The sequence below is a fragment of the Pezoporus occidentalis genome, unplaced genomic scaffold (assembly GCF_034315485.1).
Source record: "Pezoporus occidentalis ecotype Australia unplaced genomic scaffold, CSIRO_AGI_Poc_V1 ctg140, whole genome shotgun sequence".
In the NCBI taxonomy this organism is placed as follows: domain Eukaryota; kingdom Metazoa; phylum Chordata; class Aves; order Psittaciformes; family Psittacidae; genus Pezoporus; species Pezoporus occidentalis.
This window is the reverse complement of record NW_026913210.1, coordinates 2,122,553-2,185,558: the sequence shown is the minus strand read 5'-3', so window position 1 is coordinate 2,185,558 and position 63,006 is coordinate 2,122,553. Positions and strand designations below refer to the sequence as shown.

The window sequence follows — 63,006 nt, the reverse complement described above, 5'->3', positions numbered from 1 at the left end:
GACCAACCTATCAGGAGACAGCTACCTAAGAGAATGAAAATACTTGTTTAAGTTAAATGAAGTATTTTCAAAGGGGGGAAATGTTAGAGAGGGTGAAGTTTTTGCACTAAAATAATCATATAAAATAGTAAAATGATTATATTTGAGAAATTTATAAATCAATAATGAGGCTTTGTATATTAGAAGATGTTGTAACTTTGCCATTTTGTATCATAGTTACTCTGTAACTAAATGTTACAATGGTAGTCTTGGTAGCAAGAGCTAACATAACTGTATATGGTGAGGGGAGTAGGGGTGTATGTATTGTAAAACTCTACCCAAGCAGAACCTAAGTTTAAGATAGCCAAAAAGGGGATACCAGAAGCATCCTGGTGAAGATAAGAGAATGCTAGCGTCCACAAGACAATTGGGACCTAGCCAAGTAGAGAAAAGGTGAAGAGGACAACCTGAGGAAGACTTCTTACTTCATCTGAGGAAGACTCCTTACTTCATCAGGGCGACCACCAGAGGGGGGCTGCGCAAGCGCAAAGGAGGCTGATGTCGTAATAGACTGATGTAGCAATCCTTGATGCATATGTATTAGTCAATGATGTAATCTGTATTGAATATGTATTAGTTACGAAATTTTTAGTGTATAAATTGCAAACGCGATGTGACGGGAGTCGGAACCAGATTTGGGTGCCTACCCCTGGTTCCCGGCGCCTCAATAAAGCACCTCATATAACCATCCCAGTGGTTATGTGTTTGTCTCGACGCTAACAATGTTTAAACTTTTACTATACATATGCAATATTTAAAATGTTCAATACTTAAGCTGTTCATTTGCTGCAGACCACCACTTTTGGAACCTGCATAGCAGAAATATAGCCATGATGACAATATTTCTGTGTGATTTCAGTCTTCCATACAGTTCATCTATAAAAGCAGAGTTTAATATAGTTTAGAACCTGTTTTTGATAAGCCAAACATCATATAATAAAAATTAGGAATCGAACTCATCAACAATTCTGTTGTGTTTTGGCTTTATACTTTTGACCAAGGTTCTGTAAACTGAAACAACTCTGATACTAATAAAAAAAAATATATATCCTTCATCTTAAAATGAAGATATAGATAGGACAGAAAATCAGGGGGCAATTTTTAAGAAGAGTGGGTATGTTGTATTTTAAAAGATGGCTATAATGAACATATATCAGGCATAGTTAGAAAGAAACTTGACTTACAAACACAGAAACAATGTTCGTGTCTAAACAAGGCATGACTGCATTTCATTATTTGCAGGGGTACTTAAGAAACTCCACTACTAATGACCTTGACTTCACACCAACAAATAACTGGCCTCATTAGTTAAGAAAAACACAGCATGCTCAGGTAAGGGGTAAAGAGACAAACTGTAGATGTTGGCTAGTTTCACTGGATGCTTGTATTTGACAACGGCACACAGACCACGTGAGGAAGCTCCCGTTCTCAGATCACCCACTGCACTGTGCCAGCACAGCTGTTAGTGAAGCTCCACTCATGCTGTGATGCCACATGATAGTTCAGCTCCATGATTCAGGCTGTCAGGCACCCAGGTGTGAGGGCACAATGCAGTGGGAGAACCAAGGGCACTAACAGTACCGTATGGCCACTTAACTCGCTCTGCTTTCAAATAAGAAGTACTCACGTAACCTGTGCCAGAAAAGAAATCAACATTTCTTTTCCTTCTGTGTAAAGTAATCAGTTTCACTGCTTTGAACTTGGTCACCCAGACTGACATCATTAGGTAAGTATCTTGCAATGAAATCTTACTGCAGCATTTTAAAAGATTAAGGAGGCAAGCTTAGGACAAAACACTCACTTAAATAGCTGAAGCCCCCTGAAATTTCTTCAAATTAAGTTATCTTTACTTTCTTTTGGAATGTCCAAAAGTTGGTTAACTCTCATGCATTTTATTCCATACAGTGTTAAATTTTAAATTGAGCTAGTAATACCAGTATTATTACCACAGAGAAAAACTACTGGTTTTAGTGAGATAAGATACCATATCTTATTTGTTAGTAACATCAGTTTCCTTTATGCTTCTTTGAAAAAGTGTAAGAAAACAAAACAAACTCCAGAAACTGCACTGTAGCACTGAATAAAAACAGGAATATTTTCATATACGCAGCCGCACTCTGTGCAGCAAGTGCCGTTCAATAGCAGCATTGCTCATTAACCCCATATACATGAGGGCATTTCAACAGCATTACTGTTAAACAGCAATGTCAGAATACTTCAGTAGGTGTTGAAAACATACTGTATAGTCAGATATCCCATCAAATTCTTGTTACACATTGTACTCCTGTTTTAACAATGAGTTTTCAAAACTTCCCAAGGCTTGACAGAACAGAAGCATATTTATACTGTAAGACTTAAAGTTTCACCTTAATAAAAATATCACATTATTTCTACTGATATTTCTTAATATATATTTCATTTTTAGTTCAGCTAATGCACAGGTCTTTTTTTAATGCTATGATAGTATCTCGTACATAAACAAAAACAATTATGCTTTTTGCATACCATTAGTTTCTGCAAATTTCTGAATATCAGCCAGAGTTTTCAGTTCTTTCCTTGGACAAGCGGACACACACAATGCAAGAGACTTGATCTTCTGGTGTACTAGATCAATGTTGCATGGATCCAAGAAGAACACATACCTAGAGAACAAAAAAAAGTAAATTACTTACATTTTAATTAACAATTACACTGAACAAAATCAATTTCATTTAAAGTTAAAGGCTTCAGCCAAGACCAATCTTCAGTCTATCCAGAAACACAGGAAATTTTATGTCATAATGGTGTGGGTCAAAAGAATTCACACACTCTGCATATGCATCTCAAATATATGAATATTTATATGCTTCTGGATCGTAAAGAAGGGATGTTTAATTCTATCAGATTCAAGTCCAATCACATGGTGCTGCTCATAAAACCAACAGCACTTCCCATGGCTCTTCACAGATACAAGTCCAAACACTCACAAAGCTCCAATCTTGAACTTCAAGATTTCCAACTTTACCCAAAAAGACTCAATAAACCCTGTAAGGTTATACTCACACTGCAAAAAGAACAAAGTTCATGGCTATTTTAATGAACACACATTTCACTAGTAATTAAGAACACCTTTTTTGTTTGGATTGATTTTCCACACTACTGCACCATATGACTGAGCAGACTACTTTGACACTTATTTTGAAAGAAAAATTGTTCAGATATTTTAAGTAGAACTATATAATGCTCATGTGCAGTATTTTAAAGAGATTCTATTTGCTGAATTTTCATGATGAGGCACTGTCATTTAAAAACCCAGGGCATGAAATAGGTATGATAGCTTCCTAGCTAACATCTTCTTCTGGCTCTATACATTTTATCACAAATGCTAACCTTACAGTACTGTTCATTCATGGTATAAAACAGATGCAGAATGTTCTTCTATTCTATTGAACAAGTTTTTCAAATTCCTACAAATATGGTGATGTATTATGCACTGAAATACTTTTCTTCATATTATCTAGCATCATTATAGGAAAAAACGCTAAACTACCGCATAAAATGCCATTGCTATTCTTGCAGTTCAGATAATGTGAATTCATTTGGTAATGAGTAAAAATCCCTTCTGTTCCCAGAATGCATTTAGGTCATGCCTGAACACTTTCAGTCTATACACTAATTGCTGTTTAACTTTCCCACACAGAAAGACTCTTCTATTACCCAGTTCCAGTACAGAAGAATTATTAGTACATAGTACAGTCTTACTTCTTGGAAGTCCATCAAACCCCATTTCATCTGTATCAAATACAACGTGGCAATAGACTACTTTCATTCCTAAAACATTTTTTCCTTGTCTACACCTCTATGAAAACTATTCAGTGCTATTTCTGTTTTTTTTTTTAATTTAATACACACTATATACCTCAGGACTCCATAGATCATAAAAGTCTAAGGAAGCAAATGCAAACATGAAAATTTCTGTCCACAGACACAGCTAACTGAATGTGAACAATAAGCCACTAATTCCACAGTTCACCTTTGTATCAAGGAAAATACTCCTGAGCTAATACCAAGAAATACAATACTTACGCTAACTAGACGCTCCTGTTGCAGCTTCCTCTTCATGTGGGCAAGTTCCTGCAGTTGCTATTCCATACCATAACGGTACATGGAAGGAGAGCATCCGCTCCTTTGAGGGTATCTGGTCAAAGGAGCTACAAATAAGAACCTACAGAATCAAACCTGACTGACATGTAGTAAGGGAGATTGTGATGGGAATAAAGTTGGTCGGTAAAACTAACCGGCAAGGATATGTGGAGTGCGAGAATTTTTACCTTTGAGTAAGATTATCTGGTTAAGAACCTTGCCAAACCATGCTGCTAAAGAGGAGAGACACACCTCTTGAAAACATAAACCTTGACCATTTAGTGCTAATAAAAAATAAGGGGAAACAAACCCAGTCCATCACAACATTACTGGGCTATCAAGAAACTCCAGGCAAGGACTTTGCAACTGATAAGGATGCAACCCAAGGATGAAGGAAACAAGAGGGGTCAGTGGGACTGTACCAGCTGCTGAGGGAATGTGCATGGGAGAGGATTCAGACAGAAAGAGGTGTAAAAGGGGACAGTTGTGTGTCAGCTGATGTTGCTCAGTCTATTGGCCTGCCCTGTCTTTTTTAGTAAATCCTTTCTTAACTCTGTGTAATTCCAGTCACTAGCCCACTTGCACAGGTGCTGCAAGTACTGCAAGGACTAAGTGCCCGCTACTAGGGGAACCAGCATAACAGATTTCGTGCCAGCAACTGAAGTCAGACCAGCTATTTAGGTGTCCCAGACCTGTGGTGTCTGCTACCAAAGTGAATAGGGTCTCACAGCCAATGACTGGGGAAAGGGAATGGTCTTGGCCACCACCCACTGGGGAGCTAGCAATGTGTGTCCCCAAAAAACAGCTACAGAGGAAAACGGCGCAGTGCAGGTGGCTGGAGCAGGACAACAGGTCACAGCCTGTGTGGTGCTAGCTATTGGCAAGGGCTGAGCATCCACACTTTCCCCAAAGCAGCATGCTCATGTGTAACTCACCAGCCAACTCCAAGATGTACTAGCTGGTGAGCAGAAGCTCTGGGTCCAGGCACAGGGGTCAGGTGGGCAGAGGGGCTGTACTAGTATATCAGGATGCCTGTAGGATGAGTGTGTGTGTTTGCTAGTAACCACCAAACTGGACCAGCTGCAAGCAGGGTGGACCCACTGGGGGGAGTAAGGGAGCCTGAGATTCAGGCAGGGGTGCAGAGTGAGCAGAGGGGTGGCACTGGTACTTAGAGGATGCATAAATGTAGGTGTGCTTGTGAACCAGGAAAGTGTCGTGTTCGACCTTGTCTCTGCCAGCCCACAAGGAGGAGACATGGCTGGCTGTGCTTAAAAGTATTGCGGGTGCTGATGAAGGCAGTGCTTTCTCAGTTGCTGTGGTTAGTAATCAGCTGTACCAGTGTCCTATGTGTACATCCACATTCCTCAAGCCCAGGCAGAAACCCTGGCTCCCAGAATGGATCAGGCTGGGCTCCAGTGGCTGGTCATAACGTTTCTCCAAACGTCCCGTAACACATATTAACTTAAAAAACCAAGTCAGGAATATCAGCATTAACAAGCTAGAATCCACCCATCTCTACTGCGATTCAAACTCAAGGGCCAAGGTATAATTTTATTGGCTAGAAGAACTTAAGAATATTTTGTAAAATGAACACTGCAGTTTTAAATCAAAGCTAGAAATTTAGGAATACAATGCAACTACAGTGTGATGCAGAGCTTTGTCAGAAGCATACTGTATTGGCATATTCTTAAACAAATACATGTAATTCAAACACTGAATTGCATGGTTCAGAGACAGGTCTGGCAGGAGTAAGGCAGCTACAAAGCAAACTCAAGCTACCAAATCCACAGCTTCAATACATGGCCTAGGAAGACAGAAGTAATTTTTTTTTTTTAATTTCTAGCAGCTAAAACAAGAATCAAAATCCTAGGCACCAGTATTACATGGGAAATGTTATTTTGGTTTCAGTTTATAAAGCTTACTTGCTTAAAGTAAGTGATTTTATTGCAGAAAATTCTATACTGTGTCACCACCAAGCAGATTTTGTTTCCCACTAGAAGAATGTACTTCCATGCCTTGTGCTGCAATTTCAGTTATTTAGAATTAACAATAGACTAATTTGTTGACAAGAAAGTAACCTGGATGAGCAATACAAAGACTGAAGTAAATAAATTAATCATATTGTTACACATGTTTCCACACTGCAAACAAAAAATTGTTTGCTATAGGAAATTCAGTATATCAGATTTACAACCTAGGAACCATCTTTATGCATGTTTATGATGTATCAGAGAAGATCCTTCTGCAGAGAAGATCCCTCTGCAGAGATCTTTTGGGTACTGGTGGATGAAAAGCTAGACATGACCCAGCAGTGTGCTTTCACAGCCCATAAAGCCAACCAGATGCTGGGCTGCATCACAAGAAGCGTGATTAGGAAGTTGAGGGAAGTGAATTCTTCCCCTCTACTCTGATCTAAGCTCTCTACTCAATCTAAACCCTCCCATGGCACATCTTGAGGATATTTCCTCTCATCCTATCATTTGTGACCTGGGAGAATTATCTGACACCCACCTCACTACTACCTCCTTTCAGGTAGTTGGAGAGAGCAATAAAGTCTCCCCTGAGCCTTCTCCCTTCCAAACAAAACAATTCAAGTTCCCTTAGCTGGCCTTAATAGGACCAGTTCTCTAGGAACTTCCGGGTTTCATTGCCCTTCTCTGAACCCACTCCTGCACCTCAATGTCTTTCTTGTAGTGAGGGGCTCAGAACTGAACACAGGGTTTGAGGTGCAGCCTTACCAGCACTGAGTACAGGAGGATGATCACTTTAGTAAAGAATGTATTCCTTGTTATCTGTTCTATGAGGGTGGTGAAACACTGGACCAGGCTGCCCAGGGAATCTGTGGATGCCCCATCCCTGGCAAGTTCAAAGCCAGGTAGGAGAGGGCCTTAAGCAACATGTTCTAGCTGAAGATGTTCCTGTCCATGGCAGGGTGGCTGGGCTAGATAATCTTTAAAGGTGCCTTTGAATCTGAAACAGTCTACAGTTCTGTAACTATTTGATATTAAAAATTCACTCTTTTGAAAATCAAGGTTTGTTAAAAGAATCCCTGCAATAAAGGAACAGTAATTTTGAAATTAGCAAAGTCTGGGGCTTTTTTTTTTTTAATAAATAAATAAAAAAAAATAACAAATTTGGCTTCTGCCTGCTAGCTTACTAGACAAACATCCTATTCCCTGTTCAGGCTCATGAGAAATACAGCAGTCTCCTTTTTCCTTGCAAAAACAGGAAGACAAAGCATTACCATTTTGTACACTACCCCTTGATTTTTGAAGCACGATGGCAAATCATATGAACAAGCCTATCTCACCTTCAAGTACTTTGTGCACTTGTATTTGCCAATGTCACTGATTTTCTGGCAGCCTCTGAGGCATCTCTTTATAGGCAAATGAGTACTTTACAGAATAAGCTTTGCTGTGATCTACAAGCATCTTATCACAATAGAGAAGTAAATTAAGTGATCACACCCACTTTAAAGAAATTATGGGTAGGGCATATAGTTTCACTCGAATTCTTTGTATGCATGCTGCAAATGTTTCCTGGATTTTGCTACTACCTAAACCCCACAAATCCTCCTGAGTCAAATGCATTTATTAAGACAGAATTCCACCTTAATGATTCGCTATAGCAGCACATACACGTCTTCTCACACTTGAGTGAACAGCACAAACTGAATTCTGTCCAAGCAGAAATGTATTGGTAATCAAAAACTCAGTTTGAACTTACATTTCAGGGATTTATACTTGGCTGCTATGGTCATCATCTATTTGCAAATAAAAGGTCATTTTTAACCCCTGTATTACTGCCAGAATTTGAAAAGCAAGAAGCTTATTTGAAGCAAACAGGCTTAATGAGAATTCACTGCCAGAGTTAGACTATAATCTTGTGTCTTACACTAGAGCACAGCCTACTAAAGCTGTACTGCGTTCTCTTTGCAAAAATAAAAAAAAATGCCTGAGACCACGCTGTAAAATCCTCCTTTGCAACATTTCTTCTCACTGGTTTCAGTGTAACTGATGCACACAGATCAAATGAAATCTGTGCAAGGACTCTGCTCTTCACCCTTAGCACCCAGATTTCCATATCCACAAAGACCACATCCACTTCACTTCCTCATTACAGTGCCTATGGGTTGCTGTTGTTGACAAGGAAGAAAATGTTATTTTTACAGATGATTTAGCTTTTCTGCCTTGGAAATGAAGACAAAATTACCTTGCAAGCAGAATAAAATGAGAATAACTTCATATTTCCAGAACATGTAGAGCTTAAAGCCCTTTCTCTACACAAACTGAAATGCAGAGGCAAGAAGAAGAGTTTATTTTTACAGTCTGCCTCAAAAATACTTCGACAGAATAGCATTAAATACTCCCACGAACTGGACCTCAGACACTGCAGGAACTCCATCTGCTAGAGGCAGATGCAAAGCAAATAGTTTTTACTGAGAAATTGCTGAGAAAGCAAAAAAAACTACAGGGTGTGAGAGTGGGAAGGATCCCTTGCTTACATAATAACTGGCCTCTTCCAAAGCAGGTATTCTGGACTGTACCAGGCACATCACTGTGAAAAGTTACATAATAGTCTGCCTTGGTAGAAAGTTTTCTCTCTCAACCAAATAGAGACGATTAAATCCCATATGGGTGTATTTATTTATTTGCTTAGGTCATGCCTCCAGCCATGATACTGTCATTAGAAAAACATAATCCTTTAGAAGCTTATTAAGACTTTGATAAGCAACAGGCTCTATTAACAGTGTTTAAAGTGGTCTCTACTTTTATTTGCTGTCTTTCAACCTTCTCTTTAAAACAAAAAAAAATCACTTAGCAGTGGGAAATATTTCTCCTTACGATGGCCTGATTTCTGTCACATGTAGGAGACACACTATGAACTGTTTCAATAAGGCATCTCCACATTCACACCTCAGACACTGTTTCCTTCTAAGTTTAAAATTTTAAATTTTTTTATTTTCTCTCACAACACAGGAATGACAATTTTGTACTGAATCCACCTAATTTTAGGAAGTGCTATATTTTTTTTATACAAAAAGGTAGAAAAACTATCCTCTTGGAAGCTGCGATTAGATTAAAAAGTTATTCTTTTGACAGAAGAACTCTCTAAAAATTTTCAGGTTATTTTATTTAAATCAAATCCTTCTGGTAACACATCAGTTACCTACCCACATTATACCTTAAATCAGATATTCAGAAACCCTTATTATAGCAACTCAAAATAAGCAGATCTTAGGAAAGCATCCTTCCAAAATAATTCATGCAAATAATAGATTTTCTGTTAATTTGAAAGTGAAGTGTGAAGCAAAGGCTATCAGAGTCGGAAATCAAAGTTATTTTAGTTCATAATCAACAATGAAAAAGACATCTTATACCTGTGCTGGTATGTGTTTTAACATGACACTGCTTAATAAGAGCTGTGTTGCTTTAAGTTCTATGCATTTTCTCCACAAGCCACTTATATATATTTTGCTTACAGTTTAAACTCTCATTTTAATGTGTCAGAGTTATCCCATCTACCCCTAAACTTAATAACAAAAAATGAGTATACAGCATCAAAAGCAACCATATCTACATAGGTATCAAAGGCCTGTTCCCAAATCTCAGAATACTTCTTGTACCTAAAACTCAAACAAGATTCTTCAGTGGCCTGATACAGTCTCCTATATAAAGTGGATGCCAAGAAAGGGAAATTCTATCAATATCTTAGCTGTACTTATATCACACATCTGTTAACATATGCTCTCAAAGTAGTACTGCTGGTTAGTACAAAAGACAGTTGTTCTCTAGCTGACAGGAGTGGAGAAGGACAAGCAGTAATGAGTTAGCATATCCCTTTTCCCAGTTTATTGAAAACCACTCTCAAAGGAAGACAGGTTTTGCCTTTCCTGGTTTACAGAATGAAGCAATTGGAATCCCATACTCACTTCTTGTGTGTGAGGTCCAGACCACTGTTGACTATTCCCTCCACCTTTACATTTTTCTGCCCACAAATATTTCCATAACTGTCATATCCTGAAAGCAGTCTCGCAGCTGCTCCTGTAGCTATTGAAAAGCCACAGATAAAACCCTGGAGAAGAAAAAAAAAACCAAAAACATAGTTTAGGTGATACTCATGACATGTGGGAGAAGTCAGCTGAATCCATCTATTTCTAAGTGGAGGTTCTTTAAAAATTCTTTCAGACTGAAAAAGGAAAGACAAGGACAATCCAGAGAACTTTTGTGCAATTATAAAATTGAATGCAGTTTGAAAGACTGAATATTATCCAAGCATAGTTAAGAACCCTGTAGGTGATTGAGAGTCATATTATCAGCAAGTGGTGCATGAAACAAAAGGCAGGAGGCCAAGAGCAGGCATTGGAGAACTAGAAGCAGAGCTGGAGTCGTCAAGGATTAGTATGTACCTTGGAGGATTCCAGACAGCCCAGATTTTCCCACTTTAAGTTTTTCCTGTTCTTTTCCTTCAAATTATGTACTTTCAAAGATAACCTAGAATCTAGAAGTCTATCTGACATAAGTTTAAGGAAATCCTCCAAAGCAAGTGACCAGATCAAGGCCACTACGCTTCCAGCCACTATGCTGGGCTCAAATGCAGGAAAGAAACAGACCCAGAGCAGGGGGATGCAAAACAGCTCAGAGTAATGCTTCCGCGTCAGGGAGGCTTTGCTGAGAACTTTCAGATGTATTTCACTAGCAAAATGAAGATGAAGGCAGTGATTATGCAGAGGACTGTCCCAAAAGAATCATTAGCTCTCTAGTAACACTGCTGACAGGGAGAAGTGAACCATCCGTTCGCTCCACTACCATCAAATGAACTGTTTTTATAGATGAGGCAAGCTAAGATTTCAGAAGGGGAAGCAGAGTAAACAGCTGAGACAAATGTGTGGAGCAACAGATGACATCAACAGGATCAGATGAGATGGTGACAACAGATAATGAAGTTGGCATGAAACGGTTGAAGTATGGGTGATTTTTAAAGGTCTGAAGATACAGGAGAGTGGTCTTCTCTGACAGGCATGCTATCACTATAGAGAAATTCCAGGCAGCAAGCTGGTCATTATCTTTCTCTTGCCAATGCACTAATGCACTCATAGACTTAATATTTGAAGTGTAAACAACAACAAAGTGAGTGAAAGACTATCATACGTAATTAAAGTTATTTCCAGCACTCACTTTCAATTTCTCAGATCCCTTACTACTCTGTAAAGGACATACAAGCATGCATTTTACATATATTAGTACTCAGGTTCTTGACTGGTTCAAAAATTTCTTCCCTATACACAGGGGAAGGGAAATAATGCACCTACCTCCATCTAAGCTAATTTACAACAGTGCAGGGATTGCCCGCCTCACCCATTATAGTACCTGACCTTTCAGATGAAGTCTCCTAGAACAGTAACTAGCAGGATATTTGACCCAATAGGAAAATTGCTCTGTATATCATACTGTTTAGACAGGAAAATCTAGAACACTCACACACAAGAGATTCACAAATAATTGGGGGAACAGGTACATATAGACTGAGTAACCACAGAACATCAACATAGGCAGGAAAAAAAAAACACCATGAAAGAGCTGCTTGCTTCAGGAAGTACTGTGCTTTTTACAATCTTAAGATGTTCACACTACAGTTAGAATATAATTCATATGATTTAAATAAAACACGTTTTTACATTTGAAGCACAGAAAATGACAAACACTGGGGGAAAAGAAATTTTACAGTGGAATAACTCCAAAAACCAGATACCAAGGCACAGCAGAAAAGAAAGCTGACAGCATAGAAGTTCCATACTCCTAAGGGCTACTGCTTGCAACACAGCAGTATAAGATAGCGACAAACATTCCCTGTTTAGGAAGGTACATGAAACAAAAGATGAGAAAAAAAACAGATTGTATTTCTGATTTTCACTCCTCTGCAGCTTTTGAAGGTTGGTTTTTTTAATATAAAGTGCACAGTGTTGTGAGGCTAAGTTGAGAAATACAGCAGTTTCATCATACAGGATGAAACTGGGATAACTTTGAAAGAAAGATCCTGCCATTAGTAATACAGTTATTAATAGTATAACAGCATCCAAGAAAAAACAAGTCGACTTTTTGATATTCACGATTTGTTTCTCAGAAAAAAGTTTACTGAGATGCACAGAACTGTTTACTAGACTCAAAGCTGGACACATACAGTCCCATAAGGAACATGAGTCAAGTGATACCTCACCACGTCAAAAATCCCTTACAAGTGAAACTGGAGTTTCAGGAGAAGGAAAGCCAGAACAATAACTGACCCAAATAATAAGCTATGGATTCCTACCAAAAGCCTTTGATACATACATACTACCTGCTTCTGTTGTACATCTGATAGTTCACATGCCAGTATGCCCTCAACTTACCCAGTGACTAAGTTACTGAAGGGTTTTAAAACTTCTAATAAATGCACAATCTTTAATTATATAACATTCACGGTATTCTTTGAGTTTTACTCACCATTCCTACACAGAAGAGAATAAATAAGAGTAGCCATGGTACATCTGTGCAGCTGTGGTCCTCAAGAGGCTTCCACTCTCGCTTAGAGCTCTTGAGTGAAGAAGAGAGAAGTGAGGTTAACAACACTTTATAAATTGTTTTCTATTCATAACAGACAAATCCAGAAAACAATTATCCAGAGCATTAACATATAGCAGGAGTTATCTTTAAACTCTGACACAGACGAAGCACCTTTGTCAAAGAAATTAAAAAGGCAGGCTCACGAAAGACGCTTCAAAAGAAGCACCTCCATGGGAAGCTAGATCAACAAAGAATTATTTATACAGAAGACAGGTAATTTTCCCAGGAATTTACAGGTATTTATCCACAAGTAAGGTTATTTTCCCCTATTTTTTTATTAACAAAAGCTAATGGCGTGGAATCAACAATATCTGCAGTCTTCCACAACTACTTTCCATTAATCTGCTTTCCAAGAAGGGTAAAAGGTTGAACCTTTCAAAAGCGCTTCAGTTTTAAAACACTACTTACAGGTTTAACAAGTTTTACACACAGTGAATGTAGAAACGAGGTAATAAATTGATGTTAAAGGAACAATTCTCTGCCTGCCAAGAGGCAGCTGAGCTTAACATTTCAGCAAAAAAAAAAAATCCCTACTCAGTATAGCCCAGGTGCCAGAAAGGAAAGTTGTGTACTTAAAGGTTGAAATACACAGTGATGGAGGTTCTATTGCAGAGTATAATGAAGGCACTGTAAGCAATTCAGTTTGCTGCTCCTGAGGTAAAATTTCTCACCTGTGTATACATTGCTAAGATAATTAAAGTCTGTTAAAAACAGTAATTTTTGGCATCTAGGGGAAATCAATTTAAGAAAACAATGTGAGGTTTTTTGTTTTTTGTTTTGTTTTTTTTTTTTTAAAAAAAAGGAGCATTCACTCTAGTACACAGCTAACCACCATAGGAGAATTTGTTTACTGTAACAAGAATATTGACTACAGTTACTTTTAAAGATAGTTACACATACAAGCTTTTTCTATTAGCTCCCAAATACTAACTCTTCACATACTTCTACTAAGACTCAAACCCCACACACATTGTTTTCACACTTGTGGAGGAAGAAAAGGAGATTGATATGGGGAGAGTCCAGAATAGCTCTCTTCAGAGACAGAAGAGGTAACCTATTCAAATTTTTTAATTCTTTTTTCTCTTAGGACTGAAGCATCTCCAAAGCTCTGCTGACAAGGTAGCAAATGTCAGAACTGAATTAAAACAGAATGGTTGGGTAAAATGTCAACAGTTTTTATCTCCAGTATGTATTTTCTCAGATTTTTCTCCAAAAAGGCAATCGCGTGTAACTCATGTGACATTAGCAGGGTGGGTTTTTCTGTATTCATTACTTTAGTTTTTGCTAAATCACAGGCACAAAGCAACCCCTTTAAATGCTACCATTAAAAAACTACAAACTGGGTATAATATAAATGAAATTCTGCATACACCGTAATTCAAAACACACAGTTTTCTAAGTAGTCTGGCTTTGCATTAGGGAATTCAATGTTACTTCTGCAATATTTTATTAAATAACTTCCACCTGAAGATATGTTTGTATTTTTTAACTCAAACTGTGCAAATTCACTCCAAGTTCTGAATAGTCAAACTTCTTTTATTCAATAATCAGTAGTGAGAGATGCTAAAAGATCACACTATCAATTCTACTACATTCAATCAACAAAACTGTCTTCTGATCCTGGTAGTTCACACTTAAAACTAACACACTATTTAAACTTAACATTTACAAGAAGATTGTGACATTTATATTGTTATAATTAGCATAATCATAATTGCATAAAATATGTAAAGCTTAACACTTCTTATTCCTAAATCAACTCCAACTCTGGAATCTTTAGAGATCTACTTTCATGTACAAACAGCAAAGGCTAATTTCAGCTATAGCTGCATCTTATGAGCAAACTGCCCTTGACAAACAGGGGAGCAGTAAGATGCACTGCATACTGTGGTTTGTTTGTTTTGTAACGTTTTCATCCTCTCTACCATCTGCAAACAAAATCTTTTAATAGGATTTTTAAAAGCCACTGGGCATCCTCTGAAATAGCTCTTGCAAAGATTTAGGTTGTCTGACTAGTAACACTTACCATAAGTAATCCATTTTATTTAACAAGTGGACTGCAATTTGTACATCAAAAAGAAACTTGAAATGCCACAGTGTAGCACATTATTAGAAGGTTATGCAGAAGAATTCATTCTATGTCCATAGCCTTTATTCTGATCCAAAACATAATTTAAAGAAGTGGGGGAAATTATTTTAAACAAAAAGCATTCTTGGAGGAAACTCAGAGAGTACCCCGCATACTAACCCCGTATGAAATTATTACCTCCTTAGAAAAACACCTCCAATATCCTGTCCAATCTTTCTTCCTCTCCAGACCTTGCTACAACCCAAGCTGGCTGCCGTTATCTATCTACTGTTTTCTTCTCAGTTGCTTCCTTGTATTCTGGATTCCACTGAATTTTCTTCCACAGATTCGCACCTTTCATCCTCTTCTTTCCTGCTGGTGTCTGTATCTCTCTAGTTATTATTCCCTGTCCTCTTTATACCCTTAGATGTTTACTTAGACCATGATATTCATGCTTAGGCAAGACAAATCACTAATCTACGGCCAACATAAGGTCTAACAGATGTTGTTTGTTTTGCAGCCTAGAAACTATGTTTTGCCTCCATTGTAACTGAACTACCATAAAATCTTAGCAGGCATGCCTCGCCTGCAATCCTAAATCAGCACTTCTACCCATTTCAGCCTTTCCTCTAAAAGCATTCAGTATTTGCTGATGCAAGAAAGCTAAAGAACCTAGAGGAAAAGAAAATTTTTTAAAATTATTTTATTAATTTCAAGTTTTCTCTTTAAACAGAGATTTGGTAATTTATGCTATGCTCTCAGTGGATATTTTTGTCATTAATAAAGAACAGGCCTATCTGTGCACTGTTAATGACAGCACAGATTAACAGGAGCACTATCACTCAAGAGTGGAAGGCAGGCAAAAGAGGCTGTCTCTCCATGTTTCCAAACCTGCAAGTTTCCAAACTTGCAGGTTGGAAACACTTTTTCTGCCCATAATAGCTCTTCTCTGCTGGTTTTAAGAGTTATTTACTCAAGAACCCAAATTACTGTGTTAAGAAGGTGACATATTCCATTTTACAGAAGACTTAGCAAACTCAATGCTTCTCAAAACCAAATAAAAACTGTTGGGTTTGGCATGATTTTACAATTATGTCTTAATACCACACCTAAAAAGTTGGGTGTCTAAAGTTAGGCTTTCTCCTGCAGAAGAGAAGCGAGAAGAATGCCAGCACATTAGCTTTTCTAGTTGAACTCACAGCTACACAGTCTTAAGACAGGAAGTGCTTGTATGGAAACACAAAATAAAAAGGGGCTATTTTCTTGGTAGTCATTGCATCCAACCACTTCAAAACAGAACCAGCCCCCTCCAGATTTCATTGTCCCTGCCACTTCCAAAAATACACCTCTGCAGCACCAAACAGCAGGTCTGAATTCCCATCTCTTCTGCATACTGTAGTATGCTTCTTTACAGGTATCAACATAGCACAAAACCAATGGTTACCACTTTCACTGTTACCGGTAAGATCTGTACTGGATAGTACCATATAAGCACTCATCTGCCCCAGCCAGAGTGTAACACACACATAAAAGCACAAAAAAGTGCAAAAATACAGCATATGAGCAGGAGACTACAGATGCAAAGAGATGCAGCAAATTGTTTTTTAAACACAAAATGTCTCATGCAATGTAAAATTTCAGAGTGATGTGACTGAAGAAGGAGCCAAGTAAAAAACATCTGCAGTACTATATATATAAATAATCAAGCTGTGGGTAAGTAGCAAAGATGTGAATAAGATCAGGATAAGATGGAATTTGCCATCAGCAGAGGATGTTGCAACATCATGAGAGAGGCAGCAGGAAGAAATCCTAAAATCTTGTGGTGATCATCTGATTTAGGAAGAAGAAAACGAAGCTGCTACTGAGACAGATGGGCTGAATGAAGGACAGCCCAGTGAACAACTGGTCTCAGTAACATCCACTGTATGAAAAGAAGAGGCAGGGAGAGGTTAGATGCTAGGCTTTACTTCATCTAGCGAGTTTAAGCTACCAATTGGAGAGTATGGGACTATTACAATTTGCGTATGAACACAGAGGTCATAAGAACAGTCATAGCTTCATTCAGGTAGTTAAGGACAAAAAAATAAAACCAAACCAGAACAGACAAATATAACCCTCACATTCTTTCAGCCCAAAACAAGTCTCAAAAGAGACCCAGGATGAAGGATGTCCCATCAAAATCCTACAAGGAGTCGTGAGGAAGAGCAGTCCTGAAAACTGCTAATACAACTCCAGGACTACCAGACACACTGTTAAGAAAGCCCAGAGAAGTCATTTTTTAAAATGTTCATTGCCAGCAAAGCTAAACAGAGTTAAACTTCATGAGATACCAGTTACATGAGCTACGCTGTTCTGGCTCAGGAGAAGGCTTCCAAGTGCAGGTGCTCCAAAATCCGTAAAGGTACACATACAGGGCAAATTGTTCACTACCTCTACTTGTAAGTAACACTAGATAAAATCTTACGTGCATATGAAAGAAACATAGTAACCCACTATTCTTCTACTTCAGCATTTCATTTAAATTCATGCCACTTCAAGTAAAAAATAACAGAGAGTATGGCAGGAAAGTTGAAACGCACACATTTTGACATTCCCACTTGAAAAGCAGTAAGTTCTTTTGATTTAGTTTTCTTTTTCTTTCAACCTGGTTCTAATGCAAGACAAAGATGATGCAAAACATACAGTTTTCCATTTGCAGGCACCGAGAATATGCTTTTGTACTTCCTGCCCTTAGAAATAGCCACTTTTTTTGTTACTGAATACAAGACACAGCTTTGTTACTTACCCAGCTAAACAATCAGGCCTAGATTTACAAAGTTTTCTCAGATCTTAGTGTACTCGGGCACTTCAGCATTTGACCCATTCTCCCCTTAGCAGCTCATACCATGCTTTAAGGATGTGACTTTTCAGACACATTTACAAATTCCAAAGCTTCTGTTGGCTCAGCTGGTGGGTTACAGTACTGCCAGACACAGACCTAGCCTACAGAATCGTCACCACTGCTTTCACCATATACATTTATTCATTATTTGACCTTTCCTTAAAGACTGGATAAATTCACAAAACAAATCTAGTTATTACTCTCCCCTCACCAAGGCACCCCAAATTTTTAACCACTTCTAGCCCTTAGCCTCCCTTCTATATTACATCCACCTTCCAAGTTTTTAATATCTCAAACACAACAGCAATTTGCCCTCTACAAAATCTCCCCCCTAAGATCATCTACAAAATGTAAGAAAATTTTAAGTTGTATCTTCCTTTCACAGAACTATTGTGTTAGGCTGTCAGTTAAACACTTATGCATGAATATCTGAGCTCCCATTTATTCCTCAAAATGGTGTCTGTGACTAATGTTTTCAGTGGGATATGGGTTTTTTTTTTTTTGTTTTTTAATCACAGAACCCAGCTAGAAAACAAATCAATAGTTCTAAATGCCATGGAACTAGTTAAGATTGATTTCCTTTGGTCTTTCTACACAGTACAATCAGATTCCTCTGACCTAACAAAGAGAAAGTTCTGATCATAGTCCTTCATGCAGCAGAAACAATTCCCGATTTTTAATTTTTTTTTTCCACTTCTCGTTTAGTTTTTCTGATATTTAAGAGTAACTCAGCTATGTTACAGCCCCCTTCTCTGCGGCAACAGTGTTTCTACCTCAATCTTCCACTAAGCTCACAGGAAAGCAATTGAATCTTTCAATCAGCTGTCACTGCCGAATTAGCTATCACTGCCAAGTTACCCAAGTTGGATCAATGATCTTTAAAAGTTATTTGGAGAGGGAAACATGTAGTCTCCTGAAGCAGCAAAAAAATAGACATTTTAAAAAAAAAAAACAAAACCCAAAAAAGTAAATTACCAGCAGTTTAAATTACTACAAAGGATTATGTAAGTTAACTTTTCAAATAGCTTTAATTAATCTAGGTGGGGTTTTTGTCTCTGCAGAGTCATGGTAGAAAAACTTGGAATAGTCCTTCTTCTAATTTTTAACCAGTTTCGACAATTATAAAAAGATACTGAAAATCTGGGGTTGCAAGAATTTCAGGGTTTTATTCTTTTTAAAAGATAGTTTTTATTGTACTTTTATAAATCCTCAAGGATATTATTATTGATGTGTCACTTTAAGATAATTTTTTTACAAAACCCCATCCTAAGAATCATATTCATTTAACTATATTCCCTTTCAATTTGTTTCCCTTTGTTTTATCACCTTCATGTAACACCTAGATTCAGTGTATGTGACAGCAGCTCAATACTGCAGAGTAAACAGAAATGACTGCTGTTTGTATATGTAAATCAAGGAATTCAGAGATGACTATGTAGCTACCTATCTACATAGGAGCTACAGTATGCACAAAGCATTAATAAACTGTCCTTAGAGACAAAAAAGGATACTCATCCTGACTGGATCTTTTGTGGGAAACTGTCACCGATTCTTGCAGAAACTACTTTTCCTAAAAGGAAGGCTGGTGCTAAAAAAGTGCCAGAGATTCGACTGACTGCATAAACAGCATTCAGTTTATCCTAATAGCATAGTGAGTACATAATGCAGTCATTTTACACCTACAATGCAAGTTCAATGCTTCAGAATTGGTGGATCCATTTGTCATGCTGTGCACAACACAAAATGACATGTAAGGCATGGTCCACTCTTGTGTTCTCCCTGGGAAATAGGAAAGCCAGGTTAAAGAGGCTGTCACCAAGAAGTCATCCAGTCTAGAAGTCGTCCTTTATTCATTTTACGTATCCTTACAAGCTAAAGAACACTCTGAATCACGTGCCAGCCTTTAGCATGAAGCATACCACCTATAAAAAAGAGGAACTGTAATTTACTAGTTTACCAAAATGCTTCCATCATAAGAACATAATTCTACAGTTTATCAGACAGCATGGCATTTTTCTGTCCAAGACATGGCACACCTTTCCATACCACTCAGCTGTTTAAGAGAAGCACTAGTATTAACTGTATACTGTCCTAATGAAACTTCTTCCACCTGTGAACAGATCTTAATTCCAGAGCCTAAACAGAAAAAGGAAATTAATCTTGACCCCAAGCACTAATACTTTAGGATATTTTTGGATCACTCCAACCCAAAGCAAGACATAAAACCAAGACCTAAGTCCCCTATTCATAAGCAGCTGCAACTATACTGACACCAAATGAAGCTACTAGACAATCCTCTCCTTTTGCTATGGATGTCAGACATCTGTAAAATGACTAATATATTGCATCCAAAATAAATTTTGACCACAGAGTGGTTAAAACATACGTGATACCCATTATAGGTATAGCTCATGTACGTCTCACTATAAATGTGAATCAGTAACTTCATGAGAAACAGAGCATTTATATTCATACGTTGCCAACTTAGTAGGTAATAACTGAACAGTGCGTAAAACATCAGAATCCACAATTAAAATCTAGCAAGTTCTTTCACATTTTCAAACAAAAGCAGTAGGGAACTTCTAACATGTTAAATGCACTGCAGAAAAGTATTCATACTGAGAGGGAGGGAAAATACCTTCACAAATAAACAGAGTCTCTGACAGTGCCAACTTGAACATCTCTGTTATTACCTCTAGGGAGAATGAAGTCTGTAATTATTCTAGGATTTTCTATTACTCTGAAGATTGGATGACACTGTTGCTAAAAAAGCCCCCAAAACTCAAATATCCCTCAAAACCACGCTCCCTTAACCCCACACGAGTACACTTCTGAGAACAAAAGTTGCAACGCAAACTAGCTCTCCATATAAAACCTTCGCGAGTTGAGTGCACTCTGGCACAAAGGGCACAAAGAAAAGTCTTCAAGTGTTAAAACTACATTAAGTTAATTACTGTGTCTGCTATCTTGCAATTCTTTATAGAAAACCCTTATTAGTCTGCAGCACTGTGAAGCCTAAGAGCACTGTGTGAAGCTGCCCTAGTAAAAACGCTCATCATTACCTACAGATTTCCTGTGCAGGACATACAGGTGTTCAGACACAGCACCAAGCAGTAGCTTACTACAGTTTATCATGAATTCAAATGATGCTCTCAGATTCACAATAAAACTGATTGTTGTACAGCAAATTATTGGTATGCCTTCATTAGTAGAGGAAGAACACACACCAGCAAACCCAGATTTTACTTCACTCACCTATACCAGTTCCCTGAAAGGAGGAACTACACCATATCACAAACACATAAAAAAAAAATTCTTAGAGTAGACTTACCCTGGATCTACCCCTAGGGAAGAGCAGTATTGCTCCTACCCCATGCAGCTTGCCAATTATAGCATTTTCCTGGGAGGCAGATGTTTGAATGCCCTCAGATTTACAGAACCAAAGCTGTGCCTCCCACCTCCAGGGGCAAATGAACTTGTCACTTTAATACTATTAGAGCTACAAGTGGCAGTCTCCCTAGAATGAGAGGAAAACACTACACACTGCTTCCTGCAAGTACTCTCCATGATGACACTATCCTCTAGTTAACAAGCCCAAACAATGGGGCAATTCCAAGTGTACTGCCTTACAGAACATGCAGATCACAGTGGTGTCTAACACCCATTTTTGTGGAATTTCTGCTTCAATCTCATTCAAAACCACTTTATTTTTCAATTTACTGCAAAGGAGATATTAGTCACGCTTTTGGATTTTACTGAAAGCCACATGCCAGCACTTTACATCTAGGCACCCGCATGCCTATTTCCCTAATAGCTCCACATCACCTTTACTCCAACCCCTTGTCCACTGAAAGCATGCAGCTATTCTTTGTAAGTATGAAATTCAGAGTTCCGGCTAGGAAAAAAGTTTTCTGATGGCGTAATGCTGCTTTAGAGTTATCCACCAAAGTGTAATGGATCTATATTTTGCTTCTCAGAGACTAAGCATACTACCAGTACATGTCCACACCTGCTACTTCAGTAATGTTCTCATACTCCACACACAATATTTATGAGTTTTCAACATAACGTAAACAAACTTGAAAGCACACAAGACAGCACTTAAAACATTACTGATGGTGTAATATAAAGATGTTTACCGTGAAAACTCATACATGGGGACTTCACTTATGAATCTGACATGTGTTGTATATCATCTTCCACTCATCTTTTCAGTCAACTGAAATACTGCTTTTAAAACTCCTTTATTACATGCTTCCACCTCAGTCTACAACTTAAATATTTATCTTGAAACATAACACAGCTGATTAAATAAAGAGCTGACATGATCAGCACACCTGCTGATGTTTTGAAATTTAGAAATAAAGCCATCTGCACACAAAAGCCCAGGTTTTAACCCTCGAAGTATTTAGCTATTGTTTCTTTTCCTCATTACCCTTTGTTAAGTATGCATCTGAAAGCATCAATAAATAAGGGCACTTTACAAATAGCACAATAATATTATTCAGGGCATTAAAATACCCATTTCAATCTATGTTTGGAACTTCCATGGTTCTTAATCATTAGTAAAAAGCAGTCATGGGGGGGAAGGTGAAGAATAAAAAAGCGGGGGGGGGGGGGGGGGGACAGGGACCCGGGGGACAACAAAAACAAACAAACGAACAAAAAAACAAAAACCCAAACCATTTCCTTTCTAAAGACATTTTGTACCTACAATGTTACTTTATCATGATGTATTTTCTAATTGTGTATCAACCTGTTTAACAGATTCTCTGATTTTATTCTTACTAACAGACTGCAAGTTCCACATTACAAAACATTTCGAAGCTCTGGACTGGTAAAATATTGTCCAAGTACAATACACACTTTGCTTCCAAATGCATTAACTTTTATCACAATATAACATTATCAGAAGAAAAAAAAATATAACCCATTGATGGTCTGCACAAAAGACATTGATAATCCTCACAAAAGATAAGGAACATTCCATAGGAAACGCTGCCCCTGTTCTTTGTAATCTCTTGATGTTAGATGAGCAATTTTCTCTAAAAGAACTTTTCACCCTTTTACAGTGTCTAAAGCCACAATGCAAGAACAAAACCATCACAGCTCTCTAAGAGCTTGTGGCCTGCACAGTACTGCTGTGAAAAATAACACTAGAGATATTCATAGCACCTTGCTAAATATTCTTTCACAATGCATCCTGTATTCAAATGGATTTGTCAATTGAAAATCTTAAAATCATGTCTTTTTCTATTGCATTTACAATCTTGCAGAAGAAGTTCCTACCTTTTAAAGGCAAAAGAAGGCTTACTTGGCGGAGGGTTCTGCAAGGTCTGAGGCTTGCATTTGCACATGTCACCATAAACATGGTCCTTATGGCACTACACTGAAAGCTATGAACTAACTGTTGCATAGATTGGCTGTGTACATTCTTCTGTATCGCCAATAGCCATATTCAGTTATATTTAAAAGGATGTCAAGAACCCAACAAAAATTTCTCAGAACCCTTTCTCCCCAACTTGCTCTAACAATGATGAAAAATTTCAGCATAGATTCCAGGGGAAGGTTACATCACTTCTTACATACAAAATCGCAATTTACAGGTCAAAAATTCTGCCATAACAAGAAAAGAAAACCACTCAGGATTACAAAAAGAGGGTAGTGCTTGAGGACCCTGAAAGCGTATTAGATTAAGAGGAACTAAAGCTAAGAAGGCTTTGTCCGATTTATGAAAGAAAGGGTGGGAGGAGAATGTAAAGGGAAATGATGAGTCAAGCCCTTAGCTTATTACATAAGCATACTTTCTTACAAGTAGGCAATTGGACCTTAAGATTACCTAGCTCCACCCATGGCAGGGGGGGTGGAACTAGACGATCTTAAGGTTCTTTCCAACCCTAACTGTTCTATGATTTTTCAGTTTTTCATAGCAAGCTATGGGGAGTCTGACAAAGCACTCCAGGAGATGCCCATCATGACCTTAAACATAATACGTTAATGGATTTCCTGTTTTGTTTCTACAGATCTGTACATGATATTCAGAGGTCTCTTCCTCAGTGAAATAATGTATCTGGGGATACATTAGGCCAGAGTTTATTCCTGCTGTAAACAGCTGCTTAACTACATTGCATTTATTATTACACGACATCCAGGCACATGTCCTCATGTTCTGCTTGCCATAACCCTCCACCATATTCTAGCATCACTGGTTCAAATAGCGACAGCTAGAAACTAGCATGTAAAAACGCAGTATGGAATCTCAGCTTGCCTGTATACTGCAATCATCCCCTATTCTTGCAGTGCATCACACACTGGGTGTTGAAATCATATTAAAGCAGAATCCCAGTTTCTGTCAAGTTGGTTTGCAAATTTTGATTTTCACAAAAGAAACCACTGAAGTTCAAAGGAAAAGCCTGTCTTTAGAGTAAACAGCATAAAGACAGTTGACAACTTCACTGCATAACAACCATTGTAATTTCTTCAAAATGAAAAATAAAAGCAGTCAGTTGAATGATACTGAATATACCCTCACAATTACTAACCTAAGAGTCTGATGACTGACAGCATTCTAGCTGCTAATAGTTACTGTAATATAATATATAATAATATGGTAACAATAGCATAAGCTTTGGATTTAGTATTCACTATTAACAATGAAAGATAATCTTTTTCAAAACTGTCCACACTTTATAAAAACCAAGTCTTGTGAGGATGCAATGTCCCATGTTGGTTCTTAATCCAAACTGTGCACTTCTGGAAGTGCTTAAAAAAAAAAAAAAAAAAGTCAATCTTTGAGTTACCTGACAAAGTAAACGAAATAATGTGCTACTTAAAACCTTTTAAGATGTGCCACAACTGAAAAACAGCCTGAACTTCAGAAGGGGCTAGTCCTCAGTGGGAAAAGCTAAGTGTTTGAAAGAGTACTTACAAGCACCTACGTAGTTGAAACATTTCTTTCTACATTAAGATCAAAAGGAATTATTTGCACAGGTTGTGCAGTTGCTTGTGACAGCATTTGTAAAAGGACACCTCATGCTTCACAGGAAATGAATAGAGCTCACAGACCAGAAATACAAAAAGTACTCAACAACTTCATGAGTTGCCTGAATCAATATCACTGTTCTTGGATCCTGCTTATACTCTTCATCCTTCATACTCTGTCTGCTTGCCAGAAGCTAGAATGGAAGCTTCATCTACTGTCAGCATGTTGAAAGGGAAATGAAGCTTCCTAGCTCCTGGAAGTACAATTCACAACTCATTCTGTTTCTGCCCATCAACACCCTTACTCAGCTGGTCTTCATACATGATCATACCCACACCCACAATGAAACAGGCATACTTTGATACCCCCTACATTAATTTCGCTGCAGGAACCTCTGACAGCTGAAGATATATGGCTGAAGTACAATTAATGGTCTTCATTGTCCACAGCAGTTCAGAAGTGACATTTAATCACAACCACAAATTTATTGTTAAGTTAGGAATTCTAGATTTATTCTGTGTTGCTTTGACAGCAGACACTCAAGGGAAAGTTAATGGATGATCTGCCTTCATCTCCTCTTACAATGGGAAGTCCTTTTAGTTTTGTAAAAACCAAGGCCACCTGTAAAACCACCAAGAACATGTGCTTTGTTTATCCCAGTCATGCCTCCAATTTTCAACAAGATTTTAAGCTTCTCATAAATCTCAGATTAAGCCACTAACATATAAAGCTGTAAAGATAAAACAAACATGCACAGTATTTCCCTGTCCCAACACAAAGATGTCACAAAGTCTTGCTTCCTGTAACATCTTGATAAAACAAATGCCTTTTAACTAGAATCAGCCACTTTAATTCAACTGTAGGAGCAGAAAGGAAGGATGGATTCTATATAACAATTACTTGAAGAGAAAGCAATTTAAGGTCCACTTCTCCCCAGTTTGTTCCCCTTCATGAATTATGAAATTCTGTCCCCTTACACAAAGTAATGAGAAATTTATGGAGTGGTGCTATAAACTCAACCAGTGGAGAAATCTGATTTACACTGAAAGGTAAGTTTGCTTGCTTAAAAACAAACAAACCAACCAAAACCAACAAACTCCCCAAACCCTGCACGAATTACTTCAATCTAACAGATTTATAGCATAGCCTGATACTTACAGTGGCATGGGAGTGTTTAACTCCAACAGTTATCTCCCACAAAACCAGTTTTATAATGGACTAACGCTATGATAGCAGAAAATACCACTGATAAAGGAGAAGAATGAAAAGAAACGGAAGACAGTACTGCCACTCAACTACAGATTCCATTTTTCTTCTTTAATGAAACTAAAGATTTGAAAGAAATTTGATTATTCTACCATTCTGGAGCTACAGCACCATTCACTCAAAAGACACCAACACTCAGGAAGGGAAGATCCTTTCCAAAACAGCACAACATAAAAACCCACCTGTATCAAAACTAGGTAGAAATTTTTTAAGCTTTGTTGCATAGCAGATCCATGAGGAACAATTTGAACCTAGACATAAGCACCCATCTTGAGAAGCTCATGATAAAGACATGGCAAGGGAGGACACCTGACTGAAACCACACGAAGGTATTGATAATAAACAGCACTGCAAGACAGGAGTTGCAGAGAGGTGTCTGGGGTTTGGTTCTTGGTTGGTTTGGTTTTCTTTTTTCCTCCTGTCCTTTACAAGGTTTTAATCTCATATAGGTCAGCATGCTTTGGCCTAACTACAGTTCAAAGAATTTTTAGGAGGACCTGCCCATGGTAATTAATGAAGAGCATATACACTGCTCTGAGACAACAACTGCAATATGAAGCCAACATTGCATTTTTCCAACCAGCTCCAGGCTCAAGATGGTGAGAGTCAAGAGACACAAAAAGATACAGCTAAGTCCACCTAAGTAAGCAGAGAACAGCAAAAGCCCCTAAAGAAACACAGTTGTTAACATCAAAAAGTAACAACAGGTAAACAAGAATTCTAGTTGTGACAACAAAGTACAAATCCCAGAAGATACTACACCAGGAAAAGTGAAAGTACTTCACACGAATGTGGAATAAGCCTGAAACGGAAAGAAGAAATACACTGGAAAGAAGTATTCCAGACTGAAACACCTCAACGAGTAAAAAAGCAGCAGAATAACAGGAAAGAATGTGCACATCTGGGAGAAAGTCCATTATGGTTGTATTAAGTTAACACCGCTCTTAACAGTTCAAGTCAAATAATCTGGTAATAAAAGGATTTAAGTTAACAAAAGGGGGGGAAGAGTGAAAGTACAAGCACAGACAGCAGTAGAGGAAAAGAAATAATAATCTGAGAGTAGAAGGCAGTGAAAAACAAGAGGACAGTATTACAGAAGTCCAGGAAGAATAAGGCATCAAGTGGCTGAGAATTACAGATAGCACTGAAAGCAGTACAGATCAAGGAGTGTAAGAAAGGTAGGGAATCTCTGTAACTTGGCCAGAAGGAGCCTGTACGGATCTTAATGAAGGCAATTTCAGCAGCACATGGAACCTGGACTGGAACGGTACAATAAAAGAGGAGAGAATGTGTGACCACAGATGAAAATTCTTCTGTTTGGAAGTTTGGAAAAGAAGGGAAGCAGACTATAGTTCACTGTCAGCTGTAAGGATGGAGGACAGTAACTCAGAATAAAATTATGAAGGGAGCAAGATGGCAGCCAAGAGGTAAAACCCAGAAATTTGGAATTAAAACAGAAAAATTGAATGAATGGGGCTTTGGGGTCAGACTAAACTGCTAAAGGAAACAAAAGCATAGAGCAAACATGAGGATCCATCACTGTAAGTAGCAGGCAAGAGCTGCTGAGCAAAGGTAAACATGCCGATTCTAACCAGTTTTTCTCTGGAAACCTTTAGATTCTGCAGGGGAATAAGAAATATAGGAAAAAGCTTAAGGGAGATTTCTAGGCAGCCTGCAAAGCAAAGGAACCAGGAAATGCATGCAGGGAGAAAGGAGAAAAAAAAAAAAAATCATCAAAACGATAATTGAGTATGAAATACAAGTTAGGAAGAAGACGTCAAAGAAATCTGCTATGTTCAACAACCAGTCATAGTTACTGCACTATTATAAATGAGATGAGGAGGTGACAGTCATGAGAAAGGGATTTGGAGATGCAGCAATCAGATAAGAATTCTGGCAAAATCAAAACAGAAGTAATAATTTCTCTCAGAAACAGAAATGGGTATTAGCAGATGAAGCTCAAATAGGCTAGAGAGCCAAAGAATAAACTTAATGAGAAATCAACATAAAAAAGAGTCATAAGGAATGAGGGTGAGGAGTCCATGATAAGAGGACAGACTGTATGGCAAAGACTAAAATGAAGGTATGCAGGGAGAAGCAAGAAGTGCGGCAGCATGAAGGCACATCTGATGGACCCCTGCTCAAGGAAAGCTTAAGAGGAAACAACAGAGGTGAAGGTATAAAGACAATAGTAGATGAAGAACACAACATTTATTCTTAACGATAAAAGAAAGGGTAAGACAGACATTAGGCTCTAACATAATGCTCTATGTTTGGCAGCAACGTTTCTGCAATCAATATACCTGACAAAACTGTTGCTGATAAAATATTCAGCAACTAGCCTTTGATTTGAATTTCCTGAGAAGACATGCAATTGCTTATGGCTAGGGGATTAAACAAACAGCCATTCTTTATACTCCAGTTACATATACGGGATACAAAGCTCACGGTACCATATCTTGCCACACACAAGGAAAACAAATGAAAAAGGTTCAGTAGCATACTATTAACATCCACACCCTTACAGGGGAACACAAAATTTCACTAAACAACAAAATCTATGAAGAAGAAGAAACCTATGAACAAGCCAGATACTTAAAGCATCCCCTATTTCTTCTGCTTTTGATCTAATATTACCCACAGATGTGCCTGAATTTTCATTTAAGAAAAACAATGTAACAGTGAACAGCTATTTAAATTCATAAAGGAGAGCTAGAAAGGACCTGCTAAACAGTTATGAAAAGCAATGTGGATAGGAATCACAGAAACTAAGGTTGGAAAAGACTTCAAAACATCAACTTCACTCTCAGTGCTCCAAGTCTGTCTCAGCTTTCCTTAAGCCACTCCTGACAGATACCTAACATTTATATATATATTATATATATATTTGGCAAGCCTCAAGCAATACAGGCTCCACAATCTCCCCAACAGTGTACTGCAGTGACCAAACAATTTTTAAATCTTCCCCTAACATCTGCTATATATGTCCTTCTCTAAAATTCAGACCATTTCTTCATGCACCATAAAGCTGATTGCTTTCCTCTTTGCAGCAGATTTGCTGTAAAGGATGTTCTCTATTGCAACTGGACAGCTCTGCAGTGTTTTGCATTGGAAGGACAGAGCGCTTATATAAAAAATAAAAAATGGTCTGCCTGAACGGATGAGCCACAAAAACTCATCTCTGTGATGAGTCATCTGGGACAGCAGAGACAGACTTTCCCACATAAGCAGTCTGCTGGAAACTGGATACAGCCACCGCAAGTGACACAGCCAGAAGAAACTAACATTTACAAGCAAGCAAAGCATAGCCACAGCGTTAGTCACGATCGTTCATCCTACACCCTTCAGAAAGGAGCCAAAACAGAATAGCCCTGGTCATGTCGTTCAAAGGGAAAGTTAAAATAGAAAGCAGAGTCGCAAACTGGAGCGCTGGGTGGAGCTCCCAATTGTGCCTTGCTTGGCAGCACCGCTCTGGGGGAAAAAAGAGGAGTCAGTAAGGGCAAAACAGTGCAGTGGGGGAGGGGGAAGACAGAAAACCCGAGCTCGGAAATGAGAGATGTGCACGGGGCAGGTCACACACAGGGAAAAGGTTGCAGGGAGGTACCCGAGCCCTTGGCCATGGAATGGGGAAGGCGGTTGGGATAAGAACTGTCTCCGTTTCTAGAGGCAACGTACTGGGGAGGCCCTGGATGTGCCAAGTTTCCTCCCATGAGATGGCCCCTCTCTCTAGGGGCCCCAAAGGAAAAGCTGCAAGGAACGGGGGGGGGAGGAGAGAAACTGCAGAGATATATAGGGGGTACATAGAGGCCTTTGCTCCCCACTCCCTGCAATAGTGACAGGGTAGTAAGGCAGTATGGGAATAGCAGGGGAGAACCAGAGGTTCGCAGCTGCTGCAGCTATGGCAGGGGACTGGAGCAGGGTATGTCAAAGATTGCAAAGCCATAGCAGGGCTGAGGGAAGAAGGGGCAAAATGATGCAGATCCACAGGGGAAGCAGAGCACAGAGCAGTGTGCAGAGCAATGCAGAGGGTGGAAGAGCGTAGCATGGTGGGAGCAAGGCTATATGAGCTGAACCTGGGGGTGCATAGCCATAAGAGGGAAGAGCAGAGCTTTAGAGGGGAGCAAAATGCTGCAGAGTTACATGCACCAAGGCTTGAGGATGCGGTGTAAAGGGGCTCACAGCCAACCATGAGAAGCCAGACTATAGAAGAAGAGAGAGCAACGGGTCCACAGCCACGGGAGAGCAGAGCTGTCGGCGGGGCGTTAAGGGGGGGAGGGGGGAAGGGAAAGCAAATGGTTCAGAGTATGGTTACAGGGGATGCATACGAGTGCGCAGCCATAGGAGAGCGGTGCTACAGGTGTAGCAAGGGGATGCACAGCTGTAAGAGAGATACGGTAGGGGCTACGGTAGTGGGAGAGAGCAAACTGGCGCACAGCCATGGGAGAGAGGGGCTACGAGGGGTAAAGGGTCTGCACGGCCACCAGAGAGCACCGCTATAAAGGCAGGAGCGGGTGCACAGCAATGGGACAGCATGAGCTGCAGTTCTGGGGACGGGGGACGAGTGGATAGCCGTGGGGGACAGCAGGCCTGCGGGTGTAACAGGGCCCGGCAGCGGGGAACAGCAGAGCCAGGAGACAGAAGAGGAAGGGAAGGGAGAGGGGCAGCTAGGTCCGGCGGCGGGCGCGGGCCGCTCACCTGCGCGGCGGAGCTGCAGCAGCCCATGGCGTCCGCGGGTCTCTGCCCTGGCGGTGGCCACTAGGCGCCAGGCAGCGGCGGCGGCAGACAGGCGCTCGGCATCCACTCCAAGCGACGGCCCGCCCCGGGGCGGGGGCGGCGGCGTGGCGCAGCCGGCCGAAGGAAGCAGCCGGCCGAGGGAAGCAGCCGGCCGAGGGGAACGGCCGGGAACGCTCAGGCGAGGAAAGCGGCTGCGGCACCAGCCCCGCCGCGGCGCCCTCTCATCCTCCCCCCGCGGCGGCGGCGGCGGCGGCGGCGACTGAGGGGAAGGGGCGGAGCCTGGGGGAGCGGGGGCGGGGCCAGGGTACTGCAGCGCGGGGGGTACCTGCCTGGGCGGGCGGCCGCCCCGCCTTGGGGCGCTTCCGGGGGCCGGAAGCACTTTTTGCCTGGTCGTCAGGGGTGTAGCGTCGCGTCCGAGCCCAGCTGAGGGGTCCTGGCTCCCGTCGTTCCAGAGCCAGAAGCTCCCAGGCGCTCGTCCTAGTTGTTCCTATGGACCCCCCCGCAGGAGGAGCCCCGCCCAGTGTGCGGGACAGCTCTGTGGGGAAGCCGTCCTCCCGTCAGGGGGCTTCCAAGCGGGTGGTGCTTTCTGCGAGGGAGAAGAGCGCCGCTTGTGTGGCCCTTTTGAAGTACCTGTACTTGCAGGTACAAAAGGTGCCTCTGCTTACTGGTGGGAGATGCTTGAGAAGGCCATGGTCCAGCAGGCCTGTGTCTTACGGGTGTTCAGGCATTGGAACAGACTTCCCAGGGAGGTGATGGAATCTCGGTCCCTCAGACGTTCAAAATTCATATAGGTGAGGCCCTTAGGGACATAGTTCAGTGGTGGTCTTGGCAGTCCTGTGATTTGATGTTCTTAAAGGTCAAATCCTGGTTGGATTTGATAGTGTTAAAGGTCTTTTCCAACCTAGTTGATTCCATGATTCTATTATACTGCCTTTATTGTGGTTTATCCTATTTTCTAGTCTTAACTCTTACCGTTGATGCAATGTGCAGAGTATCCAGTCATCTGAAGTGCTATTCTGGTGAAATGGACAATGAAATTAAATCTGTCCCTTGAATTGAATGTCCCTGATCGCCATATTTTTGCATCTGGTTTCGGCAAGCTTTTAGAGACAAAAATGCAGGTGTCATTCTTTTGAGGTGTATGCCTCAGTAACTGCTAAAACCTGGTTTCATGAACTACAACAGGATGAGGCTTGCTGCATAGTTAACTCGTACGAGTCAGTCTCAGAACTGTGGGCTGGACCATGTTCCTAAGCCATGCAGGTAGCAACAGATGCCTCAGAGCTTTCTGAACCACTTAGGTCACTGCATGGCTGCATCTTGTAGCCATTCATTGTAACAAATGATTTTGCAACAGCTTTTCTCAGAATGAGAAAGTTCTCTTCGGAAACTGGCAGTTCCTCTTAAGGTAAGTTTACTGGCCCAGCAGTTGTGTTTGAACGTGGCCTGAACTTATTAGGCAATACTCCAAGTTAAAATACTAGTTTTGCTGAATCTTAACTCTGTAGGTTTAATTCTCTCAATATAGTAGAATATCTATGATTAGAAATAACATTACAATGACTTAAGTTTAAAATGATCTTTTGAGAGGTAAAATGAGGCAAAGAGGCCTTGTGACTAGAGAAGTGGTCTTCTTAGTCTTCCAAAATAGAACAAAAACTGGCATGTGGGTGAACTGTGAATCATTTTCTTTTTTTTAGCTCTTCTCAGTTTAAGGGCAAGTAACATCACTTCTCACAATTTTCATATTTTCTAACACCTCATCAAAATAACCTTTTACTGCTTACATGTACATTGCCATTATTTCTCATTGTTCCACCTTGTTCTATCCAAATATTTTCGTTGTATTCAAAGGTGTGACCATCAAAGGACTGTTTTGCAGGAACACTCTCTAGGAGGCATGTTTCTTTTGTGATTGACACAAGAATAGATAACAAGAAATCCATAGTCAATTCTTGTGTAACTTTCCACATGTCACTTCTTTCAATTTTTCTGTTCCTCAGTTTTGCCATTTATAAAATTGACTTTTGACTCAGTGTTTGTCTTTTTCACGTGCTTGCATAACAAAAGCATGATGTCTGTGCCATAGATGTAGTTTAGTCAGTCTGTTGAATAGACCAGATTTTTTTTAATTTTATTTTTAATTTAGGACTTTAATAGTTTCATTTAGGACCTCAGAGTGTTGTCATGGCAATTAAATACTGCCTTCTATTTTTCACATGTAGACTAAGCACGTTCAGTATGATTATCAGAAGTAATGGAATAAATGTAATGGAATAAATGTAATGGAATAAATGCAAGTCCTTCATTGGGGGAGCCTTTATAGAAAAGTTTGTAAAGACATACCAGCTGTAGCATAGGTAACTGGGTGTAAGCATGTGACAACTGTAAGAAGTATTTTGATGAATCTGAGTGTTAGAAATAATTACGAGAGTAATTACCCTTATCTCTGCTTCTGGCCTGTGGAAATGAGTTGAGTTTTTGACAGGGCTGCTGTAATAAAAGCAGGGGTAGATGTCTGGGTTTATTGGTTTAACTGTGCTTTGTTTGGCCAGTCACACAAAGGAGGGGAAAAGTTGAAAGGTTCTTGCTTATTCATTATTGTACTTGCTTTTGTATTTATTCATATTAGTGTTTCATGAAGAAACTGAAAGGGATTGAAATGGTAAATGCTGAATCTTAATTCAGTAATGGAGAAGTTGAACATTAAGCATATACCTAAGTACATTATTTGAATTATGCTTTACAGATTCCATTCTGAAGCTGATCGTAATCTTATCTAAGGCATGGGTACATCACAAGCTGCTCAAGTGCAAATCTGACTGCCCAGATTTAGTGTTGGGTAAGAATCTAGCTTTTTTTCTGTGACAGATTTTAGTTTGCCCTTCTCTCATCAGCCAAGAAGGATGAGCTTTATATATATTTTCATTTCATTGCAAAGATCACAACGATGCATTAGAGTTTTTGAAGTATTATGTGAGCATAAGAAAGGGAGATACAAGCATAAAGAACGCCTTCAGTGCTTGAGTTGACTAAATTGTAGGTTGTACACAGGCTGCTTCCACTTGGGAAGTGTGGGAGGGCATAAATAAATAAATAAAAATATAAGGAAACATTCCAGAAAGCATAAATTGTGTGATAATGTTTACCTTTTCCCACCAGGTGTAGGATCCTGACCCATATTTATGCACCCATATTTAAATACTGAAGGATTTTCCAACATACAAAACAGTTTGTAGCTTTTGTTCCATATCTATGAGAGAAATACCGTTAAAATAGCAGTAGATAGTGCATGCCATTTGGATATGTTCTTATGTATAAGGTTTGGGATGGAGTTTTCAAAGAGGCTCAGTACTGGACTAACTCTTCGATCAAGAGGCAGTCCAAACCTGGCTTTGATGTTAATGAAAGGGAAGAGTTGCATCATGCAGACTAAAAACTGAATATTGCACCAGCAAGGCGTTTTCACAGTCCGTGTGTTTGCCTCCCTCTTCTAATAGACAAACTCAGCTCATTATCATTCTGCTGACTTTTTCCACCTACCAATAAACCCACACCTATGAATGCTTGGCAACCACTCTGCATTTTTTAAATCCTATCCTGTGTACTTAGACTCAATATTTCTGTTTGGTTTTATTGTTTTGTTGTTGGTTGGTTGGTTGGTTTGTTTGTTTTAAATCTATTTAAATACAGAATCACACATATTGCCTCCAAAATGTGTCCAATGAACAAACTGTTAGCTTTCATGTATGTGTATCAATGCATGATTGGGACTGATTCTGCTGGCACCAGCAGAATACTCATGAAAATACAACACGAGAAGACATTCCAGAAAACATGTCAACTAGTATGTCAGCCCATTTCTATTAGCAATGTAGGGGTAAAGCACACTGACCCACTGAGAGCACTGTGGACCCATTATCTTGGGGGCCATATATATCTCAGAACCCACCTGAAACTTATTGTCTTTCTGAGATGTTCAGCCATGCTATTGCACTTTTTTTACTGCTGGGGAACTACAGCATGGATGCTTGTATCAAGTCACACAGGACACCAGTCACAAAGCACAGAACTGACTCTGTATCGTACGAACTCCAGCTTGTACATCAAAGATCCTGTCAGTTATGAATTTTAGTCAGGCATGACGAAAGCATCCCAGTGATCCTGCTTTGCAATTAGAATGGCAGGATTCTTGCAGACTTTCTCATCTCTGACTAAGAAAAGCTGCATATTGCTCAGTAAATCTGAGCTCTTAGAAGTTAAAGCTAAGATTTTCTTCTTGCTGCGTGTCTGACCACACAGGAACAGGTCAATTCAATAAACTTACTAGGAAAGTCAGAAAACCTGCTGTGATTCTACCTTGTACTGCAGTCCCATATATGGGTCACGTTAGGTCTGTTTCAATTTAAGAACTGCAGACTTCAAGGTAAGAGAGAGCAGCAGAGAGCTTTTTGAATTGATCAGGAGAGTGAAATCTTCTTTCCACAATTCTGAATCAAAATTTTGGTCCATTGTACTCTTAGAGATGTAACTTTCTGATGAGATGACATAGTTGTACAGTGGAGGGCCTGTCCATACGTAGCTATCATAAATGTTCAAGATTTATTGAAAGAATAATATTTTGTTGTTTTGGCAAAATGGCTTTCTAAGCGTATACTTTGTACCTATGGTAGTCCATTCATGCCATATTGAAAGTAAAATAGATATCTTTTCTCTATTTAAATACATTGCTTTGCACTATTTAATACCTGTTGGGCTTCATTCAAATATTGGACACCTATTCATGAAGTGTAAAAATAGATGACTGTCACACATTTACATTGTTTTTAGCCTAAGTGAGAGAATCATGCTAGCAGTTTGCATCTGAAACATTCCATATCCAGTATCCAAATCCCAAAAAACTCCACTTTTCAGAAAATGTTCTTTAAAATACTTGGGTCAGTACCATTGCTTGTGGGAGGGGAGAGGTGTCTAACTAGTGTCACAGCAGCAACCACAAAAATGTAATTTGTTTCAGCTTTGTAAGAAACTTCTGCATTGCCCCAAGGAAACATGCAAAGCCAAGTACAATCCTTCCAGTATAATCATAATATATGATTAGCCATTATGATCCCCTGTCATTTTACTTCAGGAGAATTATGGCTCTTGCACTGAGGATGTAAGACTACAGATGAAGGACTGCCTGCTGCAAATCTCTTGTAAGGCTGCTGCAGTAAATCTCTTGGAGAGAAGTCATTGCCAAAAATCACTATGCTAAAGGAACCTGGCATTTGTTTTCTTAAGGAAGATGGGAGAGGGGCCTTGGAGGGAGGTACTGTTCCTTTCTACACTCCTTAATGTTATGCAAGGAAGCATTCATCAAGGAAGATTCAGCTTTTTCTCAGAGTAAGACGAGACAATGGCAATATTCAACATGTCAGGTTGCTCTGGCTTTCTGTATAGGATTTTGTATGCAAGAAAGGAAGATTAAAGACATCACTCTCCAGAGGCTGACTTAGGCTGTTTTGTATTTTATAGCTTAGTTACAATAATGGCCAACTAGAGATTGCTAGATTGACACAGGTCTGGGCCATTGGCTGTGGAGAACATCTACAGTAAGCTCAAAATTGGCATTCAACTCAGGTGCAGGCTTAAGACAAATCGTGCTTTATCGTGAACACAACCCCTAATTCATATGCTCAGTGTAGCTGAATAGTCACCAGTGGAACTCCAAATATTGATGGGTATCCTGTGCATGAGTTCTTAAAAGTACTCTTTTGAAACTTTGAGGGTGAGTTAAGCCAGCAACATGGATAGAGAGATGGCACTGTCACCGGGCCTAGCATAATTCAGCTTCATACTGCAGCTGGCAGTACATATACAACCAGTGCAGCCAGCAGTGAGGGCTAACAGGAGAAGATATGAGTGACTTCACATTGAGTTTCACTGGATGTGGTGGGCTTTAAAGGTCCCAGCCTCACTGTTCGCTTGTTCTTTGAGTCACTCATGTTCATCTTTAAAAGGAGGTATTAAAAATTTGAAAAGCAATTTCATTCTATGCAATGCCCACCACTCCACTTGCAAAAATAAGTGCACTTACACATATATATAAACAGGCCTCAAGATTTATTTGAAATTGATCTCAATTTGCATGTTTCTCATATAGTCATGTTTAACTTCAAACTTATAGTAAGTGCTTTGTTTAGTGAAAGCCTGTCAGTGACAGCAAGAATATTTGAAAATCTGGTGCTATGTTACTTTTCCTGGCTTGCAGAAAAGATGGAGACTTTCAGAAGTTCTGTGCACTCTCAGTTCCTGCTGGATGGTGCTGTGAGCAATGCATGTGCTTCAGTAGATGCAGATTGCATCTGCTCAGCAGTACCAGATACCAGGATGCCTGTAACTCTTGGACCAGCCTTGTGCTGGCTAGCACAGACTCAGAGTAACAACTATGAGGTCTAAGGCCACAAAAAGCTTGGGTGGAGACAAAAGTAACCCTTGCACACCTGCAACATTCACTGTGGTATGAGCATCAAAGGAAAAACATTGGCTGACAGTACTCTTGAGAAGAGCAAGTCATACTGATTTCTTCAAGCGTTTTTTCTTGTTGGCACTCTGTCTTTGATTACCAGGTCTTTGACTACCTAGAGGCTATGGCTCACTTGCAGAATTTGCAGAGATAAAGTTGCTTCTGATTGTTCATCCAAACTCAGAAGTATTTACACTAACACGATCAGTCAGTGTTTTTTTTTAGGCTTGTTTTGTTCTGGCTACATCTGTTTCTTTCGGCAAAGTACTCCCCTGAATACTAGAATAATATTCACCTAGTGAGTTGGTTTACAGTGTGTAAAAAGCCAGGATTTGTCTGTGGGAATTTTGTTTCTCTGCTTTTCCCATAGCCATTAATTTAACAGTACTGTAGAATGTTCTGGTTGCTCTTTGCTCCTTCCTGTCACCATTCTAACTACAGCCTCTAATCACTTGCATCAGTTTTTCCTCCTATTAATGCTTCTGTCAACAGTTCCCAGGTAGGAGAATACTTTCAAAATAAAAGCAGAAACAGTTTGCCTGCAGGTAATAGGCTGACATGCCAAGCATGTTGCTTCACTAGAAGATACCTCACCTTTGAGCAGGTATCACTGAGGAAAAGCCCTTTTGCTGTGATATCCTCACAGTTGTGGCAGACAAGCAGAAGTGTTTAACTTCTGTTGCAGGACTAATGAGTATACATGAATAATGAGCATGTGATTAATGACACAAAACTGAGATATTGGGGTGAAGATATTCTGGCAGCAGACCAAGGCTGGGGGGGAAGGTGGGATGAGTAGTAATAATTGACTAAAGAGGTTTTCTTTATTCCACTACTGTCCCTGTTACCTTGCTGATTAGATTCCAGAAACGTGACCAAGGCAGGTAGCTAGGCATTGGCCACAGATCCTCCAACAGATCCTGGGTACAAACAGTGCAGCTTTATTGTCTTCCATAGCACAAAAAAAAAAAAAACCCAGGGCAGGATGTATAGTCTGGTAGGGATTCTCTTGTAGCAATTTCTGGTAGGAAGGATTGGGGAAGAGTGAAAAGTGTATCTCTTTGGAATTTGAAAGTCTTAGCGAGACAGTTTTCAAGCTGAAAGATGGAAAAAATTTAAATAAGGAAGAAGAGGTGGGGAGTTAACAGTGCTGTGGGAATGTTGTATACTTTTAAGAGGTGAAGTCTGTCCACCAAGCCTGTCTAAGGTCAATGCTTGTGATAGCTCATTGCCAGTAAGCCTCTTGCAAGTTTTATAAGTAGGTGAGGAAACTTTTCCCTTCTTGCTTCAGATCATTATGTAGGGCCCAGAGCACATCCACCTTCTAGGAGTTTAGCTGGCTAAGTTTAGGAGTCTGAGCTCCTTCACCACTAAGAGCTGTTGTAGAGAAGAGGACCTGCCCTTTCCCTCCCTTGAGAGCTGACCTTATGTTGAGGTTTTACTGCTGTGCCATGTCACAGCCGTGTAAGCAGATGTGTCTTCACCTCAACCCAGACCCACTGGTTGGGCTGCCTGGCTTGATATCAGACTGCTTTGCCTCTGGTCTGTCTGACACACATCACTGTCTCTGTCCCTGATCCTGACCCACAGTTGCCGTTCTGCATTTCAGCGCCTTGTTGCTGAGGTCATGGCTCACAGAAGCCGTAACAGGACTCCCAGCTACAAGCTCACATCCCAGTGGAGCAGCTGCCCACCTCACTGCTTCCTGATGCACTGTGCATTTGAGATATTGAGAGTGTGGCAAGTCTGTGTTTGCACAACAGGAGCAAATAATGAATGAAAGCAGTGAAAGACAGTGCGTAGATAGAGAAAACATAGTTTCTTTGACTCTCAGACAAGTTACGTTAGACATTGGACTTCACACAATAAAACCTCCTTATCAGTGGTAAATGGTGACCATCCCACAAAACCAGATTTCACTACGTGTTTGTTCTGCAGTATGAAAAAAAGGATTCAACACCACATTTTTTCTTTTTTAAAAATAAAACTGCTTTTTGAGTTGATGAGCTAATTACACAGATACTGGAGATGCTGTTCTAAGTATTGTGCTGCTATTCTCATTTTTCAAATTAATGACTCACTCCTTGAACAGTTGATTGTGTTTGGGTTAATGACCAAGGGCAGACTCTTACTGTAGATCAGACATTGTACTTCAGGTATCAAAATTAATTTCTGACACATTTGTGCATTGCTACAAGATGTTTCAGTTTCAAAGAATTTGCAGTTTTCACTGATAAACTGCTTAGTCAAACTATTTCTTAAAACAACAAGGGAACTGAATTTTAATAAAAGTGATGGTAAAGTAAAAGTCTCAAAGACTCAAAGTTATGATCAAGAGACCTGCCTTCGATTTCCACTTTTATTTCATCAAGTTTGCCAAACAGCTTAACCTCAGAGACTTTCCTAGAATAAATGTCATCCTACTGTGAAGCTTTTCTCTGATCAGAGTCACCAATTCTACATTATCTCCAAAGTATTCTGCTGCTTAGCGCTGGTGGCTGGGTATGAGAAGAAAGGACTTCTTCCACCCCTCTGAGTGGATCTACCTTTTTCAATGGGGGAGGCTACTCTATGAAGGAGTTGGAAGAGCTGACTGCATTTGGCCCTTCTTCAGAACAACTCTTCTGTGGTAATGGATTGCCCATGGAGTATTTTGCTGTTACATTTCTACAACTCCTCAGGCTTGGAGAAATAAATAACGTCCACCTGAGCTGCTGAGTTTGCAGGAAGGACCACGTTTATTTTATAGTGCTGATCCATTCTGTTGTGAGGAGGGTTGGTTCTGTGAGTCATCATGGAAGTTGCTAAGCTGCTGTCAAACTGTGTGTGTGATAGGCAGTGAGCTACCTTCTCTCCAGGTAGTGAGGATTGTGGCTTCTACTGTTCTTGTGGGTTTTTTTTTCCCCTGGGTCTGTCTGAAAGCCCCTTGCAGCAGTTGTTCCTCTCTCTAAGTTTCTAAGGGCATGAAGTATCAGTCACTTGTTTGTTAGGGTAGTACTTTTGTATTGTCACCTTTTCAGTGATATGTTATACAAAGCTGTCTATGACATCTGCAAAGGAGTATTTCGGCCCCTTTCTGTCTGCCTAAAAAAAAAAAAAAAAAAAGAATTCTGGGAGGAAATAATTTTTTTTTCTCCATGTCAGTGTCAGTCTGTGCTAGCATGCTTCACTGCTATGGAGTAAGAAAGTTGTACCCAGTCCTGAGCTGTGGCCCAGTGATTCTTCTGACATGAAGAACTACAGAAGCTTTAACTGTGGTATTGAGGCACTGTGAGCATCAAGCTATCTATGTACAAGACTTTTCACTGCATTCTTTCTAGAGGTGCCTGTGCTTTGGGTCACATCTATTTAAAATGATCAATGACCACCACCACCATGCACACACATGCGAGATCTAGTTTCACCTCTGAAAATCAGATCTCTTAAAGGCACCTCAGGATGGAGAATCAAACTCATGAGTCATTTAGGGATCAACTGCAGTATACATGTAGGAATATTCATCCAGTCTAACTGTAGAATTTTTGATCCTTCAATTGGACATGTAGGGCAGTACGGTTCTAAAAACCAAAGCTGCGTATGCATTCATATCGGGAAACAGTAGAGACATATAGTAGGACATCTTACCCGAGTTGAACCTTTTAAATAGACCACTTAAGAGATCTCTGTGTGCACATTCAGTTCTTTAGAAGGTAAAGCATTTTCTGGATCTCCCTTTTATTCAGGGAGAAAATTTCCACTTTTCCCCCATTATTTTCTGAATCCAGTTTGTTATTGAAAGAAACACTGCCTTAGTGATTCTGCTTTCAAATAGTAGCTAGAATTTCCTATTCCCGGAACAAAACAGAACAGGCAGAGAAACCAGATGGAGCTGGAGGGTAAAATATGTATACAGTGGAACAAGAATCTCGCATCCTACCCTCTCCTACCAGAATCTCACTGTATTTAGTTGTTCTAATACATGTTTTAATCACGAAGAATGTAGCAGTTTTATTTTGTCTAACAGTATGGAGAAGAAAAAAAAAAGTGAAGTGGCTGTTGATTTACATATACATTTTACAGTATCGCTGTGATAATCCCAGGTGCCTTTGACTCCATGTAGTGAATACATGCTGTACAAAAGGAAGGAATGCCTTCCAAAGATTTTAGGAATAACTGCATGACATAAAGTCTGTCACTCCTCAGAGAGTGTAAATACTTACTATTTTACTTTACTTCTTTTTCCAGCTCACAGTTGAAGAAGCTCTGCTTAAATGCTATAGCTTCAACCAGGAAACTAGCCAACACTAAATGTATATTGAAGTGCAATAGAAATGCCTTCCTGAATAGCTACCTTTATTTTCCTGGACAAGGCTGGATAGCTGTATGAGATATGGGATTATGAAGACACTGGACTGGACTCTCACCTTGTTTAGTTCCATGGATTCTAATTAAATTTTCTGAGTTACAAATGTGTAAGAAGGAACAAAGCAGCTGCCTGAAACCCAAGCCCTGTAGCTAGCTTTACTTCCAGTAGCCAGTTTTTATAGCCGCGTTACTAAGGATGTAAAAGAGATGCACAACTACCTACGGACAAAGGATTTTCAAATCATCGCAGCAAGGAAGTTGGAGATAGCAAGCCTGGATTCTATTTGCAGCTCTGGCCTTGCCAGGTTTTTAATCATTAATTGCAGACTTTATTAATTAGTAGTGCAGGCCTGTAAGCAGCTTAGCTTTTTGCATCTTTAGTCTTTCAACTGTAATTTTCTATCCCTTTGCCGTCCCCTTTGCAAAAGTTTGAGTATTTTGCTATAGGTAACCACTGAGAAATGCATCAGGTAGCAACAAGTTTAGACCTGTATAGCCCAGGAATGCTTCCAAGGCAGATGTGTAGAAGGCAGTTGTTTTAACACACATGATTTTGCTCTGAAAACACATTTCTGAACATCATGTTATTTGTTTCCCCCCAAAACAGCAGGCATAGCAACCTTTCCACCTAAATGCTTTATCTCCTCTTAGAACCTGTGCAAATGGCACAAGGCAATGAAAAAATAAGGTCATAGGTTCCTGGGCAGAAAAGAGCACATACATTTCCACTGAATGCAGGTGATGTCTTTTTCATGCATAGCTCAGGTTAGAGGGCTCCATCTGTCATTTAGGAAATTGCACTGAATCACTCGTTGAATGCTGGAGATTTGGGGTCCAAATCAGGCTCACTGTCCAGTAAGCCAAAGGACTGGGAAAGAACCTCAGTGTCTGCCGCCTTCACCTCTCCCAGTGTTGTGCTTCTGTGCAGACAATAGCTGAACCTACTTACTGAGCTCCCTAAAGACAAGTTCTAGTGTCGTCAGCAGTTCCAGTGTGTGCTGGTTAACTTGGAGACAGGGGTCCTGCATAATAGCTTGGTCATCCGTTTCATGCAGTGCTAAGCAGCAGACACTCACTGCATTTTATGCTGTGAGCATGGAGTCAGACTGCCTGGGTGAACTACAGGCACCCATGATGTTACGGCAGTGCCCATCTGCTAGCTTATATCACAGTCACAGCTGTCTGTGCCGATCCGCCCTTGCCCCATTCATAAACTGTAGGTTAATTTTTCTTGGTCACTAGGTGGCAGAATTGGCGTTGTTAAACCGTGCACGATTTTTTTTCTTCAATGCGTGCAAACTACTTCAGCTCTGTCCCTGTAATTGAATTGCTAAGTCCTGGTAGAGGGAGCTCTGTGAAAGGAATAAGCAGGACTCTGTCTCAAGGATACGATCTGTCCTGCAGCTGATGGGCCTCTTGCAATGTGCTGGATTCAAGACATGGGCAAATATGTCAAATTCTACTGTTAATGCAATCTTTCAGGCTTTGAGTTGATGGTCTGGTGTCAACAGAGGTTCAACCCTGATTCTGGGAGGACTTTTCTATTTGTTTAACAATATTTGCACTTCTCATCAAGAGGAATCTGTCTCTGAGACACATCCTGTAGTGCTTTTGGCTAACGGTAGTAGAAATCTAAGCTCACATTACGTCACAAGGGATCATAGGGGATATATTTTTTGAGCTAAGTTAAAGCACTTGGAAAATTCAGGTTTGGAAAGCTCTTTTATTTTAACCTCTTTCTGCCAATGTGTTTTAGATTTGTTTGAATCTTTGGGCCACACAAAATAGAAAGGACATTTAAATAATATTTTTAATTCCAAGCACCTTTCTCATAATTGGAGAATGTCCAGGAAACATGTATAACAGGAATGTGATTTTACAGAAAGATCTTAAACTTACAAAATCTAGATATGCTGCAGAAAAATGTAAACATAATAATACATGAAAAAGCTCCATATCAAATCAGTTTCTAGTCTGATAAATTAATCTTGAAGTTTCTGTGTCTTCTGTGCTTGGCCATAACAAGTCTATTCAAAAGCAGCAGGAAATGGGGAGAACAAGATCTTCCAGGAATAAGACTGTTGTTTCCTATCCTGGTAGGTTTGGCAATACCTAGATGGCTGAAGAATGGCATATTGAATTGCTCCGCACCAGGGCTATCATGCAGCATAAAGAAACATTCTTGCCATCTTCCTTAATCCTGTAATTAGCATATTTTGCTGTCCATACTTTGGAGAGAATGACTCTTCAATAACTCACCCAGAAAAATGGAGGAGGAAGGAGTACGACTTGCCCATTCAATTAAGTTTCTGGCTGTCCACAAGGAAGCATGGTATTTCAGTATATGAATTCATGAAGGAACATCTGTCTCTCCTTGCATTTCATTCCAAATACGCAGTTGTCAAACTAGTAGCAGCATTTGAGGAGATCTTGCTAGTATGAAAACCCTTTTCAAGTGTTCATGAAGGTTGAGTGAGATTTCAAGATTTTGAACCAAAATCTTTGGACCTTGGGAGAAATTCAACTGCAATAAAAAGTTATGGCCTTACCTAGCTCCCGTTTTGCATTTCACAGGCTTCAAAATCTTCTGAACTGTGTTACCAGATCTCAGTGTCTTCAGGCATGAAACCCAATTCCAACTCTATGCCTTGAGCCCACTGGGAATTATTCTGCATGCACAATTCAATACTCTTAACCTTCACTAGCCGTATTCCCCCTGGCTAGGAGTATTGAAGGCTCTGAAGGAAATTGTTTTGCTGTGGCGATTCAACTAATTTTATGTTTTCTTTTTGCTTCCTTTGGGTCTTGATACTCAAATGTGTTGTTGCTATTCTACTCTAGTGAAGGTTTTTTTCTCATTTTTCTTAAGAAAAAGAAAAGGGATTTATTATACGTGAAAGTATAGTACTTAGGTACTTAACGCCTTTGTTGCCTCAGACATTAACAGTAACACCAGTTGTTGTTAGGTGTTGTGGTTTAAACACAGTCAGGTAACTCATTCACTCACTCCCCTCCCTTCTTTCCCTCCCCCTACTCCCGGAGGGACGGAGAGGAGAATTGAAAAGAATGCAACTCCCACGGGTTGAGATAAGAACAGTTTAGTAACTAAGGTATAACACAGATCACTACTGCTACTACCAATAATAACAAGGATAAAGGAAATAACAAGGGAAGAGAATACGTCACCTCACCACCAGCCATCCGATAACTTGACCCCTCTAGCCCGACCAAGCACCAACCCATACCTCCTCCAACCCTGCAGTCCCAGCCCTTCCGGGTAACTCTCAGTTACGTCCTGGGCATGACATGCTGTGGTATGGAATACTTCTTTGGTCAGTTCGGGTCAGGTGTCCTCTCTCTGCTTCCTCCTGGCTTTCCCTCCTCCCTGGCAGAGCATGAGGCTCACAAAGTCCTTGGCCAAACCAAAACATCATTGTTATCCGCTCTGTTCCCAAGCCGAAAGTCAAAACACAGCACTGCACCAGCTACCAAGAAGGAGAAAAATGACTGCTACTGCTGAACCCAGGACATTAGGGTACCCAGCCTTCTGAGCTGGAAGACAGAAATGGGGAGCAGAATGAAGCCTGTGTAATCCAAGGGGAAATGGTCAATGACCTGCTACTCTACTTAGACACTTAGGTGTCTATGGGCTGGGTGGGATCCCCCCAAGGGTACTGAGGGAGCTGGTGGAATTGCTTACCAAGCCACTTCCCACCATTTTTCAGCAGTCCTGGCTACCACAAAGGTCCTAGTAACTGGAGGTTAGCGAATGTGACATCCATCTACAAGAAGGGCCAGAAGGAGGATCGGGGGAGTTGCAGGCCTGTCAGTCTGACCTTGGTGCTAAGGAAGGTTATGGAGCACATCATCTTGAGTACAACACACAGCATGTACAGGGCAACCAGGTGATCAGCCCAGTCAGCATGGGTTTATGAAACACAGGTCTTGCTTGACCAACCTGATCTGCTTCTATGGCAGAGTGGATGAGTGAAAGGCTATGGATATTGTTTGCCTAGTCTTTCGTAAAGCCTCTGACACCATTTCCCACAGCACTCTCATGGCTTGAATAGGTGTACCATTCACTGGATAAAAACCAGCTGGATGGCTGGTCCCAAAGAGCAGCAGTGAAAGGGGTTAAATCCAGTTGGCAGATGGGAACAAGTTGGCAGATGGGAACAAGTGTTGTTCCCCAGGACTCAGTACTGGGGCCAGTTCTGTTCAGTGTCTTTACCAATGATCTGGACAAGAGGATGGAGTGCACCCTCAGTCAGTTTGCACACAACACCAAGCTGGGTGGGAGCATTGATCTGCTGGAGGGTAGGAAGGCTCTGAAGAGGGATCTGGACAGGCGGGATCCATGGGCTGTGGCCAGTGGTATGAGGTTCAACAAGGCAAAGTGCTGGGTCCTGCACTTGGGCCACAACAACCCCATGCAACAATCCAGGCTTGGCGAAGAGTGCCTGGAAAGCTGCTTTGTGGAAAAGCACCTGGGGGTGCTGACTGATGGAGCTGAACATGAGCAGCTTGTGCTCAGGCAGCCAAGAAGGCCAATGGCATCCTGGACTGTATCAGAAATAGTGTGGCCAGGAGGCCAAGGCAGTGATCATCGCCCTGTACACGGCACTGGTGAGGCTGTACCTTGAATCCTGTGTTCAGTTTTGGTCTCTTTACTACAGAAAGGACGTTGAGGTGCTGGAGAGGGTCCAGAGAAGGGCAACAAAGCCAGTGGGGCTCTAGAGAACGTCCTGTGAGGAGCAGCTGATGGAACTGGGGTTGTTTAGCCTGGAGAAAAGAAGGCTTGGGGGGACCTTATTGATCTCTACAACTGCCTGGAAGGAGGTTGTAGAGAGGCAGGTGCCAGTCTCTTCTCCCGGTTGTCAAGTAATAAGACAAGAAGAACTGGCCTTAAGTTGTGCCAGGGGAAGGTTTATATTGGAGATCAGGAAAAATTTCTTCAGTGAAAGGATTGTCAAGCATTGGAACAGGCTTCACAGAGCAGTGGTGGGGTCACCACCCCAGAGATATTTAAAAGATGCGTGGCATTTAGAGACATTGTTTAGTGGTTTACTTGGCAGCGTTACCTTTACGGTTGGACTTTATGACCTTAAGAGTCTTTTCCAACCTAAACAATTCTATGATTCTACAAAAGTGGCATCTTTGACATATATTACATTTGAAATGGGAGCAAAGTTTATTTTTGATTCTGACATATATGGAAGCTGCTGAAGACAAGATGTTTGGCTGAAATTGGGGGATCCAGTTGTTCCATTTGTGTTGTCTATGGAAATAAGTGCATTTCATAAGTATTGTTGCTTTACACAAGAAAATATTCTAAGTCTCATTTCACTATTCAAACGTTACAATACTTTATTTGCAAGCATATGGAAGGATCTCTTCAATACTATTGTCAAGTTTTGGAAGGCAGACACAGGGACTGTGAGAATGAAAACCGTAGGCCCACTGTAGGAGAGGATCTGGTTCGAAACCATCTTAAGAACCTGAACATACACAAGTCCATGGAACCTGATGAAATCCATCTGCAGGTCCTGAAGGAGCTGGCAAATGAAGTTGCTAAGACACTGTGTATGACATTTGAAAAATCATGGCAGTCAGGTGAAGTTCCCAACGACTGGAAGACGGGTAACATAACCCTTATTTTCAAAAAGGGAAAATGACCCAGGGAGCTACAGACCAGTCAGTCTCACCTCTGTGCCTGGCAAAATCTTGGAGCAGATTCTCCTGGAAGGCATGCTAAGGCACATGAAAAACAACAAAGTGCTTGGTGACAGCCAGCATGGCTTCATCCTGCCTGACCAATTTGGTGGCCTTCTATGATGGGGCTACAGAACAGATGGACAGGGGTAGAGCAGTTGATGTCATCTACCTGGACTTGTGCAGAGCGTTCAACACTGTCCCGCACGACATCCTTGTCTCTAAATTGGAGAGACATCGTTTTGATGGATGGACCACTCGGTGGATAAAGAACTGGCTGGATGGCCGCACACAAAGAGTTGTGGTCAATGGCTCAATGTCCGGCTGGAGACCAGTAACGAGTGGTGTCCCTCGGGGATCAGTGTTGGGACCGGTCTTGTTCAACATCTTTGTTGGTGACATGGACAGTGGGATTGAGTGGGCCCTCAGCAAATTTGCCGATGACATCAAGCGACGTGGTTCAGTTGATATGCTGGAGGGAAGGAATGCCATCCAGAGGGACCTTGACACGCTTGTGAGGTGGGCTGATGCCAAACTCATGAAGTTTAACCATGACAAGTGCAAGGTCCTGTACCTGGACCGGAGCAATCCCAGCCCCAGCTACAGGTTGGGCAGAGAAGAGATTCAGAGCAGCACTGCGGAGAAGGACTTGGGGGTGTTGGTGGATTCAAAACTTAGCACGAGCCAGCTTCAGTGTGCGCTCACAGCCCAGAAAGCCAACTGTATCCTGGGCTGCATCAAAAGGAACGTGACCAGCAGGTCAAAGGAGGTGATCCTGCCTTCTACTCTGCTCTTGTGAGACCTCACTTGGTGTATTGTGTACAGTTCTGGTGTCTTCAACGTAAGAAGGACATGGAACTGTTGGAAAGAGACCAGAGGACAGCCACGAGGATGACTGGGGGCTGGAGCACCTCTCATACGAAGACAGTCTGAGAAAGTTGGGGCTGTTCTGCCTGGAGAAGAAAAGGCTGAATGGAGACCTCCTAGCAGCCTTCCAGTATCTGAAGGAGGCCTATAAGGATGCTGGGGAGGGACTCTTCACTGGGGACTCTAGTGATAGGACAAGGGTTTCAACCTTGAACAGGGGAAGTTTAAATTGGATATAAAGACCAAGTGCTTTACTGTGAAGGTGGTGAGGCACTGGAATGGGTTGCCCAAGGAGGTTGTGAATGCTCCATCCTGGCGGTGTTCAAGGCCAGGTTGGACAGAGTCTTGGGTGATATGGTTTAGTGCAAGGTGTCCCTGCCCATGGCAGGAGGGTTGGAACTGGATGATCTTAAGGTCCTTTCCAACCCTAATTGTTCTATGATTCTATGATTCTGTAAGTTATTTGTACAGTTTTTAAAAATACTATGTATCCTCATGCAAAATTCACAGTGAGCTGGCCATCTTGCCATTTTGTATGTTCAAAGACCTGATTTGCCACATAGCTGCAGTAACTGCATGTCTAATTGAGAATAAAAGAGTTAGCTCACAGTCCTGGGTTTCTGCTTCTTTTCAGTGTTTTCCCTTAGAAATCAGGCCTGTTGAGTGCTCAAGGAAGACAGCAGCTGTTTCTTTATGCATACCAAAGTTCTGCACTAGAATGAAGACTGAAAGTATTTTTAGCATCCATCTTTTTGATGTCAGCAAAAATGTTTTTACCTACTGTATTAAAAATAGTTTTACAATGACAAAGTTTTCATATTCAATAATTTTGTCTTCTTGCAGGGCATGGAGCTTTCCAGTTTAGGATTTAGTAATACAAGGCTTGGGGGATTTTTGATTGCTGGGCTTCTGAAAAAGTAGGATGCTTCAGAACTTCTGATGACAACTTTTCAGGGATGATCACTGCCAAAAATCAATGCCCACAGGCTTCTGTTGTGTTTTTTGGTTTGGTTGTTCATTGTTTTGGGTTCTTATATGCGGTGGGTTTTTTTCTTTTCTATTGTGTGTGTGTGCGTATGGTTTTTTGTTTTGTTTGGCTTGGCTTGTTTTGGGTTTTTTGTTTTGTTTGTTTTTTTTCTTTCCACAGGTGGTGAAAAGTCTTTAATATGGAATTAAATAACTTCAGGAGAAAGGCTTCCCACTATACCTTCCTGCAGACCTGCCTGGCATCTTAGTAGGAGAACTCAATGTCATATTGTGGTGGATGAAAGGATCTGGTCTACCAAAGCACTTTACACAGGTAGTTGATTTTAATCGTGTGCTTAAATGCTCAGCTGAATGATGATGAACTTCAAGCATGTGTGTAATGCTGTGTGCTTGGTATACGGAGTCAGGAAGGCTGACCTGGTGCTTCAATGACCTCAGCTCTCAGCTCAGGCTTCTGGGCCCAATGGGTTTTTTTTTGAGTTGGAGCAACTGGTCAGATAATCTCAGAATGCATGAGTAGACTTGATCCCACTCTGGAAAAATGGTATTAACCTTGTAATGACAGTGAAAAAGACAACTCACGGCTGCCTTCCTTGAGGAGAGAATTTGTGTTTATTTGTGCTTGAAAGGACCCTATAGCAGATGGCCACTGAACTCTTTGTCAGTTCCTGCTGGTGGCCATTATTTTATCTGAAGATAATGCTGATTGATTAACATGACAGGAGTGGAAGATGGGCAGTTCAGTAAGAGCAGTCTTACTGCATTATAAGGATCCAGTTGCCACAACTGTTAGCTTTACACATGTGTAACTGTCACAGACAGGACTGATGGCTTTTCTTCTCTGTCCAGTCAGCAAAATAATATCGTCTTTCCCCTCCTTCCTGCATTTTGCAGTACTTTTCATCTCAGCACACAGAAACCATTAGCATGTGTTTGCTTAAGTGGAGCAGTGCTGGAAGGGTAAGGAGCTGGCATGCTGTTAGCAATGAAGAGACTTTTCTCTCCAAAGCAGTCTCTATCTACAGTGGTAGCATTGCTGAGCTACTGACCAAACCACATAAATAGATCACGGTATGCTAAAGGAAGCAAACACGTCTCCAAGGCATTATGAAAGAAGATACCTCTGTACAAATACACAGCTATGTGCAAGTGGGCCCAAAAGTGTGTATTATAAACCAGTGACTTGTCTGTCATTTCACAAAGATGGACTGCAGCATTTCTTTCCTTCCTATTCTACTATATAAGACCGTAAGAAGAGACATATTTTGTCAGAACCTAGGTTTATGTTTCCAACATAAGCCAAAACACAGAGTTTAGGGAGAAGTTTTTAGAACAGAGCAAGGATGCAGTAATATTTTTAAATACTCCCCCAAATCCTACTGAGGACTCAGCAGAGAGGAGAAAAAGCAGAAGTTTCAAGGAACCTTCTTGCTTTCCTGAAACCTGTGTTTCCAGGAAGGCAAGGAGGCTGCTGCTGTTGTGACTCAAAAACCTCTCTGAATTGGGATGTGGTCCCCTAAGTGTTGAGAAAATTACTTTTTGGAGTGAATACCTTTGTTTAGAATGTAAAAATACTTCTGGCCTTAATGTGAGGAAAAGAAAATACCTACAAACTTAAAACCACAAAAGAGACGAACAGAACCAACATTTTAGAAGTGTCATGATATTTGAATCGAGTTCATTTTTGTGTATTTAGAACTGGAAATACTGAATATTTATGAAGTCTTCTATTATAAATACCATAAATACACCTATGCAGAGCGTAATGGAGAAACAGTAACCTCCTTGCCTTTAAACTTGCAACCCACTTCCATTAGTAAGCTCTATGTTTTTGTCTTGAAGTATAATTTGGCATGGAAATTGTTATATTTGAAAGCAAATGTGAATATGTTCAAAATGTCTGAAGAATATTCAAGAAGTAAAAGCTGGGGAGATTTAAAAGAAAGGTCATATTTCAAAGGCAAATCAGTCTTTCATGGTAGGTTTGCTGAATTTTGCCATTTTTACAGCCATACTTTTGAATTATTTTAGGATACCAGATTATATACTACCCATAAAAAATGGGCCAAATTATTGGCTATATACAACACACTGTGACAAAGCAGTTTGTCTGTACGCAACAGACTCTCATTGTCTTTGTTTTTGAAGTGGTGAGAGTCACTCTAGAAGTGACCTGACCCAATTGATGTCAGTAGCTAATTGTGTGGAGAGCTTGCAGACATTCTTTAGGCCCAATTCTCCTGTTTCACAGTAGATGTAGCATTTACATTGTTCAGAAATGGTGAGAGGGATTGAGGGCAGACTGTGAAAAAGGGAAGCACTGAAGACACCTTGGCTTTCCATTATTTCCTTCTGTGGGGGATGCTGTGGGCAGCATGTACTCTTCTAAAAGTGTCAGTGCTTCTCTGCAGAGCAGAAGTATGGTCTTGTGGCGCTCCTGTAGGCTATGACCACACTTCACTGAGACAGAAGCTTCTCTCTCCTTTCACTTAGCCACCAGTTGTTCAGATCTTTTCTAGTGTGTTCAGCTGATACAGCCCCTGCGCCTGTGACAGTGCTTGTGATAACTCCCAGCTCTGAAGTATTATTGGAAGGATTCCAAAAGAGAGAAAAGGTTCCCCATCTTTTTGGTTAGCCACTGGCTGTGAGCCTGAGTCTTGCAGCTTCTCAGAGAGCAACTTACAATCCATCAGTATGTGACTGGTCTTTCTCAGTATCAAGGAAATTAGCCAGCAAAACACTGCATTTAGATTCTGATTTGGGGAGTTTGTTTTGTGGATCAGGACGCAGGGATCATATGCTTAGAATGATCAAACTGAAATTGTCTAAGCTGACCCAATTATAACAGCTTCCGTTGTGTTTTCACTCAGTTTATTAGATTCCATTATTTCTGGCAGGCTGTGTCAGAGATTATTTCATCAGAGAAAGCTGAGGACTGGGGATGTGATTCTTCTTTCAGGCAACACTGTGGCTTTTCATGTAGTGTTACTTTGGACCAAAGACAACTTGTTACCAGATTTTCTGTCTTTTGATAAATCTGATTGTAATCACACAACAATCCACAAAGAAGACAGTACTGCCTAGTGGCTGTGAAAAAGATTGGGAGTTCAGAAATGTACTTGAATGTTAACTCTACAGTAAAGGAAACGTTTCTACATAATGGTTGGCACGAAGGGGCTCAGACAGGGTCTCCAGAGGCAGTTGCAGCAGAAAGATATATATTTCAACAGCTCTGACTTTGAGATTTTTTTGCATACTTTAATCTCTTGTTTCCACTGTTGACAGCTAAGGTTAAACTCAGTGGGTCAGGTTTTACTTTGTTATTACTACACTGATTTCAAAAACTTGTAATTCAGTTTGACTCACTAAAGAGGTGACGTGTGGAGTTTTGTGGAGTTAGGAGAGAGCTTCACACTTAGTTGTTTTCTTATCAGTAATGTGGTATTTCAGTTCATGATAGATATTTTCTCTTTCTCTGAACAACTTTCCTTGAGAGCTTTGCTTAATATTTTATGCTGCTTGTTTAAGATGAATAGGCATTATTATTAAAAAATCCATGTTTATTTCCCCTGGTTTTGTAGCCCCTTCTTATTCTTCTGTCCACATGCACCCAAACTCATTTGTACAGTGAGGATAAAGATCTCATCAGCTTGCCTTCCTGTCACTGAAATGCTGCTTACATAATATTCACCTGAGATTAAATCTGTTATTCTGTAAAGATTTGCTAAGTACCAGACAATGGCTTTAGATGTAAAATATATCTCTGATCAAATCAAAGACTTGCCTTACAGATTGCTCGGTATACAGTCTTCATTGCTCACTGGTGAACTAAGAAGCCAAAAATAGTAAGAAGGAGAAGCAATTTTGCAATAGACAGTGGAGAGCTCCAATGAGAACAAAATAGCAATGTCTCAGATTGCCATGCTGGCTATTCTGTGATTCACTCTTATTTTTTTGATGGTGGTATTTTTATAGCTAGGCTATCCTAACTAGCTGGCAGCATATTATTAAAACAATTGAAAAGTTATCTATTACCCACAACAGTTGACTGATGAGGATTCAGTGGACTCATTGAATATCTTGAAGTATTATGAGAAAGCCTTTTAAATTGTGGATGACTTCTGCAACTCATTAACATGTTGTCAATACTTCTCCTGACCTTTTGCAAAGCGTTTTGCAGTCCCTGGGTGAACTAGATCACAGAAGTGTCAATAGCGCTTTCTTATTAGTGTGAGCATGAGAACAAATGAAGCAGAATCTTGAGTGCCAGATGACAGTGCCACTCAGGACCTCGACAGACCAGTATGTGAGCTTCGCCCCTGTTGGCAGGCCTTTGTAATCTGAACAGCACAAGTAACTACTCCTCTTGCTCTGAAGCAATATGAAACTTCAAAGAACATCAAAGCTGTAAGGATCCAGTGCCAAGCATCATAATATTTACTTTCCCCCATTTGGATGACTTAATGCATCACTGCCATGAAAATAATGCTAGAAACATCCCCTGCCCTTCTTAAGATTCAGGTTCTTCTTGAAGAGAAGACTGCAACAAAGGATCTGAATGCGACAGCCTACTTTTAACTTTACTGTCTCTGGGTGTTTGGCTTATTGTTTGTTTCCCTAGTTCACTTTGCTGGCACTTAGACCAAGATCGAATGTTCACTTTATTGAAAAAGAAGCATAACCTGCTCACTGCATACTTTCAAAAACAATGAGACAAGAAGGCCAGTAAAGTCTTTTACTGAAAAGTCTGACATGCAGACCTGAAGGAGGAAAAAAAAGGAACATATAAAGAGCTAGTCATAACAGTGTGAAGAAAGAACTGCAGACCGCTCCCAAAGAGACAGTAGAGAGGCATTTCCCTTGTCTTGGAATTGCAATACTAAAACTATAATCAGCCTTGCTTTTTATCTGCAACAGGTAGGTATCAAATTAATTACTTATGCACCCTGAAGTCAAGGAATGAGTTTGAGCAACAGCTAGGTTTGACTGGCCGATATCAGATGAACAGACTGAAGAAAATATGAATTGCTACAGAGATGTTTCCAGCTCTGCGAGTTCAGACAGCAGAAAGAGAAGTACCACAAAAAGGGAAAAAAAAAGATATTTTCCTGCCCCTCCTTGAGTCATGCTTCGTTACTTTGCTCTTCTTGGTCATAACTCTCTGCATAGATTAGTGTGGCATAACACAGCTAAAGGTCTTCTGACTCCTTCCCAGTGCCTTCATGAAAGTGAATAAACAAGGTGTACAAAAGTTTCCATTAGACATTGGGTGTCTGGGAACAGAATGCAGGCACTAACACCTGTATGGGAGATGGATTAGAGCATCCATCTAGGCATTTCATTTTTGCAAGCATCCCCCTCCAGTTGCTTTCCCAGTCTTTTGCAAAGCCATGTGTGCCTGTCATTGACCAATTGTTTGATGGAGGCTAGATAGATAGTGAGAAAGCAACATCTTTTCCACATGGCCAGAGGGGACACGTCCATGCCGTGATGGCTGTTTCCACATTTACTTTTTCTGTCTGCTTCTACTTATTTCTACATGGTTCTTCCACAGGCTTTAGCTGTACCAAGTATTGTCATTATGAATTTAGTAATTGTATCTACAAGGCATATCCTTAAAAATAATGAATGTCGTTCTACCTTATGAAGCTCAAATGTCAGGATTTGAATGTAAGAGCACCTCGCTGTAATCTCTTCTATATCCTGAAAATGCCAGTTATTACATTTTTTCATTTGTGCCTAGTCTTGGCTGTAGACATAAAACTCTATTTCAGAATTAAAACTTTGATGAGCACCAAATATGTCCACGGGCCCGCTCAGTCAACAAGCTCTTGCAACACACAGCTTCTCTTTTGTAGTCTTAAGAGGAGCAATCCAGCCATTGAAGTGTTGGCTGCTCTGAATCCCAGTTTCTCTGTGCTGCTTGATGGTAGCATTGTTCAGAAAGCAAGCTTTGGATTTCCAACTGTAGACTCAAATGGAAAGCAGGCACAGCAGGTGGTCATTCTCAGGAGGTAGCCCTGTTCAAATGAACCTAACGACATATGTTATTTTAGCAGCACTTGCCAGTTTATCATGCAAATATGTGTCTGCCACTGAATGTCTCACAATTTGTCCAGTATTGTTTGCCAGTCCCAGTTCAGGCAGTGTAAATGCTCACTTGACTTATGCATCCGCCCTCCCATGTACATGTCCATGGGATTCTGCCACCCCTACTTGTTAGCAGTTAGTCAAATGTTACTGTATGCATAATATCTGTTAGGTTTTTTTTTTTTCTCATTCCACCACATTAGAGATGAATGTGAACTTATATTCTTTATGTCCTAAACTTTGAGATTTCATTAAATATTTGGATGAAGCAAGCAATTCAGTACACGAAGTACTCAACTTTTGGAAGAAAGAGTCGTAGAATCATACAACAATTAGGGTTGGAAAGGACCTTAAGGTCCTCTAGTTCCAACCCCCCTGCCATGGGCAGGGACACCTCACACTAAACCATGTCACCCAAGGCTCTGTCCAACCTGGCCTTGAACACCGCCAGGATGGAGCTTTCACAGCTTCCTTGGGCAACCCATTCCAGTGCCTCACCACCCTCACAGTAAAGCACTTGGTCTTTATATCCAATTTAAACTTCCCCTGTTCAAGGTTAAACCCATCATCCCTTGTCCTATCACTACAGTCCCTAATGAAGAGTCCCTCCCCAGCATCCTTATAGGCCTCCTTCAGATACTGGAAGGCTGCTATGAGGTCTCCACTCAGCATTCTCTTCTCCAGGCAGAACAGCCCCAACTTTCTCAGACTGTCTTCGTATGAGAGGTGCTCCAGCCCCCAGTCATCCTCGTGGCTGTCCTCTGGTCTTTTTCCAACAGTTCCGTGTCCTTCTTACGTTGAGGACACCAGAACTGCACACAATGCTCCAAGTGAGGTCTCACAAGAGCAGAGTAGAGGGGCAGGATCACCTCCTTTGACTGCTGGTCACGTTCCTTTTGATGCAGCCCAGGATACAGTTGGCTTTCTGGGCTGTGAGCGCACACTGAAGCTGGCTCGTGCTAAGTTTTGAATCCACCAACACCCCCAAGTCCTTCTCCGCAGGGCTGCTCTGAATCTCTTCTCTGCCCAACCTGTAGCTGTGCCTGGGATTGCTCCGGTCCAGGTACAGGACCTTGCACTTGTCATAGTTAAACTTCATGAGGTTGGCATCAGCCCACCTCACAAGCGTGTCAAGGTCCCTCTGGATGGCATTCCTTCCCTCCAGTGTATCAACCGACCCACACAGCTTGGTGTCATCGGCAAATTTGCTGAGGGCGCACTCAATCCCACTGTCCATCAGGATCGGTCCCAACACCGATCCCTGAGGGACACCACCAGTCTTTAGAAACATCCTAACAGGGTACGATTAGCTCTATGTTCAGGACCGGAGCACCAATTTATAACAGAGCACAACAGCAGGAGCAACTGTTACCTCTTGCTATAGCAAACATACAACAGAAAAGGAGGAATGGGGCCTGTCTCCTCTGTGAAGAACAGAATTGAAAGGCACCAGGGTGTTACATCTCACTGTTTTTGTTTAGGTCACTGATCTGAGGTATAATAGAAGTTTTGTCTCAAGTTGAGACTCAGTTGATAGTCTTGTCCCTGCATTTCTCATACGACTGTAATGTTTCCTAATAGTACTATGTTAAAAGTCTCCACTCATTTCCCCAAAAAAATTCTATTCAATATGCAGTAACTTGAGGAGACAGCAGAAGAAACCTTTTTGAGACCCTACGTATATATAAAAAAGTAGTCTTAGACCTACTTGCATTTGTATCCTTAAGGAAGAGCAAATTTGTGAATCTGGGTGGAAGTCTCTATAAAATAAATTCTTAGACTACAGTGAGAAATGCCATTGAAAACCAGCAGTTTTATCTGTACAGGGGCCTTTGTGCACTGTGCAACATTTACGTGATGAAATTTATACATATAACACTGGCTGGCAGGTGCAGCACCAATAAAACTTCAGTTTTATTAGTTCTTGCCTTCAAGCAAGTATAAGCAGATGCAGTTAAAGGCCCAAAGCAAAAGGACTTGCAGCTGGAGAACAGCTTGGTTTTGGGAGCTGCAAGCTATGGAACAAACCACAATGAGTAGAAATGCCATGAATCCAGGTCACCCAGAGAATGATCAATATCCAGCAGCAGAGAGCTGTAGCTAAACTAACAACTAGCCAATCAACTTTTTGTTATGTTATTATCACACTGGGGTACTGTTAATCTCATTTATCCTTCTCCTTGCTCCCAGGACACCATTATAATGACAATTTCATTAGATAAGAGATTTTCACAGGAGAGTGTTTCACAGAACACACGCATCTGTCAATTTGAATCTAGATCTGTAGTTGTGTACAGGCAACAGCTAACTATACAGTGTTACTTTAAAGTTAGGCTAAAATTGATAGTTTATTAATTTTTTTTATTATTTTATTTTATTTTTTCTTACTGTGCTTTTTCTTTTTCTAGTCTCTGTTGGATTTGTCTAGACACTGCCCTTAACTATATGGAGCAAATCCAGACTGGATCCATGGCAAAACAATAAGCACCTTTGGTCTTCAGTCTGTTTGTGTTTTGACTCTTAATTTTGCTGCCTTTTCCTGTTCCACATTCCATCCATTTTTCTAAGAAAGTTTAGATGCAGAATAAGTTGACACTGATAAGAATACTATGTGTGATAAGTGCAGAATGAGTAGTTAAGATCTTTGTTGACCATTAGAGAGGGAGATTACTCAACTAGTCCATTACACTATTTCTGAGTTGTGTGACCTTCTGCTCTGATCCTGTGAGTATGGCTTGAGAGTGGAGGGACTTAAGCCAGTTTCTCAGAAACAGCCAAGGAAGTGTGAGAAGGGATCACCCAAAGCATGAAAGTGTTGCAAACGATTTTAAAGCTTCAAAATGCCCATGTACCAGGAAGAATCTCAATTTCCACAACTCATGCTCACCTCCTAAGCAGTGGCATGAACAAAAAGAAGCAAGTGCCTTCTAGACTACTGGATTGAAGATTTTTTTTTTTTCAGCCATTTCTCAAGGACCTTCTTGGCTTGGCTGAGATGGGAAGTGCCATTTTGTGCTTTTTCATTTGGTTCCTCTAGCTCTACAAAAAAGTTCATGGACAGAATGGAGTTCTCTTTGTGTATGCTCTGCAGAACTATTCCTACTCATTTCAGTCATGTACTTTGGCTTTGAATCCAGTCTGGTTTGCTGCAGCTGAGGTCAAAAGTTGACAGGTGTCTGTGGAAAATTAAAGTTAATTGAGAGTAAGCTGAGGGACATTTGAGAGACACTTGAGGGACACAAGATATGCAGAACATGGAGGGTGCTGAGAATAAACAATCTGTACCCTTGATTCACTTGAATAGAACAAGAAACATTCTCTTGAAGAGTACTGGCGAACTCTCAGTCTGCAGCCTCATGACCCTGCCTCAGGCTGAGTTTTAGGAAATCAGTATCAGAGAATGAATTCCAAGTTTACTCTGTGGATAAGCATAAGATGAGGTCATTAATTTCTGGTAAGTTATGTTGCTTTGCCCATTTGAGTGAAATGACATTTGAACACACTAAAGTTGTTATTGTAGGAAATCAGTTTGCAAGTGAACATGAGTAATAATCTCAGAGTTGCTAGCCATTTACAACAGAAATTGGGAGCAAGGTTCTTTGCTCTTCCTGTTCCTTTAGAATTCCCATCCATGCAGTTTTACCCCAGTTCATCTAGAGCACTGGGGTACTATTTGCAACTGAGGCCTAAGTCAGACACCATTTTTTTTAGCACAACTTGTTTTTTCCTGCCTTTACTTGAATTTTTGATCTTTATAGGATTTCGGTAGGCTTCATACATTAATAGGAGGAATTTCAGTGAAATGTGCACATTCAGATTTGTCTTTGATTATCTCACAGCAACAGTGAGGCTATTTCAAATAAGAATCTTTCTGGCACATATGGCACTATCTTCTTTCTAGCTACTGAACAGCTATCTTGCATATATCCATTTTCTGTGTCACAGTTTCTGTCTTTTAGAAAGCTGGAAGTAAAATTCACATGTTGCTGGGTGCTTCAGGAACACTAAGCGTTTGTATCAGTGGCAAATCTTTCACCAGTAGAAATTGTCATGATTACTTTAATCTCTATTCAGCAAGGCAATTATGTATGTGCTTCACTTTAGGCATGTAAGTAACTTTTTCACTTCAGCTGGATTATATGTATACTTGAAACTGGATTTCAAGTTTGCTGAAACTCTCTAGTTTTCTGAATAGGAGCCTCAGAATATAAAACAGTGCAACACAGTCAGCTAAATACATTCCAGACGAGTTAGAGGAGGAGGATGAGACTTTAAAGCCGTAAGTCCTAGCTTTAGGCCTAGTCTGTAGTCTCCTTCAAGCAGTATTTTATTATTTCCACAGCTTGCTTCTTTAAAAATATCTCTTTTTCCTCTTAGACCCTGCTGAGTGTTTCATAGTTTGTAAAGTGTGGCCATGAAAAGACTTCTTTCTCTTTGTATCTGAGGATATGAGGGTCCCCAGACACTGTTTCTGTATCTGCATGTGCTTAGAGGAATGGTGTGCTGTGTGGACATCTTGATCTCCTCTGGGAGAACATTCCAGGTAGCTGGAGCAGCCCCCTGGAGAGCTCTGCAGCTGCTCTGCCTGTTCTCCATGCTGACTGTGACACTGTCCTATGTGTTGCAGAAGCCTTCCTCAGTCAGAAAGAGGTCAACTGTCTGACAATACGAAGATCAAAACTGTCATCTTATTTTGACCTGGAGCCAGGGAAAAGAGCAAAGCCCAGAGCTGTTCTGTTCTTAGCCATCTGTGTTGCATGAGCAGATGGCCTGCTGTGTAGTAAACGAGCTGTGACTGTTTCAAGGGGCATCTGTTCTGTACTTAGGCACAGTTGATGCTATTTAGACTTGGCAATCAAAAGTGCTGGGTCAGTGTAGCTCATCCTGACTGACAGGATGGGTGGGACCTCTTGCTAGTCATCATGGAATGGCCGTTTGAGTTAGGAAATGAGAAAAACAGTACAACTGTCAGCCTTTCTGCAAAAGGGCAGAGCACCTCACAGGAGCACTTTGCAATAATAAGAGGAAGAGTTTAACAATTTAAGTAGCTGCTTTACGGTGTGACTTTGGCAAATCACTTGTTTCTTGATATTTGGTAGATAAAGTGATACATTGAGAACAGTCTCAGGCCACTGCTTCACTGGACCAGGCAGACTGTATGGATAAGACAGAGCATATAACCCCGTGGGAAGAAGAAGGTGAATGGTGAGTTATTCAAAGTGCTTCCTTGTGCAAGCTCCCTTAGTCTTCCCCAACATGAGCCGTCTGCTCTTTCAAGACAGCTGAACTTTCAGAGACCTAGGTGGTAGGTTTATTTGCACAGGATGTAGCATTGATGAAAGGAGGCTGTTGGCAGTGTATTAACTGACCAACACTTTCATAGTCTGCCACTGCAACTTCATGAACAGGATGAGTGCAGCACAACAACTAGATCCTCTATGTGGGAAGTGCCCCCACTACTAATGAAATATCCATTGTGGTATTTTTGACTGCTTGTTTGTTGGCTTTTTTTTTTTAATTGTCTTTAAAAGCCTCAATATTTCTGTCATCTTATGTTGGTGAGAATTTGTTATTTGCTTCTGAAAGAAAGACAGCTGCTAGAAGATGTAGATGGCTGTTGGTTAATCTTTGATGATATGATGGCTGCTGTGAGGGATTAAGTGAGGAATTTCCTCTCAGTCTCTACAGCCTGCACTGCATAGCCTGTCTCCACACTACAAGGCTGTGAAAGACTCACATCCCTACCTGGTCAGGAAGTTTTAATAGGGAAATTTGCTCCTCTAGCCCAGCTGAGTAGCGGCTAAATTGATTTACACAGCTGTCCTCAGCAGAATTACTAGTCTGGTAAATCAACAGTCCCAGTCTTGTCTGTATTAATTTCCAGTGTGTACATATGGCTCCAGGCAAAGAACTGTTAACAGCAAAGCATGGGATGAGCTATAAACTCACTCCCTTGCATACCTCAGGTCTTTTGTTTATGCTTAATGTTTTCAGAATTAAAAGCCTCACTAGGAAATTAGGTGAAGCCATCTTCTGACTGTGCTCACAGCTTTAGATATATGCTTTCTGACCCCAGTGTGGTCCATCTTTGTGTAGTAGAAACTGCTTGAGATGAGCCACAACACAAAAAGTATTACTGGCTACTCCTAATTATTCCCAATGTTTGTCATACAGTCATTCCTGCAGATCTAGATAAATGTTCTGTTGTGTTTGGCATTGCAGAGACTAATAATAAAAAATTATTGCCATCTCAAAAGATCCTGTGGTGGACAGGCATGAAATATGACTTCCCATTAAAAAGGCATAGAGAGGTTTGGTGACTTCCCAAGATAAGAGAGAAAACTGGTGTCAGAGTTTGGGACTGAAACCTTTCAATGTGTGGGAACATCCAAATCCTTGTCAGCACTGCTTCCAGTCTCTGAAACCTAGCTTCTGGTACAGCAAGTACCTTGCTGTACTTGCCCGCAGCAAGTAGAGAAATTGGGATAGCATTCATCTCTCCTGATCCCATGCTGTGACCTGATGTTGTTGTGGGTCTCTTGGAGCCAGTGACGTTAAAATTCATTGCCTCCAGCAAACAGAAAAGTGATAAAAATGAGGTTGCTTGATTTGTGTGTGTATTCATTACAGTCACTGTAGAAACAGATATTGGAAGATAAGGTAGAAGTATGTAAGCCATTCAAAATGTGCTCTTCCCTGGTATGGAGGAAGTTGGTTTTCTTTTTTCCTGCAGGTAGAAGACAGGGTAAAGACTGACACTGAGAGAGAGTGGAAACGACAAGTGATGAAAGAGAAAGAGAATTAAAGTGACTATTGTAACAAACCTTTTGAATTAACAGCAGATAAAAAGAAACTTGAACTAATTCAAGGCTAAAATATGGAGATACTTGTCTATGATGAGGCAAAAGATACAGCACTGAACAATTAAAGCTGAACATCAATTTTGAAGGCTGGACTAATTCATTTTGGAAAACAGCATGATAATGAAAGGTGCACAGAAAGTATCCCAGATCAAGGCTGTTGCATAAGCAGTTTGACTTCTGTAACATTGCAAACTTCATCTATGACAAAATTAATTCACTTCTTTTCATGAGTCCAGTCCACAGTGCTGACAATGCTTCTTCTAGAGCTAGGTTCACGTGTCCTTAGCTATCAAAGGCTAACAAGTATTAATACTAGCTAAGAGCTGAGAACTGCTTGGGATATGATGGTTCTGTTTCTTACCTGCCACGAGAGACTCTGGTCAGAATCAGAGCAATGTAAATTCTACACCTAACTTAAAAATGTAAGTACAACCTATCCAGATACAAGAAAAACATTGAACTTGTATTAAATGAGACTTGAAAACAGAGGGTCAAAAAACAATACATGAGCATGTTTCTAATTTGCTTTTTCTACTGCTATGCCATTTCAATTTTCAGCAGACTAATAGTGGAGGCATGTTGCAAAAGTGTACTGCTTCCTGGTCTCTTCTAACAATAGGGTCTCCAGGCCTTCTACTTCTGCCTTGTACTGTCCTTCACACCTGGATGAACAGAGCATAAAATGATTCCATTCTAGTTTCAGAGCGTGTAAAACCTGTTTGTCACCTCTTTATGCATTTGAGAATGATTAAGAAAAGTAGAAGGCAAAGCAGAATAAAAATTTCTTCAGAGAATTTTTAATGTCCATTTTGTCTCAGGTGAGCAATGTCAGAAACATTTAACCAATGTTATCAGCAGAAAGATATGAAATGTTGGGGGGGGGGGTGGATGATTTAAGACCCTTTCATTTAAGATTTTGACATTTCAAACATTGTTTAAT

General features: G+C 40.6%; 1 protein-coding gene and 1 long non-coding RNA gene across 2 annotated transcripts; one reads left to right on the top strand and one right to left on the bottom strand.

The window, feature by feature from the left end:
- Window positions 1-2,512: 2,512 nt before the first annotated feature.
- On the bottom strand, window positions 2,513-30,794 carry LOC134159115 (choline transporter-like protein 1). The gene is made up of 4 exons (XM_062609726.1): window positions 30,657-30,794; window positions 12,645-12,734; window positions 10,094-10,236; window positions 2,513-2,681 (listed from the first exon to the last, which is right to left on the bottom strand). The coding sequence occupies exons 1-4, from the start codon at window positions 30,681-30,683 to the stop codon at window positions 2,528-2,530; spliced, it is 414 nt and encodes a 137-aa protein (XP_062465710.1). The 5' UTR covers window positions 30,684-30,794; the 3' UTR covers window positions 2,513-2,527.
- A 1,015-nt stretch (window positions 30,795-31,809) lies between these two features.
- Window positions 31,810-39,959, top strand: LOC134159114 (uncharacterized). Its single transcript, XR_009963043.1, has 3 exons — window positions 31,810-32,103; window positions 33,445-33,537; window positions 38,813-39,959. It is a non-coding gene; the product is annotated as an uncharacterized LOC134159114 (long non-coding RNA).
- The last annotated feature ends 23,047 nt before the right edge of the window (window positions 39,960-63,006 follow it).

Excerpts from the sequence above, each read along its gene's own strand:
- LOC134159115 (XM_062609726.1), bottom strand. The coding sequence starts at position 30,683 with ATGGGCTGCTGCAGCTCCGCCGCGCAG. Across the intron at positions 12,735-30,656 it reads GCTGCAGCTCCGCCGCGCAG|AGCTCTAAGCGAGAGTGGAA; the intron begins GTGAGCGGCCCG and ends TCTTCACTCAAG. Across the intron at positions 10,237-12,644 it reads TTCTCTTCTGTGTAGGAATG|GGTTTTATCTGTGGCTTTTC; the intron begins GTGAGTAAAACT and ends TTTCTTCTCCAG.